The sequence below is a fragment of the Ovis canadensis genome, chromosome 6, assembly GCF_042477335.2.
Source record: "Ovis canadensis isolate MfBH-ARS-UI-01 breed Bighorn chromosome 6, ARS-UI_OviCan_v2, whole genome shotgun sequence".
Classification (NCBI taxonomy): Eukaryota; Metazoa; Chordata; class Mammalia; order Artiodactyla; family Bovidae; genus Ovis; species Ovis canadensis.
Window position 1 is genome coordinate 105,909,094 of NC_091250.1, and position 72,089 is coordinate 105,981,182.

Sequence of the window (72,089 nt, forward strand, 5' to 3'; positions counted from 1 at the left end):
CCTGCCAACACAGGTAGACACTAAAGACATGGGTTTGATCCCTGGATCAGGAAGATCCCCTGGAGTGGAAAATGGCAAGCTGCTCCAATATTCTTACCTGGAAAATTCCATGGACAGAGGTGCCTGGTGGGCTACAGTCCATGGGGTCGCAAAGAGTCAGACATGACTGCATAATAGCACACACACATATGCAAGACACTAAAGTAGGTATAGCAGAGTATCCAAACACATGAAAGGCATCACTTTGGCTTCAAGAATATTAAAATCTGGTATTAAAATACAATACAAATAAAATACAACTTGTAAACCACCACTCACAGTAACAATCGTCATACTTATTGTATAATTTATGTGCTAGCCAATGTTCTAAAATTTTCAACTCCAAGCTACTGAATAAGGATAGCTATTGATCCTTTCCTCATGGAGTTCATCTTTCCATGAGAGAAACAAGAAGCAAATACATGAAGAAGTGATAAGTTTTATGATGGAGGAAGTTCAGGCTGTAATAAAAGATGTCACTGGAAGTGCCTGACATGGCCTAGGAAGATCCGAGAAGGCTCCCAGAGAAAGTGATAATAAAGTTAACACTCATTTGAGTATGAGCCAGGACAAAAACCAAGCAGAACTGCCAAGAATCTGGAGTTGAAGTGTCATAAAAGTATTTGAACTCACAAGTCACATAAGTAGAAATGTTATAAACACCAAAGCTTCTGCTCTCAAATCCTGTCTATCCCTGTCCATTGCTGTGCTTGATTTAGTCTTCCCTTTGAATATCTTCTATTGATCTGTGATTCTGGAATCAAGGATTTGTCAGAGCCACCAGAGACCTTCGCTGGTAGCTCAGATGGTAAAGAATCTGACTGGGTTTGATTCCTGGGCTGGGAAGATTCACTGGAGAAGGTAATGGCTACCCATTCTCGAGAATTCTTACCTGGAGAGTTCCATGGACAGAGGAGCCTGGCAGGGTCCATGGGGTCGCAAATAGTCGGACACAACTGAGTAACTAACACTTTTACTTTCACTAGAGAGCTTGGTACAACAGATAACATAACAAAGCACAGGTTTCTTGTTAAGATGCCATGATACCCATTACAAGACTGGCAGGATAGGGTAAGCAGAGAGAAGGGTAGTTTACAACCATTCCTTTTGGAGCCCCATGGGTATACAGGTAATATTTTTTCCAAATCCAAAACACACTTTGTAATCTAAGTGAGGTATTGGAAGGCCTCTAGAAAATTGGCTCAAGATTCAAGTCAAACTCAGGTTTCCTTCTGGTGAGACTCTGGGTTTCCTCTAGCTTTATTTTTCATACATTCTTAGGAATGCAGATGCACTAACCCAGGAAGGATAGATCTGAAGTACTAAGTCCTCTGTTACAAAAGTAGAAAGACAACTCGATTTTTACAAATAGGTATGTGTTAAGGGGTGTGTTCAGAGAAAGGAAGATTAAGTTCCAGGGAGTCTGGGGAGTCGATTCATGAGATGAGGGGAGTTTTGAAGAATCTTGAGTCTGACATTATAGTCCAAGAGCCAGAGCACCTTGAGAAGGGACTAGGAATTGTATGGATATTCCTTCCGTGTCATTATATTTTTGATCTTATGTCATTCTGAAATCCAAATCAGTTTAAGTGCCATGGCACCATATAAAGACATGATGAGCCATGGCTCTTTCTCTATAGTCAGCTACTTGCCCTCACTGAAGATACAACAGATATTATATATGTGCGTGTATGTGTACGTATGTATACTATATAGAGAGTACCTGTTGTGTGTTTTCCCCTGTGCCCCTTAACTCTCACCCACAAATAATGGATTAGGTATCGGCAGGAAAGGAATGAGAGGAGACCAATGCATTTCAATAAGGAGTGAAAGAGATAGTCTGTATATATTAATAGAATCTCAATATCTCAGAAAATCACTTTGTTCCTGATTCCTCTCCTATAACACACAAGGTTACTTTCTTAGATCTGTATATATATATAATATTGAAGAAAATTATGTTTGAGGTTTCCCTCCAAATTAAATAAGAAAAAGATGAGAAATGCATGTTATAGTAAAGCCCACAGTAAGCAGCTTCTCTGTTGGGTTCACTTGAATACTACATGGGTTAAACAAAGGCCTGCCTACAAGAATGACTTCTCTCTACTCCAAGAGTTTTATACTTGGCTTTGATGACTTACAGGACTCTTGTGCTGTGAAACTTCCCACTCTGAGTGAGGCCCACTGACTCTTCTTTTCTGACAGTGATATTTAGTATTAGAAGAAATACAGGACACTAAATGTCTGTAATCTGACTTCTGTCTTCTCCTTTACACTGAACTTTCTCCTGAAAGGTTACCAGTGATCTCATTCTTGCCAAACCTCTTCCTCCTTTCCTTCTACCGTCTTGACCTCATTGCTCCACCCGCCACAGGCACCTCTTTGGAACATTCTCCTTGTGCTTTGGGAATCCAGCACTATCACCATTTCCCTTGGAACTTTTTGACTTTCTTATATATCTTGACACTAAATAAATATCTGATATTTCTTAATGTCAAAAATTACATCTTACAGTTCTATCTCACCATTTTATTAATTAACCTCATTTGAATCCCATGAAAATACTGAGACGAATGAAAGACAGGAACAGGTTTTACAGATGAGGCTAGGGCAGTGTAAATAAGGTCATAAGGTCAAAAGACTCAGGAATGAGAGGAGCTAGCATCGAAAACTAGGGCTTCTAACTGTTGATTTAGTGTCCTCTTTTTTTTTTTTGCATAAATGTTCTCTCTTTTTTTTTTTTTTGCACATTTAACATATACCCTTCTTTCCAACAGAAAAAGTGAAATTTTCTTCATAAATGTGGCTCGGGTCATACTATAGTACAGTTCTTGATCCACGACAGGATCAAGATTTTCAAGTTTCTAAATCCCCACATAGTTTTCATGGCATTTATGATTCATACATTGTAAGCTAAGGGAAGAAATGAACAAAACACCTAAACCAAAATCCTAGGGGAGATGAAGGTAAGATTTCAGAAAACTGGAGAAGCCTGTTTAGAAGATAAACTACTTTTTCATATCCTAAGGACATTATCTGTGCTATCACTCTAGGATATTTCAGCCGAGGTCTCAGATTGCTCAGTGCTTAAAAAGCAAATATAGTTGAGAGATAATAATGTTGTGGTTCCATCACATCAGTACCAGATTTCAGAGGTCATAGAAAGCTATCCCATTTCAAGATCGTGTGGTTCAAATCTACTTTTCAAGAATGAAAAAGGTCTAGCCCAGAACTGTTAAATGACCTATACAAGATCACACAAGAGTTTTTGTTCAGTCACGACTAGAACTTGGATCTAAACTATGTGGTTCAGATTTGTTCTCGCTTTCCATGTTTTAGTTAAAACATCAAGCTCTCTGCTTATAAGAATACATTCATTTCAGGCCCTTCCCAAAATAAATGAATCAGAATCTCTGGGAAAATAAGGCCCCAGGTTCAGTATATATTCTGAAGCTATCCAAGTGACTTTAACGTGTAACCATGGGTAAGAATTAGTGTGCAGCCAGCTGTACAGTAAAATATTAGCAATTATACAAATCATTCCTTACAGACTAAGATACATTACAAGACAGACTATAATCTAATTTGTGTATCATTTTATTTGGGGGATAATTTTCTAAATCTAACAGGTATTACCAGTAATATCCAAGGCAATAAAAATGAAGACTTCAATAGCTATTGCTTTATTGGCTTCACTAGCAATGTTTTACTTATCTGTTAGTGGTAGTGTTAAACAGAGGAAAAAAACAGTAATCATAAAACAATTCCTAGGATTTATGTGGCATTTTACTCCATCTTCTAGATATCTTTACCTCCAGGGTATACAGAAATAAGGCAACAGTAGATTGAGGGCAGGAGGAAAAGAGGACAACAGAGGATGAGATGGTTGGATGGCGTCACTGACTCAATGGACATGAGTTTGGGTAAAGTCTGGGAGTCGGTGATGGACAGGGAGGCCTGGTGCGCTGCGGTCCATGGAGTCGGAAAGAGTCGGACATGACTGAGCAACTGAACTGAACTGAGATAAAATTTATTGAGATATAGATTTAGATATCTTTGAAGAGATTGAAGACAAGCAAGTTTCAGGCTGTGTATGTTTCATCCTTTCTCCATGGTTGAGAAGGACACTGTTCTTACTATTCAGTTGCTAAGTCGTGTTTGACTCTTTGTGACCCCATGTATTACAGCACACCAAGCTTCCATGCCCTTCACCGTCTCGCAGAGCTTGCTCAAATTCATGTCCATTGAGTCAGTGATGTCATCCAACCATCTAATCCTCTGTTGTCCCCTTTTCCTCCTGACTTTAATCTTTCCCAGCATTAGAAAAGCTGAGTTTTCTAATGAGTCAGCTCTTTGCATCAGGTGGCCAAAATATTGAAGCTTCACCATCAGTCATTCCAATGAATATTCAGGACTGATTTCCTTTAGGATTAACTGGTTGGATCTCCTTGCAGTCCAAGGGACACTCAAGAGTCTTCTCCAACACCACAGTTCAAAAGTATCAGTTCTTTGGTGCTCAGCCTTCTTTATGGCTCAACTCTCACATCCATATATGACTACTGGGAAAACCATAGCTTTGACTAGACGGCCCTTTGCTGGCAAAGTAATGTCTCTGCTTTTTAATATGCTGTCTACACTGGTCATAGCTTTTCTTCCGAGGAGCAAGTGTCTTTTAATTTCATGGCTGTAATCACCATCTACAGTGATTTTGGAGCTTAAGAAAATAAAGTCTGTCACTATTTCCATTGTTTCCCCATTTATTTGTCATGAAGTGATGGGACTGGATGCCATAATCTTAGTTTTTTGAATATTGAATTTTAAGCCAGCTTCTTCACTCTCCTCTTTTACCTTCATCAAAAGGCTCTTTAGTTCCTCTTCACTTTCTGCCATCAACGTGGTGTCATCTGCATATCTGAAGTTATTGACATTTCTGCATATTTAACTTATATGCAGAGTACACCATGAGAAACACTGGGCTGGATGAAGCACAAGCTGGAATCAAGACTGCCAGGAAAAATATTGATAACCTCAGATATGCAGATGACACTACCCTTATGACAAAAAGATGGAGAAATAGTGGAAACTGTGGCAGACTTTATTTTGGGGGGCTCCAAAATCACTGAAGATGGTAACTGCAGCCATGAAATTAAAAGACACTTACTCCTTGGAAGAAAAGTTATGACCAACCTAGACAGCATATTAAAAGGCAGAGACATTACTTTGTCAACAAAGATCCATCTCGTCAAGGCTATGATTTTTCCAATAGTCATGTATGGATGTGAGCGTTGGACTATAAAAGAAAACTGAGCACCGAAGAATTGATGCTTTTGAACTGTGGTGTTGGAGAAGACTCTTGAGAGTCCCTTGGACTACAAGGAGATCCAAGCAGTCCATCCTCAACGAAATCAGTCCTGGGTGTTCATTGGAAGGACTGACGCTGAAGGTGAAACTCTAATACTTTGGCCGCCTGATGTGATGAGCTTACTCATTTGAAAAGACCCTGATACTGGGAAAGATTGAAGGTGGGAGGAGAAGGGGATGACAGAGGATGAGATGATTGGATGACATCTCCGACTCAATGGACGTGAGTTTGGCTAAACTCCGGGAGTTGGTGTTAGACAGGGAGGCCTGGCATGCTGCAGTCCATGGGGTCGCAAAGAGTTGGACAGGACTGAGCAACTGAACTGAACTGGACTGAACTGATTGACATTTCTCCCAGTAATCTTGATTCCAGTCTGTATTTTATCCAGCCTGGGATTTCTCATTATATACTCCGTATATAATTTAAATAAGCAAGATGACAATATACAGCCTTGACATACTTCTTTCCCAATTTGGAACCAGTCTGTTGTTCCATGTCCAGTTCAAACTGTTACTTCTTGACCTGCATACAGGTTTCTCGGGAGGCAGGTAAGGTGGTATTCCCATCCTTTTAAGAATTTTCCACAGTTTGTTGTGATCCACACAGTCAAAGGCTTTAGCATCGTCAATGAGGCAGATGTTTTTCTGGAATCCCCTTGCTTTTTCTATGATCCAATGGACATTGGCAATTTGATCTCTAGTTCCCCCGCCTTTTCTAAATCCAGCCTGAGCATCTGGAAGTTCTCAGTTCATGTACTGTTGAAGCCTGGCTTAGAGAATTTTGCTAGTGTGTGAGATGAGTGCAATTGTGCAATAGTTTGAACATTCTTTGCACTGCCTTTCTTTGGGATTGGAATGAAAGCTGGCTTTTTTCAGTCCTATGGCTACTGCTGAGTTTTCCCAGTTTACTGGTACACTGAATGCAGCACTTTAACAGCCTAATCTTTTAGGATTTGAAATAGCTCGGCTGGAATTCCATAACCTTCACTAGCTTTGTTCATAGCGAAGTTTCCTAAGGCCCACTTGACTTCGCACTCCAAAATATCTGGCTCTAGGTGAGTGATCACACCATTGTGGTTCTCTGGCTCATTAAGATCTTTTATGTATAGTTCTTCTGTGTATTCTTGCCACTCTTCTTAATATCTTCTGCTTCTGTTAGGCCCATATCATTTCTGTCCTTTATTGTGCCCATTTTTGCATTAAATGTTCCCTTGGTATCTCTAATTTTCTTGAAGAGATCTCTAGTCTTTCCCATTCTATTGTTTTCCTCTATTTTAGGAATTAGTCAACTAAAATGGACCAGAATGGGTGAATTTAATTCAGGTGATCATTATATCTATACTGTGGGCAACAATCTCTTAGAAGAAATGGAGTAGCCATCATAGTCAACAAAAGAGAAATGCAGTACCTGAGGCAAACTCAAAACAGAAGAATGATCTCTGTAAGTCTCCAAGGCTAAGCCTTCAATATCACAGTAATCCAAGTCTATGCTCCAACACTAATGCTGAAGAAGCTGAAGTTGAATACTTCTATCAAGACCTATAAGACCTTCTAGAACACCAAAAAATGATGTCCTTTTCATCATAGGGGACTAGAAGGCAAAAGTAGAAAGTCAAGAGATCTCTGGAGTAATGAGCAAATTTGGCCTTGGAGTACAAAATGAAGCAGGGCAAAGCCCAACAAAGAGTTTTGCCAAGAGAATGCGCAGGTCATAGCAAACACTCTCTTCTGACAACACAAGAGACCACCCTATGGACATCACCCTATGATCAATACTGAAATCAGATTAATTATATTCTTCACAGCAAAAGATGGAGAAGCTCTATACAGTCAGCAAAAACAAGATTGGGAGCTGACTTGACTCTGATCATGAACTTCTTATTGAAAATTCAGACTTAAATTCAAAAAAGTAGGGAAAGTAGCCATTCAGGTATAACCTAAATCAAATCCCTTATGATTATACAGTAGAAGTGACAAATAGATTCAAGGGATTAGATCCAACAGACCAAGTGCCTGAAGAACTATGGATGGAGGTTCATAACACTGTATAGGAGGCAGTTAGCAAAACCATCTCCAAGAAAAAGAAATGCAAAAACTCAAAATGGTTGTCTGAGGAGGCCCGTAAATAGCTGAGAAAAGAGAAGCAAGAAGGGCATTAAGTTGAGTATTTATGAAACTACATAAATCCATATACAATCATTGCAATAATCATGCAAATTATTTAGAAGTTGGGGAGTTTCTCAAAGGCTGATGATGTATGAGACATAAAATGCTTATTGAATGATTGTTGAATCAAGGTCTTTCTGAAAGTTAACATTTTAACTGTAAGACATTGATAAAGAAGTAGGAGCACCAGTGTAGGCAATGTATGATCACATGCTTCTAGGTATTAGCTAAACTTGAAATAGCAGTACTTTAAATAGGGATGGCTGCATTCCTAATTCATCATCACTGCGTGTGTAATTAATGCTCTGTGGGTATGCATAAAGTGACAGAAAGGGAGGCTCTTTTATTACTAGGTCACAGCTCAAGACAAGTCCAAGAAGCAGCAGCTTCAGATGTCAGATTCCTAATATCAAATGGCATCTGTCTTTTTCTTATATTTTATGATTACTGAATGATTTTTCAGAGGATGCTGTTGATAAAATTCACACGTGGTATTTTCAATGGGGCATTGTTAGAACAAAATGTTTTACATAAGCATGATGGACTATAAAAAAGGAAGATGAACAAATGCTTTGGCGATGGAAGCGGGAAGACTGACACACCTAATTTCCTTCTTAATAGGAAAGCAATAATACGGGACATTCTTCTTGGAAAGAGTGTCAAAACTATCTGCAAAGGGACGTGAACCCTCTTTTCAAATACTCTGAGACTAGAAACTCCAGAAACATGGATTTAGTGAAAACATATGAGAGCAATGCACATATAAGAAACACTGTAAATGGAAACTTACATTACCATGTATAAAATAGATAGCCAAGGGGAATTTGCTGTATGGCTCAGGAAACTCAAACAGGAGCTCTATATCAACCTAGAGGGGTGGGGTAGGAAGGGAGATGGAAGGGTTCAAAAGGGAGGGGATATATGTATACCTATGGCTGATTCATGTTGAAGCTTGACAGAAAACAACAAAATTCTGTAAAGCAATTATCCTTCAATTAAAAAATAAATAAAGTAAAAAATAATTAAAAAAAGAAACACTACTTTCAGTGAACCAGATGTTGCTATGGGTAAAAGAAATACAGTGTGATGGTGAAAGAGCTGGTGTTGCCTGGAGTCAGGCTGCTTGGTCTGAATTCCGTCTCCTGTTGTTTATGAGCTGAAGGGCCTTGAACAGATTCCTTACTCTTTCTGCCTTAGTCTCATCTGTAAAATAGAAATAAAAATGCAGTCACCTCACAGGGTTACTTAGGGGAATAAACAAGCAATTATATTTTAAACTACCTAAGGAGTTAAAAATGTTAGGTATATAAATGCTACCTGTTGTTGTTGTTGCTACTGTTATTATTACTAGGCACATTCTGATTTAGATTTAAGAACAAATATCCACTACTTTCATGTTCCTTTCCACCTATAGTTCTGAATTAAAACAGAACCACAAACAAGATACTGTCTTTTAGTGAATTCATTCATCTAATCACTCAGCCATCTATACCACTCACTGTTCAAATGGTAGGTAAATTTTTACATGTTTTGGAATCATTTTTTGGTTTAAGAAAACTCAAATTATCAGGCCAGTCAATGAAAAATTGTAGTTTACTATTAATTAGACTTTAAAGCTTTCTAAATGTTTACTTTCTTCTACCTCTGCATATATCGAAAGAAACACAAGGACATTTCCCTTTCTGAATTTTCAAACTAATCCTCTGTTAAGAATGGATTAGTCCAGAAGACAATGACTTTTTTACTTATTTTTTTATTTATTTATTATTTTTTTTACAATGACTTTTTAAAAAAGTCTAAGATAAAGGATATTTAAATAAAGGGAGGAAAACTCCATTCAATATAAGTTCTTCCTTTCTCTATTTTGTCTCTAGTAGGATACAATATGAATAAATGCATCAATGAAAAGGCATGGCAGTTTGTTAATTTTCAGTCAAGGAGAAAAGCTAGGGGGCTTCTTTGATGGTCCAGTGGCTAAGACTCCGTGCTCTCAGTGCAGGGGGCCCTGGGTTCAATTCCTGGTCAGAGACCTAGATCTCAATGCCACAACTAAGAAGTTTCATGCCACAACTAAAGACATCAGTGCCACAACTAAGATCTGGCCCAGCCAAATAAATAAATACTTTTCTTAAAAAATGAGAAAAGCTAAACAGTCACAGTGCCACAGAGACTACAGGGAAATATGGAGCCTAGAATTTTGCTTGGAAATGCATGCTTTGTTTGTACTTTATAAGATACTATTTCATCTACATTTACGTAATTATCATGAAGGACATAAATTCTTCATTCAAGTGGAACTTGCTAAAGTATGATTCATATTTGGCTAAATTTAGAATAAAATCATTTTTTTCCAAAAGTTAGCATGATAGAACAGAATTCACATTCCAGGACTCATATTTTGAATATTAAATTTAATAGCTTTATCTCAAACACTTTCCTATATTTTTCAACACCTTTATTGTTAAAAGAAGCAGCCTATGGCTGATTCGTGTTCATGTTTGACAGAAAAAATAAAATTCTGTAAAGCAATCATCCTTCAATTAAAAAATAAATAAATTTTTAAAATACATTATTTAAAGAAAGGCAATCTAATACCACACCATGGCAGCAGTGCTTGCTAAGGATTACCTAACAAAAAATTATAAATATTTTGTTATATAAGGCTAATTCACCAAAGTAGGTATGCTCTGTTGTTAGTTTGAAAATCATTAATTTCATAATAAACAATTGCCAGTTGCAGTCCCAAAGAAGCAAGTGATGGGAGAAGAATTATGAAGTTTCATCTGTTCTTGTCTAAGGCTAAATGCTAGATTTGGGGTCTGGTCTAGGACTTGATCTGGCTATGGTGTGTAGTAGGTTTACACCTGATATCAGTTTAGGGCCTGTGTATGCAGTTTAGGATGTGTGGATCCTGCCAATACAGGGTTTCCTAATTCTCCTAAGAGGACCCCTTTTAATGGCACACAGCCCCATCTGACAGAGGTAATATGTTTGTTATATATTAACTAAAATACATGTACCAGCAAGCCACCTTGAATTCATTATTAATTTAAAATGAATACACTTTAATAATCACAATCCTTAATACATTTAAAACATAGTATTAGATAGATATCAGACTATAAATATTATTTATATTTACTAAGTTTTTAAGAAAGAATCCCCAAACTGCAAGGGTTGGGAATTGCTGACCTGGCTGATGTCTTGAAGTTACTACCAGTTGGAAAATTCTATATGACTTGATTGTTTTCTTGCCAAACTGTCCTGCCTTAAATGTGTTGGGGGCCTTTAAGAGGAATTATGATTGTGCTTGATACTATGTTTATACATTTAAATGAAAGATTAATGAAAATGGTTCCCAATTATAAAAAAAAAAAAACAAGACTGTTTCGCGGAGGCAGCGGCCAGTCTTCCCTGATGTGTCATGACAGAGTCATTCTTGAAAGCTGATGGTTAGAAAATTGAGTAAACATAAAACCAATAAAGAGATTTCTTCACACAACATGAAATCAGCTTGTAGAGGAGCACATTGCTGTGGAAAATTTTGGGAGAAGCACAAGGATTTTTTCGTGATGATGGTATCTCCTGCTTGCAGGCATCAGCTAGAAAATGAAAAAAATTCCTCCCCACATATCAATACCAAAGAGCTGACTACTGTCGCGTGACCCATTTTTTCCAATCTGTTCCCACCCCATCCTTCTTTTGCGTACACACCACGACACTATTTATTGAAATACGACATTAATTAGGACTAAGACAGTCTTCTTCCTGTCACTGTTTGTAAGTACTTGACAGGGGCCACTGTGCAAAATAATGAAATACTTCCAGCTGACCCCTCATTCTTTCCACTGAATTCTGCTTTAGTTTTTCAGACACTTGAGGGCTATTTCTTTTCCAGATCGAGTTTGTAAAACAAAAACCATCACGAACCAGCAGTCCCTTTTCCCAATTCTAATTTACCAAATTTGTGATCCCTATCAATGTTCCATTAAGCTAACCCACCTCCAGGATCACCTTTCTCGATTCCATTTATTCTTTTAGAAAAGAGCAATTGACAAGTTACTTACTGCTTGTTTCCTTGCTGGGTTCAGAAATTAAACTCAGGAACTCCTGAGGCATAGGTAATCCTACTTGTACCTTACCATACATTGATTCACTTAGCTCCTGGATACAGACCATCATCCTAACATGTATCTGCATATCATAACAGGCATTTTTAATGCATGCCAACTCTGTACTAGGCACTATGGGAAGCACTTTCACTATCTTCCTATGAGTTAGATACTATTAGTATCCCTAGTTTACATACGAGCAAACTGAAAGCGCTTAAAACACTTGCTCAAGGATTCACATGCAAACAATCTAAATCCAGAACCGAAGATCCTAACCACTGAGGGAGAGAGGAAACATGCTTCCAACATGAGTAAAGAACATCATTGATATGAAGGAAAACAAGGAGAAAGGAAGGAAAGGGGGGAGGGGAAAGGAAGAAAAGGAAAGACAGGATGAAAAAAAGAAAAAGGAAGAAAGAAAAGAGGAAAGGAATAACATGAAGATAAAAAAAGGTATAGAGTAATCAACATATGAGATTTCATTTCCTCTTCAAGTATGCTGTCAGTATGTCAGGGACGTATGGGCTTCCCTGGTGGCTCAGCTGGTGAAGAATCCACCTGCAATGCAGGAGACCTGGGTTTGATCCCTGGGTTGGGAAGATCCCCTGGTGGAGGACATAGCAAATCACTCCGGTATTCTTACCTGGAGAATCCCCGCGGATTCTAGCTTGGTGGGCTATATAGTCCATGGGGTCACAGAGTCGGACACAACTGAGCAACTAAACACATCTCAGCATATGCTGTCAGTAGTGCTATATTAACTCACTGTTTTTAGGACCTACAGGGTAAATACAACAACAAGTAAGGCAATTCATACATTTGAGCAGAGCCAAAGATAGGACTGACAAGAAAAGTTAATTCAAAGTAGTTTCATCAGGTGTAAAGTACCATCTGGCATTCTATATCTAGTCTGCTGCTGCTGCTGCTAAGTCGCTTCAGTCGTGTCTGACTCTGTGCGACCCCATAGACGGCAGCCCGCTAGGCTTCTCTGTCCCTCGGATTCTCCAGGCAGTATCTAGTCTAGCCGAAAGATAAACAACACAAGCTGTGACAGATCAGAATGGAGAGAGAGGCCCCAGCAATCCAGGCCCTTGAGGAGAACCATGAAAGTGAATAGGTTTGGCTCTATTTCTCCAAACTGGGACTCTGCTGGCTCAGGGAGGACAGCGGGAATAAGCCAAGGCAGAGTGTTTCCCAGCCTGCCTGCGGCTAGACAGGTTGTCTTGGTGAACTAGCCGGAGTTGAAGCGGATAAGTCTGTTGAGCTCACAATTGTGTCTGGTCTTCTCCAAAAGGCAATGGAAAGTCACTGAATGATTTTGTACAGAAGAGTGACAGCATTAAGGCAAAATTCAGGGAAGTTAAATTAAAAGCAGTAGGCTGATGGATGGGGAAAGCATCATTTAGGGGCTTTTCTTCACAATCACTACATTTGGAAGCCTTAAATGCTCGCAGCACGCTGGAAGCAGAGGGGCTGCAAAGGAAGGTGTAGACACACACACACACACACACACACACACACGCAAAAAAAAAAAAACAAAAACACCTCTGGAGGGTGGCGGGTGTGAATACAAGGAGCCACTGACAAATTTCAAGAACGTCCATAGGTCACTAATACACACACACACACACACACGCACACACACACGCGCGCACACACACACAGCTTTCCAAAAGCACGAACTGGGAGCTCCAGCCCTGGTCGAGACTGACTCAAGCTAACGCCCGTCACCCAGAGCAACCCAAACCACCCACCATTCGGCAGGTGACCCCAAAAACCAACCCTTCTGGTCCACGCTCCCCATCTCCTCCCGCAGGAGCCAGGGAAGGAGATGGAAAAGTTTGGGGAGTAGTCCCCGGCTCACGAGAAGGGCATTTTCTCATTCCTCGGTCACTCTCAGGTGTTCAGAGCGGGAGGACGACATCCGGACCGTCCTCCGGCCACTCCTCCCCCGGGCCGATTATGAAACTGCGGGCACTTTGTACCTCACCCCGCTCGCTAGTGAGTACTCAGGCCCCTCCCCAGGCTAATAAAGGTCGCAGCGCGCGGCCGTGGAGCTCACTTGCCAGACACAGGCCGGGTGTCCGAGGGACGCGTGGTCCCGCGTAGCTCCAACCACCGCCGCCGCAGCCCAGCCGGACCCCTCCCGCAGCCCGCCGGAGCCCCCGTGTCCCCGCGGCCCCACGCACGCTCACCGCGAGAAGGATGGAGCCGCGCCGCGCCCGCCAGGTCCCCACGCTGCTGCTCGTCCTGGGTGAGTCCCCCGCCCCTTCCCGACGCAGAGGGCGCGACTCGGGCGGCCCGGGGCGCAGTTGTCACTTTCCACCCGACTCCAGGGTCCTCCGCTTCCAACCAGGTCTCTCCTTAGGCGGGGAGTCCGGTCCTTTCCTCCCGCTGCGGATGGAATGCGATGGGGTAGGGGAGCGGGGACCGGTGTTCAATATGCCTTTCGCTCATCAAGGAACTTGGGCTGAGTGGTCTGCGTGAATTAATACAGCTCCGTGTTGGGAGAAATAAAAAGTTGAAAAGATCAGCCCCCGCCTTAGGAAAATCTGACAGTTCTAAGGAATCCAGAGACAAGGGAAAACTGGGGTGAGGGCGAAGACAGGAGGCGGGAGAAGGGACTAGACCCGCGCCTATAAAAAGACCTTTGGGAAAGAAAAGCGGTTTCCTCCCGCCTGGCCTTCAGTTTTCTATATAAAGCGGGCTTCAGCTTTCTGCGGTGCTGGCGTGCGCCGGCGCCGGCTTCGGTGAAGCTCCGGACTCCACGAGTGTAAACGCAGCTCGCTCACCTGGAGCTGCAGGGACACGCGGGCCCTGCCGCTTCCGGTCCCCCTTCCCACCCACCTCCCCTAGACTCCCGGGCAGCGCTCTCATCACTTACTGTTAATTGCACTCTGTAGCCTGTAGTGGACACGACTGAACACACAAACACGCACGCAGCTTGTGGTGGCTGAGCGTACTTTAATGCATGTCTTTTTATTTGAGATAATTCAGTTGTTGGTGGTTTGTGTTTTTTTTTTTTTTTTTTGGACAGAGGGGGGAAAAATCCTTATGTAACTTTACTGGTTTTGAAAAAAAAAAAATAATGCTAATTCCTAAACTTCAAGAAGAGTTTGGAGCTGTTATGAAAATCTTCCTAAGGAAATAAAGGTTGCCAATCTCGCGTTATTTCTGGGATTGCAAAGAGGCGAATTCCCCTAACTCTATCTGTGCAGGATGTGACAGTTAAATTATTATTTCGACACACCTTATCTTAGGTGTTAGGAGACCTAATGACATGCATACTATGCATACTTGTAACTTACTTGTCCAAGTTCAAGAACATAGGTGGGAACTGGATCTGTGGTTTCTACCAAAACTTCTAAGAATAACTTGCTAGGAGTTTCTCAGTAAACAATGTGGCTTTGCTATCTTTGTTATGAAGTCTTCCTAGAGTTAGATGTCAACCTAGAGGTCAGAATAGCTTAACACTCCCCCCCACCCCAATACCTGTAAGGTTGCTTTGAACAATGCAAATGTCTGTTCTGGGCCACTGGTTGAGTATTCTAACTTGAGACATCAAGATCCTATGAATATCCTGGTAACTACCCACTTGGCTTATGTGTTGTGTATGTTTTTGTTGTCATAAAAATGCTTAACTCTTTTATTGCATTACTTAATTATAGTTCACCTATTTCATCAGCTGCCAAGCCCATTTCTAAATGAGCTCGGTTAGTTTCTGTTTTCCCAGTTTGTTTAGGTATTTCTCTGCCACTAGGAAAGTTCCTGTTTGAAGTTCTGTATCATATCTCTACACTCTATTTAGGTATGCAAGTCCAATCGTCTTATTCCAAAGCACATGGAAAAAAGGCAAGGCCAACTGTTCTTTCTGAAATTGCCATTTCCCCCGTAAACTAAAGAGTACCTAGAAATGCTTTTCCCAAATATCTATCCTTCAAGAAAAAGAGACATTCATTTGAGTTTTCAGCAAACATTTTATTATTGCCTTTTTTGTGTGTGGAATTTATATGTATTTATGTCTGTGGAAAAAAATACAGACACTTTCATTTCCATCTTCTGCCTCCAACACATGCATATTTAAATTGCTACACACACCCCACAATCATTTGGTCACTTTTACATTTTATAAATATTTGATATTGATGGTTCCCGAATAAAAAGGAAAAAAAATGTATATTGAGTCTGCAATTAATGTTTAGGGTCTCAAGGATACCTAAATGGGCTTTTGAGCATGCTCCTGAATGACAGATCCAAGACAATTTATCCATACTTCATTGCACAATGATAGAGAATTGACAGAATAAACATTCTTTCTTGAAATCTGAGAAGCATAGATCTCAGTGAGGCAATGGCTTGCCTTAGAGATTTCCTTTTGACCCTGAGAGTTTATGAGCTGCCTGGTGTTGGCACAACCTGAGATGACACATCGCGGGCAGAAACACGATGACAGGCCTCTCCGGTCTGGATTTTGACCCAGGCACCCTAGCTGCCTTCCGCATCATCTTGCCATATAAGCAACTTGGGTAATTGGGGTGTGTGGTTCATCCCTGAGACCCAAATCCAGGCTCTGGGAAGGCAGATGCCTCCTGTGAACTAACCATGTTGTGTGTGAGGTGTTTTCCACCTCCTTAAAATAACTCCTTAAAATACTCCTTTAAATAACTTAAAGGAGTTACTCCTTAAAATAACTATATGAGGTAGAGATGATTAGCCCAGTTTGACAAATGGAGAAACCAAGGTTCAGTGATGTCAGATACCTTAAAAGGACTTAGAGACAGCAAATGTCAAGGTCATTCTGGGTCAATGTGTAAAGAGCCAGAGGTTTTCAGAGTTAGTTATCAGGAGCATAATAAAGTAACTGGTTCTAATAGGGAAGTCCTAGAGTAGTGTGGGGGTTGCTGCAGAGCTTAGGACCTGTTATGGGCACTGGCATATGTGCAAAAATGGTACCTGATGGTATCACTCAAAAAACCAGGCACAGAAAAGATGAGATTATTTCTTAAAGCTCTGCTTAGATATGTTACATTTTTACTTAACCTATATTCAGCATTTTTAATACCCAGGAAATGGGTATTTATTATGAAGCAATCATTGACGTCAGTTGACTGAGACCTTTGTTTCTATTTTTATAGTTTCCTAGATGTATGTTAAGTAAAGCAGTCAGGGAGAAGGAAACCCACATTCTTTTTATTCCCTGGATCATTCACAATATTGTGAACTGAATGTAGTGTTGACAAGGGATCAAGCTGGAATCACAGCGTACTTTATTACCAGTGAGAAAATAGACCTACTTCTCTGGTTTTTTTAAAAAAGTGCAACGGTCCCATAGTCACTTTGGAAAACTGGAATTTGAATGTCTTCTGTTCATTTTTGCCCAGGAATTTCCCATTTCCTGGTGAATGATCACCCAGGAGATGCAAATGTCATGTAAGAAATCCTCTTTGAAGGGACTGTAAATTTAGGTGTGGTCTCCTCATCTGTCAGTCTTCACTCTGGATATAGGCCTATGCAAATTCCCATGGCGGTAACTGCTGGTGGAAACATTCCTTCCGAAGATAATGGGAAGACTCCTCAAAGCTGTAATAGCACAGCTCCTCAGGGAGGAGCACCCTGACAGCCACTGCCTTCATATGGCAGTTCTGGAACCTTTGGAAAATGAAGTAACACAACAGACTCAGTGTCCTCTGGCGATGCAGTTTATGTTAAGGCTGGATGTCTGGTTTCAGGGCAAATAAAGGTTCAGTGACATTCTAGGTTAAAGCATTAACTAGGATACTGTTAATAATACCCAAGATAGCTTGATAATTGTCCAGAAAAAAAGTTAGCTCAATTATTTAGGTCTAAAAGCCTGAATTTTAAACTTGAGGAATGAAAGTTAAGTGAAATACAAATCTTTTTGAAAATCCTCAGGATAAGGGGGAAAGTCTCTCTCGTATGTATGAATAAATGTGTATATGTATAAGTTTATATACACACGTGTGTATCATACTTCACAGTTTTGCACTGAGACATAGTATATAGAATGTAGTTTCATATCCCGCTTCTTTTATTTCATGCTTTTGGAAAGATTTATTCCTCCTTGAGCTTCAGTTTTCTCTTCTGTAAAATGGAGATTATAATGACTATGATGTTAGGTTATTGTATATGGATGTTATAAGTATCATAATATTAAAAATAACAGAGAAACAGTTTTAAAGTTAGCGTTGTTATCCGTAGTAGTAAGTGTTGTTTTAGGAAAATGCCTCATTTGATCTTTGTAACTCCCTTTTAGCCAGGAGAGGCATTATTTTTCCCAGTTTATAAATGACAAGACACACTTTAAAAGGAGTTACACAGCCTGTAAGGCTCCTTTTTAAAATCTGGTGTGCCATCTACTGTGGATGCTCCCAACTCACTTCACTTTTGGTGAAAGTTCTACTCATCCTTTAAGACTGAAGAAAAATATCAGGGCTTCTCTGATACCTCCCTCCATCTTTCTCTCACCACTGGAAAATTAATGTGCAGTCTGCCCGGCGGCCCCCTCCCCCCGCCCCCCACTACCCGCCACTTTGCTTCTCTCTGAATCCTCCTATCCTACTCTTTTCTCATTACACTGTGAGTGTGTATCCCACCCTGTCTTTCCTTACTGATGCTCAGCTTTCATCATTCACATTGTAACAGACTTATGTTAACCAGTCAATGACTATCATTGGAGGGATGATGAGAATGGTGCTCTATTTAGGGTTCTTAGCACTCTATTTTGACTCAGACAGCTGTTCTTTGAAAATGTGCTTGCAAAGTCAAATAGTTTGGCAGAACAATAGTTTTTGAAAATGCAATTGTTTAGTAATAAAGCTGAACACTTTTTCTTCCCTGTTTTCCCCATTTCTATCTCAATGTAGTCTGTATTCAATGACAGTATGCCTAACAAAATTTAAGTGTATCAGCACTGTGTGTGTGTGGATGGATGTGTGTATATGTGTATTTGTGTGTGAGAGAGAGAGAGAGGGAGGGAGGGAGATAGGGCAATGATATGACTGAATGATGGATAATCAGCAAGAAAAAGTATTATTTTAGAAATGAGAGTAACCTTAATCTAATCTAAATTCTCTCTCTCCTACTCCACCCTGCTCCCCGGTGATGTTTTCAGAGATAAGGGAAACTTAGCTGCAGAGAGATAAACAGTCTCTGAGCTAGAACTAGCTCCATACCTCATGAATCTGCCGGGAGGGTTTTCCAGCCTTGGGTCTATTTACACTATGGACTGGATAGTTCTTTCTTGTGGACTGTTCTATGCATTGCAGGGCATTTAACAGCAATCCCGGTCTCTACCCACTAGATGTCAGTAGCAGCTCTAGTTGTGACAACCCAAAATATTTCCCACGTTGCAAAATGTCTCTGGTTGGCAAAATTACTCCAGGGTGAGAAGCACAAGCTGATGTTTTCCATTGCTAGGAAACATTGCCGCTCGTAAGTTGCAGTTCGAATAATCAGTGCTTGAATTACTAAGACAAATAAAATTCATGTTAATGGTAACCTCGTTGCAGCTATGAAAGCAATTCTAACGTTAAAAAAATCAACTTAGCAAGTTTTATTGCTGATTTAATACCATTTTCCCTGAATAAAGATGAATCTTGTTTATGATGGAGTCATTCATTCTTTCTCCAATCATTGCATTGCTAACCACCCCATGTCTCCTTTCATAATTCAGTTCTCTTGACTCCCGCAAGACTGAACTTTCCTTTTTCCTCCAATTTCCTTGGTCATTTCTATCCACTCCTTGTCACCTATTTCCAAAGTTCTATGATTTTCCATTCCATACTTTTTCCCTTGGAACATTTGAATGACTTCTATCTTTTAAAGGTAGTATTTCCTCAGAAGACTTTCAAATAGATCCTGTCAATTCCATTCCTATTCTTTTACTCAAGATCTTTTTCCCCAGGTACCTCATAAATATAAATAAATGATATATGAACTGCAAACGCAGATTCCTTCATTCATTATGTCCTCCTTCATGTCTGCTAGCTGCAAACACTGCCACAAATCTGCTGTCTTGCCTATGTTATCTACTCTTTTAATGGCACCACCTTCCTCGGTATTTTCTGGTCAGAAACGTGGTATCATCTATGAAGTTACTCCTTCCCTCACCACCACCTGGGATCTAGCCTCTAGTTAGAACAGAAGCTATGCCCTTTGCATCAGTTTACTTTTCAGCATCTTGTTCAGTATCATGCATATAGAAGACTCTTGGTAGATATTTGTTGAACAAATATTATTAGAAACAGATAATTACTAAAAAGTTAGTGTAAGTTAAGTTGCTTTCCTTCCCTCTCGTTTATCAAGTGTAACTAAGCCCTTCCCACCCTTCTTTTATGTTAAGGATGCACATATGTTTTGAGCAAAAGTTGAAGTCTCCAGTGTTAACCAAAAAATATATTTTCACAAAATAAAATTTCTTAGCAGCTCCCATTATGCTAGGTGCATCACACAGATTCTTGGAATGAAATGTAATTAGCCTTAAGGCTTTTAAAATTATCTGTTATGTACTTATTTTCTCCTCTTTTCTTTCTTTTCCTTTTTTGATGCATACTGATGAAAACACTATCCTTTTGCAAATTCATTTTTGGCAATGGGCTTCTGTAAAGATGAATAATAACAATAGTTAGTATGCGTCTAAAAATGTTAAGTTTTCAAAGTTGTAGGCCACAATAAATATGACTGTAAGGAAGGAAGAAAAGGCAAATGGCACACACTTATCCAAACTGTTTCTCCTTTAGAAGATTTTTCTTTTGAGACAATAATGTAATAGCAATTTAAATTTCTGAATTGAATCAATGGGGATACATGTAAGAAGCAAGATGGAAGGGGGTAAAGATAGAAAAGGTGCTAAAAGGATCTTCTGTGAAATATTATCTTGAAGAAAAAAATACATTTTCAATAGATAATTTGAAATAATACCCTAGAGATGAAACTTTGGTTTTAGAGGTTGCACGTTTAGAGCTCTTAAGTCACAAAATTTCAAAACATCCAGATTAGTACAAATTGTATACTTTATTCAGTAATTGATATGCTTTCTCCTATATTATGAGAACATTTCCATTATGAATAAGATAGACAGCTTTAAATCCATTTTTATGATAAAATAAGCTCTAGTTTCATATTTTGACACATGATTCTTGATTTGAATAGTTTTAAGTATAGTATTGTATGATAACCAAAATATATGAGCATTTTGAAGTATGATTTAGAAATTACTGCCAGAATTGAAGAGTTATTTAATGTCTCTGAACTGAAAACTATGGCCTATTATATCTTCTCTTGACACTTTACAAGGAAGATCTTATGGCTGTATTTGAAATTCAAAATTAAAGACTTATTTGTAATCTGTCATTATATCAACCTCTGGTTTCATTCTGTTATCCTGTTTTTATCTAAATAGTTACTGTTGGCTTTTACATTTACTTTTTAATGATTCTTAGCGGTAAAGTTAACATTAAAAGCTGTAGAAAGAAGATGATTGCTGGCAGGAAGCAAGGTTTATGCTATATAGATATACATTATGATATGTATATACTATTATATATGCTATTCTCTGAGAAATAGGCTGTTACTAGAAAGTACTTTCAGTAGGTCTTTTCAGTGTCTCATGTGATAACAGAACTTACAGTTATTTTAACTTTATCTAATAGTGGAATTTAAGACAAAAAGACATCTGGAAATGATGAAGGCATATTCACTCCTTGAAAGAAAGTATACAAGACCTAACAAGCCTAGTATGTTAAAGACAAATCCTAAAATTACAGACTGCCCTGGAAGAAGGTAGAAAACTAACAGTCTTGTGAGTAGGTAGGCATGTGACCAAGCAGAAGTGTGAACAAAGAGGATTTTGCTGCCTGTTTGGGCTGGGCAATTACTATGATTCATAATGAGTTTGCTGTTCTGGTCTAAATATCCTAAAAGGTTAAATTAGGAAAATAAGATGCATTCCTTTCATTCTGTAACCCATCTCATTTTATTTTGGGTCATTTTTATTTGACTTGATTGCTATTCAGGAGAGTCATTTTATCTCTGAGAATTGCAGTTGATGATGCAGAATAGGCTTGGTTAACCAGTCACCAAATCTCAGTCTCCATCTAGATGGCCCCTCAGTGTGGCCAGAAGGAAGCAAGGACAAAGGAAACCGTATGCAATAAAAAGGACGTTTTCTACCTTTAGCATTTCTTCTGAAGGTCAGGCATGCGCTTTTCACTTAATGCCCCATGGCCCAGGACATTTGCCCCCCCCCCCCACTCCCCACTGGGGTGATGGCACTCGGCCTCTCCCACTCGCTGTCCCCAGTATTGTGTAAGGTGTAGGCTCGGCCCTGACTCACAGAGTAGAGGTGATTTGTATCCTGTGAGTCACCGGTGCCACTTCCTGCTGGCATATTTGAGATTTCACTGAAACAAATCTCTGAAAGGTGAAGGTAGATGAATAGGCGAGCTTTAAATTCCTGAAACCCATTTGGAAATTGGACAGAAATAATGGGCTCCAAAGACAGTTTTGTTTTCATAACATTATTGACATAGAAGTTCCAATGGCTAATTTTGTGTTTACAAATTACCATTTAGCGTGGAATTCCTCTGTATCATAGTTACCAATGTAGGGCTGGCCACCAATCTGTTTGCTGGCATTATCCAAACTCTATATCCAAATAATATCATAGGGTTGTATTTTCTCAGCAGGGACCCATGGTCAAGATCAAAAATTCAAATATAAGATTTGCAATTGACCTAGAGAAAGATCATTATGTTCAATTAACACTAAAGTCATGAAAAACTGAAAGATTAAGGAAATATACAGATAGGACTTCAGCATGTATCTCTGTATGACTTTAATGAGTAGTGATTTATAATTGGATATGAATGCTGGATGTTAAAATTCTCCATGGGTTAACTTTTCCAATCTTTTGATCACTCCCCACAATTCCTTTACCCCTTTTTGCAAGGCCCTGGGCTAAATGTGAGGTTGAGGAAAGCTTGAAAACCACTTTTGAAGCAATAGAGCTGTGTGGATGAACACATGATTTAGAACCAATTTTGGTAGTTCATTTAGAACCAATTTTGGTAATTCTTCCCAAGTGGTGCTAGTGGTAAAGAATCTGTGTGCCAGAGCAGGAGACACAAAAGATGCATGTCTTATCCCTGGGTCATTGGAAAGATCCTCTGGAGAAGGAAACTGCAACCCACTCCAGTATTCTGGTGTGGAAAATTCCATGGACAGAGGAGCCTGGCCGGCTACAGTCCATGGGGTCTCAAAGAGTCAGACACGACTGAGCTCACACAAGAATTGAACACAGTAGTTCATTGACTACATATATCTATGATTAAAGTGTAATCTAAACACTGTCATTTGAGAACTACATTTAAAATCATTTACCATTCCATCTATAAAATACCCGGATGTGGGATTAATGTACCAAGTCTCATAGAAACCATCCTGAGAGATGGACTATGTCCAAGGGAGCGTCACAGGTTAGGACAGCCCAGTTTTTGTGGAGGCACGCCCTGCCCTGAACATTCTTTAATTCACAAAGACAAATATTTCACTTGTGGCTTGACCAACTGGAACAAAGTTTCCAACAGTGGAAAAACTGACAATATGAAAAACCTTTGAGAAAAAACAACAACAACTAATAAGCAACACCTCAGAGCAATTAGCTGGATTTTATCATAATAGTTGCAGGTTGCATTTGTAAGCAGGTCTGAACAGGAAAGGCTAGTGTCTGATTTCTGCAAAGAATAAAGAAACGATCCTTTTCAGAGAAATGTGCATTTGCACAGTGGCCCTGGCCAGCCCTTTTGCAGTAGGAGAATAGATAATATCTCCTTCCATCAGTTGAAGAGCCGTGGAGGAATCGGAATGTCGGGGATGTAAAAACACACATTTAAAACTCCAGCTTGTGTTGAGCAGATTGTGTAAATTAAAGGAAGTGATTCTTTACGAGTGAAAGTTTCTGGCAAAATTATATCGAGAAGTAGAATGATATTGGCTTGGATAAAACTCTAGCTAATTCACCCCTGAAAAAATGTGTGGACAAAGTTATCCTTTTCCATCTCTGTTCAACTGACAGTGGAATCCAAATTTTAGCCTTTTTTTTTTTTGTCATTTAAGAAAGATTTTTTTTTCCCCTGTAAGGACAATCAAAGTATCATTTATATTGTAGGAGAAATATGAAGCAGGGAGGTGATAGTTCTAAACTTTCCAAAATATATTTTCAAGTCACTGAAAGATTATGAGACTCAGTGTCATAAGATGTACTCCTAACCCTTATCTTCTATAATCTCTAGATAATTGGTCTTGGATAAGACATTTAATTTAACTACACTGCAGTTATTGAGGTCAACATAACTACTTCACAGGATTATAATCAGTGTCAAGTTTGAAACATTAAGAAATTACAAACTCTGATGCTTATGTTTTACCCAAATCATACTCAATTTGCTTAACATGTACACATCTCCTCTGATTGTGAAAAAATAAAATTCTCTATTATATGGAATAATTATCCTTTAAAATACCAAAGTACAGAGAGATTTAGAACCTTGTTATAGACCAGTAGATGGCAACCCACTCCAGTACTCTTGCCTGGAAAATCCATGGACAGAGGAGCCTGGTAGGCTGCAGTCCATGGGGTCGCTAAGAGTCGGACTGAGTGCACTCTAAGAGTGCACGACTGAGTGACTTCACTTTCACTTTTCACTTTCATGCATTGCAGAAGGAAATGGCAACCCACTCCAGTATTCTTGCCTGGAGAATCCCAGGGATAGAGAAGCCTAGTGGGCTGCCGTCTCTGGGGTCGCAGAGTCGGACACGACTGAAGCGACGTAGCAGTAGCAGCAGCATAAACCAGTAGAGGGCACTATCCACATATGTATATGCTAAAAACAAGCTTGCTGTTGAATGGCATGGAACATTCATGAGTCTCATTTCATTTAATTCTCCCCCGACTCTATAATTTGGGGAAATTGAGATCCAGAGAATTTAATTAATTTGTCCAAAATTGCATAGCTCAGGTTTTCTCCCAGGATTGCCTTTCCACCATACTTTGTTGCCTCTTTATGGCGTTAAATACTCTGCTTCAATTATATTTAGCTGAGTTCATTCCCTGTAATGTCCATTATGCTCTAGTGTTATTGCCTGTTTCCAAATTCTGTAATGTGGCCAACAAACAACATTGCTGTGTACTCTGAAGAAAGTTACTTAAACTCTTTATGCCTCACTTTTCTCATATGGCTAATGGGAAGAACAGTAATGTCTTCTTCAAAGAGTCACTGGGTGGATTAAAGAGATAGTATAGGTAAGGATGGGCTTCCCTGGTGACTCAGACGCTAAAGAATCGTACTGCGATGCTGGATTCTCAGGTTCAATCCCTGGGTCAGGAAGATCCCCTGGAGAAGAAAATGGCTACCCACTCCAGTATTTTGGGGGCTTCCCTGGTGGCTCAGACCATAAAAAAATCTAGATGCCCACACATAGTACATGGCCAAGAAATGTCAACTGCTGCCAACTACTACCACCACCACCACCACCAATAATGTTTATTATATAACAGTTACTCATATAACCTGGAACGAGTGATTAAAGAGCAAATACATGACTCCTAAGAAGAAGAGTAAAACTCTCTGCAGTAAACCTTCCTGCAATTAAAAGGATTCTTCCTGTTCTTTCCATGCAATTCCCTATTCCTTTCATGCAATTCACAAACTTCTTGAGCCATCCTGGTGCCAGTTCCCCAACGTTTATCTTTTCAGGGGAGACACACAATGAAACACCTTGTTAATCTCTTATTGGATGACAGAAGCTGTATTCTAAGGCTCAGTATGGTTCATATAGCATGTGTATTCCTTCCCATATTGGATAAGATATGTTCTGACTTTACTTAGATTACATATTGTTCATTAAAATCTATTAATATTTTCATGTGTAATACAAAGAGTTCCTTAGGTACTTAAATCAACAACTGATGTATCTTCAGTTGAGAGTCCTATTTCATTGTGACCATAAATAGAAGCTGAGTTTTATTTGAAGCCTTCTTTGTGATAGGTTCTACTTTGGATCATTGCTCTGAACACATCATGAAGTAAAACGGTGGAAATTTTCCAGTTGCTAAGCTTCTTAAGAAATCAAATGTTAAAACCAGGTCTTTGAAAAAGTTACTGTGCAATGTTTGGAGCAGGTCAAGTTTGTAACTCTGAATGTAATGCCAAGGCTTTTACCATGGGACACAGAGCTGGGTGTTCATTTATTTTCAGTGATATGCCTGTTTCCATGAATTATTTTCTTTCAGGGTTTAGATGGATCAAATTCTTAAAATAATTAAAAGAAATCTGCAAATATTGTAATTATGTGGAAATCTGGTCAGAGTTTCTTTCTTGAAGCATTAGTTATATATTTTGTTTTTCTCCATAAATAGTTTTCTATCTTCTTCAAGCAGTCTTCAGTACAACTGTGATTCCTTCATGTATCCCAGGAGAGTCGGGAGATAACTGCACAGCATTAGGTAAGCCCAGCTTTGTCAATGTTGCATCAAATAATTATGCATTCTTAACAGAAATGTAAACTTAAAGACTATAAATAACAGATAGTGGGAAAAAGAGGGGGGAATAGCTACTCTATTAACAAAAGAACTCAATGATCTGGAAAAATTATATAAAGGAGTAACTGGAGGCAAAGGGACCGGATATCTAGTTGTATGTGAAGATTTGATATTAAAGAGAGGGAACAAAGAAAATCAGATTCCCTTTGATCATTTCAGAGCTTTGCTATGAAACCATTGGGAGAGGTTGGATCCCAGGCAAAATAGGCAAATTTGAGCTTTGTACACAGTAGATCAAGTATTTCGTTGTTATTTTTTGTAAAAGGAACAAATGATGTCCTTTATTTTGAGTTACAGCATTCATTCAGAAACTATCTATAGAGTACTTAATACAACCCGAATACTGTGCTTAGGTGGCATCAGTGGTAAAGAAGTAGCCTGCCAATGCAGGAGTTTGATCCCTGGCTAGGGAAGGTCCCCTGGAGAAGGGCATGGCAACCCCCTCCAGTATTCTTGCCTGGAAAATCCCATGGATAGAAGAACCTGATGGGCTATGGTCCACAGTCTCACAAAGAGCCAGACACGCCTGAAGCAACTTAGCATACGTGCGCACAGATAAGTGGTGCAGTCTTATCTTTGGACCCCAGAGGACTCTGACTATGGTTCAGGAGAGATCTGCTTTATATTCAGTCTGAGTTATTGAATTCAAAGTTATCCTGAGTAACCAGAGTAGTACGCCTCCTTTCTTGTCCTTCCTCACTATACTCTAGAGGTTTGGTCTGCCTCGCTCCCTATTTTTGGCTATTTGAACAAGAGTATTTCAGTCAAGATGCCTTGTTTGATTATTTCATATAGATTCTTCAAATTTTAGATTCTTTAATATTTTAGTAATAAAACATTCTAGGGATTCCTTGGTGGTCCAATGGTTAAGACTCTATGCTTCAACTGCAGGGGGCATGGGTTCAATCCCTGGTTTGGGAACTAAGATCCCACATGCCACATGGCAAAAATAGTAAATAAACTGTAAAAAAAAAAAGCTCTTAATAAAATATTCTAAAGTAAATTTTATATGTAGGTTGTAGCGCTGTTCTAAAGAGGCTACTATTTTCATGGTTGTATTTGTGTAACCAAGGCATTTATAAGTCAGGGTTTGTTTAGGTCATGTTCAGCTCTTATCATTAGAGACTTTGATTGATTTTGGGTTTGGGGTGGTGGTTTAGTCATAAGTCATGTCTGATTCTTTTGACCCGATAGGACTGTAGCCTGTCAGGTTCTTCCATGGGACTTTCCAGGCAAGAATACTGGAGTGGGTTGCCATTTCCTTCTCCAGGGGATCTTCCTGACCCAGGGATCAAACCCTAGTCTCAAGCATTGCAGGTGGATCCTTTACCAACTGAGCTACCAGAGAATGCACACCAAAACAAGCCTTGTTGGCTTACAACCCGCTATAGATTTAAGCTGTCTTAAATTAATTAATGGATTCAGCTTGTAAATGTCAGAATTATTTGAAAAAATTAGACACCCTTATTTGGATAAGTGAATAACCATAAAGTATTATGATTTTTCGTGTGTGCCTTCAACTTACCTTTTCTAACCTTAAACATTGTCTTTTGAGAATTATTATTCCCAGTTTTTATTTTGTTTAGTCCATTTTCCTTTGGGAATCCAGTGTTTTGCTTATTGGTCTAGAGAGTATGATAACTAAAGTGACTTTTTGTCCACAAATGCCTGAGAACGGTTACTATTATGAAAGGACGATACTATTTCAAAGAAAGTAACAGAATACATTGCACTTTCCTTTTCTTTCACAGTTCAAACTGAAGATAATCCACGTGTGGCTCAAGTGTCAATAACAAAGTGCAGTGCTGACATGAATGGCTACTGTTTGCATGGACAGTGTATCTACCTGGTGGACATGAGTGAAAATTACTGCAGGTAATGTGCCAAACACAAACAACCAATATTTTAAAAACCCACATTGTCTCTCTTTTTTATCTTCTTAATAAGTACTCTATTATTTCCCTGGGCTGCAGTTTTTAGTATTATTAGCATGCAATTTATATTTACTATTAGAAACTTTATTGAGTTTTTCTTTTAAGTTGTGCTGTGTGTGCTAAGTCGCTTCAGTTGTGTCTGACTCTTTGCAACCCTATGGACTGTAGCCCACCAGGCTCCTTGGTCCATGGGATTCTCCAGGCAAGAATACCGGAATGGGTAGCCATTCCCTTCTCCAGGGGATCTTCTTGACCCAGGGATCGAACCCAGCTCTCTTATGCCTTCTGCATTGGCAGGAGGGTTCTTTACCACTGGTGCCACCTTCTTTTACTTTGGGGAACAAATAGTAGAACAAATGGTAGTTATCAGATTATACAGATACTTCAGGGGTGTGGAGTGGGGAGGGCTTCAGATATCTTCCTCTCACACTTACCACAAGAGCAGGTCAACTCTTAATCTTTTCACTGGACTTATATGTCAGCTATTGTTACAAGCATTAACTCCACTGATTTAGACAAAAAGCACCTCAAACCCACACAACTTACAAAACACCATCCACATTGGCAGCTGAATCAGACTATCATTTTAATATAACAGTTGTGATTTGAGAGCTTCATGGGGCTCTTTTATCAAAGTTGGGCCAGCTTTCAGGTCAGTCTTTGAATTCATCTTTACAACTTTTGGCAGACCTTGTTGATATCTTGCATTATAGTGTGAGATGACCTCTTATGAAACTAATTCAGAACCAAGATTTCTTTTTTTTAATATAAATTTATTTATTTTAATTGGAGGTTAATTACTTTAAAATATTGTATTGGTTTTGCCATACATCAACATGAATCCGCCACGGGTATATACATGTTCCCCATCCTGAACCCCCCTCCCTCCTCCCTCCCTGTACCATCCCTCTGGGTCATCCCAGTGCACCAGCCCTAAGCATCCAGTATCATGCATTGAATCTGGACTGGCGATTCGATTCATATATGATATTATACATGTTTCAATGCCATTCTCCCAAATCATCCCATCCTCTCCCTCTCCCACAGAGTTCTATACATCTATACATCTGTGTCTCTTTTGCTGTCTCACATACAGGGTTATCATTACCATCTTTCTAAATTCCGTATATATGCGTTAGTATACTGTATTGGTGTTTTTCTTTCTGTCTTACTTCACTCTGTATAATAGGCTTTAGTTTCATCCACCTCATTAGAACTGATTCAAATGTATTCTTTTTAATGGCTGAGTAATGCTCCAAAAATAATTGATCTTTCTCTCCCATTGTCCTTTAGGTGTGAAGTGGGTTACACTGGTGTCCGGTGTGAGCATTTCTTTTTAACCGTCCAAAAACCTCTGAGCAAAGAATATGTGGCTTTGACTGTGATTCTTGTTATCTTGTTCCTTGTCATAGTTGCTGGTTCCATATACTACTTCTGCAGATGGTAAGCCAGTGTTTTTTAACACTCTTCTTTTGTAAATTACCTTTATACAAGACACACAAACTGGGTAAAAATATGGCAAAGTGTTATTTAGTGGGAAAAGACAGACTCTGCACTAAAGATATTTTTAAGGAAGTTTCAGCAGCAGAACATCTGGACTTGACTCTGTTTGGGGCTCTGTTATTTATTACCTTTGTGACCTTATACAACTTAAACTAAGAGTATCAGTTCCTTCCTTTATAAAATATAAATAGAAATCCTTATTCACATTAATGACAGGATTACTGTCAGTATTGAGTGTCACACATGCAAAAGTAAATCATAAGGCGTCCTGCCAATGTTAAATTTAGCCACTTGAATTCAATTGATTAGTTTGAAGTTTGTATTTCATAAAATATAATTTGTAAATTAGTAACCCCAGAGGCTTAAGATCTTAAAATTTAAGGCAGACTAGTAGAAATGAGTATCCAGATAATCGTAAGAGTTACTTTTAAAAATTGGTTCATGCCAGTCCCTTGAAATTCCATCTTCAACACTCCATCTTCGTGTATAGTTCTGTACTGATATATGCTGATAACTCAGTGGGCATTGAAACTTTTGACAGTATATCAGATTGGCTGTTTTTTAAGGTTAGTATCAGGAATAGTATGACTTAAATAGTGTGTGTGTTCAGTCTTATCCAACTCTTTGAGACCCCATGGACTGTAGCTTGCCAGGCTCCTCTGTCCATGGACTTTTCCATGCAAGAATACTGGAGTGGGTTGTCATTTCCTACTGCGAGGGAACATCCTGATCCAGGAATCAAAACTCAGTCTCTTGAGTTTCCTGTATTGGCAGGCTGGCTCTTTACCACCGTGCCACCTGGGAAGCCCTACTTAATAGTAGCTGCCTTTAAAATGTCTCCATGAAATCCTTCTTACTGTGGAAGGGCTACAAATTTTTCAGTGTACATTTGAGTGAATTTTATTTTTAATAATGCACTTCTACTTTTGAAGCTCCAAAAATGTTACTACAAGATTAAATTTATTTGGTTCGTGTTTACTTCTAAGTATTCATCAAATTATTATAATACCTTTTTAGTTAGTCACGATCACATAACTGAATATTATTACAACTGAAACACACCTGAAAGGTGTTTAACTACAATCCTTTCTTTTCGAAAGATGAGAAAGTGAGACCTAGAGAGGTGAATTGACATGCTCTGGCTTGTCTAGTTGACAAGTAGCCAGATCAAGGTTAAACAAAGGTTTTCCTAATTGTGGTTTTCAACTAAGCAAAAACATTATGCAGTTTCCTTAAGTCTACATGATTCATCTTCAAAATGGGTAGAAAATGAACTCAAAATATTAGGTAGATAGCTTTAATGAATGAATGAAGCTTTAAAGAATGAGTGAATGAAGATTCTGAACCACTAGATTTATGAATCCTAGCTAGGAGAACTTGCCAGGTTATGTAATCCATTTTACTTTACTTTTTTCATCTGTAAAATGAGGTTGATAATGCTAAGTGTAAGGATAAAATAAAAAATGAATATATAGCACTTAAAACATTGTCAGTCACGTAGTAATTGCCTGATAAATGTTATTTTTATTTTTATTGGTGATAACATTACATCAACATGATAGGTAGAATATAATAGTGATATTCAAAGTATTTGTACTTTTTTTCTTATTTGTAATAAGGAAAGAAGGAAGAAAAAGGGAAGAGAAGACAGAGAAAAAGAAAAAAATGATAACAGTCCAGGATTAAATGTGGTCACATGCTGTCCTGGAATTTTACAGTTTTCATGATCATCTCCTCTGAGAAGTTCTTTAACTGCATTTCACCATTTCCTCCCAAAATTATTTGTCCAGGGAAACTACTCCTTGCCCCCTCCCTCTTTTCTCACCTTCGGCCTAAACCTGGTTACCTGTGTCATTTTGGAAGCACCATGCTAAAGTACCTTTAGAGTCCAAGTATTTGTTTCTCTTGTTAGCATACTTTGCTCTTATTACTGTTAACTACATTGCTAATGATTTCATTTCTTAATATTTCTAGGTACAGAAATCGAAAAAGTAAAGAACCCAAGAAGGAATATGAAAGAGTGACCTCAGGGGATCCAGCATTGCCACAAGTCTGAATGGTGCCATTAAGCTTATGGGCAGGAATGCACTGCATGCCTGGTTATGTTAATATTCTTATTTTATTAATAATATTTATGTGGGGTCATATGTTAAGTCAACAATGATGTATTTTTTAATATGCTAAGAAAAGTTTTTATTTTTGTTTTATTTTTAACAGATTGCTAATGTATAATGTACAAAAAATATTTAATATAAAAGGAAAGTGGATATTTTTGTAAGAAATCCTTTTCTGGGCTAAATGCTTTACTGAAAACTTTTTTGCCTGGTGTACAGTATATAGGAGTGAGCAATGCCCAGTTCACTGTTTAGAAAGTGTAAGCGTGTGACAGATTTCTATAAGCCGAAAATATGGTCAAACCAATTTAATATATTTTTCTACTCCTCGAATCAATGATAATTGGTTTGACTGTATCAGAGTTCGGTGTTTGAGTTGGCACCATTGTGCCATGTTTTGAAACAGTAGTGCTATGGGAACTGGGGAGAAGCAAATATAGATCTTGGGCTAAACACTACACCCTCTGCTCCCTCCACTCACACATCCTCACTGTTTACTGCCTGGAAGGATGGTGTGCAATTCTCTATGCCCATTCACAACTCCTATGGATATTAGTCATCCATCTAATACAGGGGTCTCCAACCCCCAGCCACAGACTGCTCCCAGTCCACAGCTGGTTAGGAATGGGCCACACATCTGGAGGTGAGTGGCAGGCAAGCAAGCAAAGCTTCATCTGTATTTACAGCCTCTCCCCATCACTCACTTCTCCCTGGTGCATAGGAAAATTGTCTTCCACAAAACCCATCCCTGGAGCCGAAAGGTTGGGGACTGCTAATCTAATAGATTTTCCTTAAGAAAATGAATTGATAAAACTTTTACCATCTTTTATGTAATTTTATGTATAGCTTCACAATGTCCTTTTTTTTTTCAGTACATTTATGCTAGGTAACTGTTGCTCATGAACTAATAAAAAAGTCCACACATGAAGCCAAAATTTGTGCTTCTTTTTTGAAGAGTATTTATTTCTATATGAACTTTGCTGAAGAATTCTACAATTAAATTAGTCCAAAATTTGATGGACTAAGTGTTATTTTAAAGTATAATATAAGACAGTTATTCTATATATGGTCTAAAGAGATCTAAAAGCATGTTTCTGTTTCCCACTAATATAGCTGAAGTCAAATATGCTGTATAAGAATATGTTTTTAATCCTACACATCCTTATTGACATCTACTGTATGTAAGAGAGGTCTGCTTATTTTGAGTGATATTGATTGTTTCAAAAAAATTTATTGACAAACCAAGAAATCATCTGAAATCCATTTATTTTGTTACAAAAAGGAGTCATATTGGTTTATCTTGAGCATTTCGATTCATATTACATAATTAATTGTAAGTGGTTTGGGATGTTAAATCTTTATTTAAGGATGCTTAAATAAAGATTAAACACTAGCCCCTGTAAAAGTTAAATTTTTATTTATAATTTGATATTAAATAATAAAAAAGATAGGACACAGATTGGTTTGATGGGTAAAAATTAATTTTTAAAATGTTTTAATGAAGATAATGCTGGGCAAACATTAAAAAACCATTGCTATTAGCTCATGTTTCTTACAAACAATGAAAAAAATTTGGCTCATATTTAGTCTATCTTCCTTATTTTACAAATTTCTCACTAGATATATTTCTAGAAAGATCTATCTATATCTAATGTATTGAGACTAAATGCAAACCAATGCATAAATACCTAGTTTGTGGCTTCCCACCAAGACAACACAGTAACCCAGTAGACATACTCTATAACTAAAGAGGGTCTAAGATTGATGCTAAAGAAAACCTCATGATCAAGATTTGTGTAATATATTAAATATTTAAAATACAATCAAATGCCATTGTTCTTTTGGACATTCTTTGTTCTTATCTCTCTGCCAAAGTCAAAGCAAGGAGAGAGATGGTGCATTGGGAGGACAGATTTTTATTTTTGAGTCCTGAGAAGAAGTTTAGTTAAATTCAACTGCTTTGAGATGTCAGATCAATTTCTATGTACCAAATACATGATACTAGCTTCTAATTTCTGTTGAATTCAGTAATGCAGTTTTTAAAAACTCATGTCTGATCCATTTTGCCATTTTTGCTGCAACAGTCAGTTTGTAGACTTTTGGGAAAAAATGTGTTTAACTTGCTGTCCAATAATTTCTGATTTTTTCTACTTTTATTCCTATGGGGAAAAGGGGTGTAACAACATTTATATAAACAGTGTTGCTTGAGTAAATTTAATGTTTTGACTGAAGAATAGTTTTATCTAAAACATGCCTGTTATTCAAGTTGGATGAGGTTAAATGTAAGATAGTGAATTTCTCTCTGCTTTTTTGCACTCTGTAATTGCACTTTTTAAGTTTGAAGAGCCATTTTGGTATACAGTTTATATTAAAGATGCTATAGAACATAAAGTTGTATCACATGCAGTTTAAAGTAACTTATTTGACAATGAATTTTATCAGAGTACTGAATTGTATCAATTTGTTTGTGTTCAATATCAGCTTTGATAATTGTGTACCTTAAGATATTGAAGGAGACTATAGATACTTCACAGGATATTATTAATTTTTATTTATTTTTTGTTGGAAACTGGAAAAAACAAAATTGAAAAATAAAAATGCATGAAACACCTTGCATTAAAAATGTCATTGATTGATTTAGTCTCTTGTTTTTCCATACGACATTAAAGGGCTTAAAAGCAGTGATAGAACTATAATGTGTTTAAAGACATTGATTTTAGTTTGGGAAAGCACTGTACAAATTTATCATAGATTATGGCCTACCATAATATAAAATTTCTTTGAAATGTAAGGAATTACATTAATTATAAAATTCTAGATGTTAATATATTTTAAAATAATATTTTTAGAGAGTAGTTGCTATATAGCATGCGCAACTCAGCTCACTGCTCTGTGATGACCTAGATGGGTGGGATGGGAGACGGCAGGAAGGTCCAAGAGAGAGGGCATATGTGTACACATATGACTGATTAACTTTGTTGTGCAGCAGAAACTAACACAAAATTGTGAAACAACTATAGCCCAAGAAAAATTTATTTATTTATTTATTTTTGATATTCCAACAGTTTTTATTTTTATTTTTTATTTTTTTATTTTTTTTAAAATTTTAAAATCTTTAATTCTTACATGCATTCAAAAATGTTTAAGAATAAATATCCTACTGAGAAATAACTTTTGAAAGGATGCATCAGACAGAAGCATGTCCCATGATTCCCTCAGCATCTGCCAACCAAAAGTTTGGGTTTTCCCAGGCCTTCCCAGGTGGCTCAGTGGTAAAGAATCTGCCTGTTAATGCAGGAGATTTGGGAGACACAGATTCAATCCCTAGATCTGGAAGATCCCCTGGAGTAGGGGATCCCACTCCAGTATTTTTGCCTGGAAGAGTCCATGAACAGAGGAGCCTGGTGGACTACAGACCACAAGGTTGCAAGGAGTAGAACATGATCAAGCACACACACCAGCCCACAGCAGGAAACACGGATCCTCTGAACCTCTGTCACAGTAACACCTTCTGAAGTACATGTTTCAACAATCTATAGCATGCTTTGTCTTTTATTGGCTCCTCGGACCACTTCATAAGTCTCTGGATAGGGCAGGGAGGCATAGCTCTGACCATTTTACAAGGGGATAAACCAATCTGTCCAGGGTCACAGGTAAAAGATGAAGGTGGGGTGAGAAACAAGGTCTTCTGGTCCCCAGTTCCACTGCAGCTCTGGCCATGGGGGTGCTAGTGTTAAAGGACCTGCCTCCCAATGCAGGAGACATAAGAGACTCGGGTTCCATCTGTGGATCAGGAAGGTCCCCTGGAGAAAGAAATGGCAACCCACTCCAGTGTTCTTGCCTGGAAAATCCCATGGACAGAGGAGCCTGGCTGGCTACAGTCCGTAGGGTCACAGAGTCAGACATGACTATAGTGACTTCACCTGGTTCATGTCAGGGGCAGCAGAACAGACCATCATGTGGAGTGAGTGTGAGATTTAATTTGAAATTTTGTGGGGGAGAAACAGAAATTTCTATAAAATGAATTTCTTGAGATCTCACAGAACCATCAGACTGATTCTATTCAAAGTCTGAGAACCCACAGGGTTAAGTAAGGAGAAGAACCCCTTGAAACACTTCTAAGGTGCCCTCCTCATCTGGTTGTCAACCTGTTTTCAGTCTCATCCTTGATCTTCCCTAATATCTTCTGTCTTCCACCACTGATTTGTAAATGCTAGAGTCCGCCCGAGCTCTTAATTTTGGATCTTTTTCTCTACATGCATAGGTGCTAAGTTGCTTCAGTCATGTCCGACTCTTTGCGACCCTATGGATGGAAGCCTGCCAGTCTCTTCTATCTATGAGATTCTCCAGGCAAGAATACTGGAGTGGGTTGCCATGCCCTCCTCGAGTTTTCTCTCTATATACAAGTCCTACTTTATTTCATACAGTCTTGGGCTTTTAATTGCCATTTGTATACAGACTATTCCTTGACTAGATATTTTCCCTGATTTCTAAACTTCATTATACAATTACTTATCCACTTGGATGTCTACTGGACATTAAAAGGTAACATGCTCAATGATCAACAGTCCCTTATTGTTTTTTCTTCTACCATGTTCCTGTTTAATTAAATTCAACTCCATCCTTTTTGTACCTCAGGTCAAAAACCTGGTGTCTTTTCTGGAAGGTGATGAATGGTTCACTTTCAAGTGGTTTCAGAGAGGATTATCCTCAAATTTGTACAAAATGGAAAAACTGCAGAACTGGCCATTTTGAAGGCATTATGCAGAAGGAAAAAATCTCCCAGAAGACTAGACTTTGATAGAATATCACAATTTTTTTAAAAAAATAGGAAATTGTAGGCAATGTATATGACTTTGATCAGTTCTAGAACATATTTCTCCTCAAATGGTCACAAGACATTGTTTTGTTCATTAGGGTCCAACAAGAATTCTTTAAGAAAGAGACATAAAATATGGAACCCTTAAAAATATCCTGCCTGGCCAACTAATGGTAAATACCCAACATACAGAGCCAAACAAAAGAAGGGCATTCAGTTTATTTAAATTTAGAGAAATATTTAGGAAAAGTCTTCCAAAAATTTCACATGAGCCTGCAGAGCCTTGTGCCTACTAAGAAAATAGGCACAGCCAAGTGATTTAATGCAGGTGTTGTTAATAGGTCTTCCCTGGTGACTCAGCTGGTAAAGAGTCAACCTGCAATGCAGGAGACCTGGGTTCGACTCCTGAGTCAGGAAGTTGTTAATAGCTCCAACACATGCTAAATGGAGGCCATGTGACAAAGCTTTGGATAAGGGCATGGTTGGACTCATTGGAAATATAGGAAATATGAATAAATTATGAATTTCCCCAGTGGCTTAGTGGTAAAGAATCTACAAGAAATGCAGGAGCCACAGAAGATGCAGGTTAGATCCCTGGTCTTCCCTGGTGAAGAGTATGGCAACCCACTCCAGTATTCTTGCCTGGAGAATCCCATGGACAGAGGAACCTGGCAGGCTACAGTCTATAGGGTCACAAAGAATCAGAAAGGACTGAAGTGACTCAGCAGGCACGCATATAAAAATATCAGTGGAAAGGTGATTTTTTCCAGCCCATCTGTCAGCAAGGAGCAATGGTTTTCTGTTTAGTCTTTTTCTCTGGATAGCAGGATTGATACCAGGGAAATAAGTCATATTCTTGACCCTCAACTTGTCATCAGGGATAATTTATGTTCTGGAAAAATGATAAAAATTAATAATTTATGAGTCAATCAATTAATACTTATAGAAAATCTTTTTTTAGTATCTAGTAATATGTAAGGACTGTAGAGTATTCAAAAGAAGTATTAAATGTACGGTAGATTTTAAGAAACTTAGAAGAGGAATTTGAAATTATCATGACATATAAAGAACAACGCAAGGCGTTAGTAGTTAGAGTTCTTTGGCTTTTAAAGGAGAAAGACTGAAATTGACTCTGGCTTAACCAAGAATAAATTTTTGGGAAGGATATATAGGGTTTGATAGAATTAAAAGCCAAAGAATCAAGGAAGTTCTAGTGCTTTAGTTAGCAGTATACTGCTTCTAAAAGGTGTGAATTCTAACTGTTTCTGTTCCTGGGTGCAAGTAGTCAAGGGAGGCAGCATCTGATTACTTAGCTGGGATCATGACCTCACCTCTTGCCCTGGCCACTAGTACATTTTAGTTGAAAAGCCATAGATTTTGTACCTAATGGGAGAATATTTTCCCACAGAGGAAAATCAGAGAGCTATTACTAGAGGAAGAATAAGCAAATTCTGAACAGGCAAACAACAGAAGTCCACCATAGATCCTAAATAGTATTATATCAAGCCATTTAGAGAAAGGTTATGCCAATGGGGAAGCTTTTACTGAGGAAGTGGGACTTTAACTGGACTTGGAAGATTGACAGGACTTTGATAAGTGAAGGTGGGACTGTAGGACATTTCAAATGGAAGAATAATCAAGAAAATCATAGCACGTTAAAGATATGTACGGAAAACCACCCTGACAATAGTGTCGGATATCTACTTGGGAATAAGTTAGAATTTAGTTGGAAGGATCTTCAAAATCATACTGAGAAGATAAACTTTATATTTATATTTGGGGGCTCCAAAATCACTGCAGATGGTGACTGCAGCCATGAAATTAAAAGATGCTTACTCCTTGGAAGAAAAGTTATGACCAAACTAGATAGCATATTCAAAAGCAGAGACATTACTTTGCCCACAAAGGCCCGTCTAGTCAAGGCTATGGTTTTTCCAGTGGTCATGTATGGATTCTAGAGTTGGACTGTGAAGAAGGCTGAGCGCCGAAGAATTGATGCTTTTGAACTGTAGTGTTGGAGAAGACTCTTGAGAGTCCCTTGGACTGCAAGGAGATCCAACCAGTCCATTCTGAAGGAGATCAACCCTGGGATTTCTTTGGAAGGAATGATGCTACAGCTGAAACTTCAGTACTTTGGCCACCTCATGCGAAGAGTTGACTCATTGGAAAAGACTCTGATGCTGGGAGGGATTGGGGGCAGAAGGAGAAGGGGACGACAGAGGATGAGATGGCTGGATGGCATCACCGGCTCAATGGATGTGATTCTGAGTGAACTCCGGGAGTTGGTGATGGACAGGGAGGCCTGGCGTGCTGCGATTCATGGGTTCACCAAGAGTCGGACACGACTGAGCAACTGAACTGAACTGAATGATTAATGATTAATAAGTAATCATTTAAAGTTCTTGATCGGGGACACATGATGGCATCATAAGCTGAATAATACCCACCACCACTCCCCATGCCCCAAAGATGTCTTTGTCCTAATTCCTGGAACCTGTGAATATGGTCCCTTACATGACAAAAGGGGCACTGCAGATATGATTAAGTTTACAGACCTTAATATGGGGAGATGATTCTGATGAGCCCAGTGGACTCAGTCTAATCACATGAGCCTTTAAAAGTGGGGAGCTGTTCCCAGCTGTGGTCAGAGAGCTGTAGTCTGAGAAGGACTGGACCCAAAGTTAAAGACTTTGAGACAAAGAAAGTTATCATAAACCAAAAAATGCAGGTGGCTTTTAGAAGCTTGAGAAGACAAGAAAATGGATTCTCCCAGAGAGCCTTCAGAAGAGAATGTAGCCTCACCAACACCTTAATATTTACCCAATGCCAACACCTTACTTTTAGCCCAAGGAAACCTACATTGTACTTCTGATCAATAGGACTGTAACACAATGAGATCTATTGGCTTAAGCCACTAAATTTGTGGCAGTGTGTTACAGCAGTAATATAAACTGAATATGATTAGTGTTTTGAGAAAATTTAAGGGTTCTTATTTAAGAAGACTGATTGAGAAAATCAGTCTGATTGACTGAAAAAAGAAGACAGAATACCTAGCTAGATGAGTGTTGCAATCACCTAGATATAAATTGAAGAAAGCTACAACTGTGGTTACATCTGACATAACAGAGAGCAGGAGGAAAATTTCAGACACATTACAGAGAGAAAACCAGAAGTGGTTAGTGACTGGATATGTGAAATAAGAGAAACTGAAGTTAGAAAGATTCAGCTTTGGAAAAAAGAAGTTAATTTAGTATAAATATGTTGAATGCAAGATAACAACAGGATATACTTATAGAAACAGCATGTTCAAGGTATTTGACAATACCTCAAAATTATGTATACTGTTTTCCAATTTAAAGAACACTTTACATCTATTAACTCTTTGCTTAAATGCATTCTCTGAGACGGAAGGAGAAGATTAATAATTGTTACTTACAAGAGAATATAGTTTCTGGAAAGGTTGTGGTTTTCTCTGAGTCACAAAACAAGTGAAGTCTCAGAACTAATATGTTATTTCAGGTCTCCTGATCCCCAAATTTCCACCTACTTAGAGCTGCCTCCCTAATGTGGAACTTGGGTGTGTGGTGTGAGTTAAAGATGTGATGGTGGGAACTCCCATCACAGAGACTATAGCTGGTGTCAGAGAAACATTTCAAGTCCAATACTTCAAAGAGTGAGGGTAGAGGAAAAATGCCAAGAAAACCAATGATTGACACAGAGGAAATATCTTCACCAAAGAAATTGTCAAAAAAAAAAAAAAAAACAAAACAGGAGCCAGTGAAGGTAAAAGGAGTGGTTTCATGTTTCTAATATTTCATTCATTCATTCAAAAATTACTTATTGAAGGCTTTGTATATGTCTCACAGTTCTACATCTCAACAGTGAGGGATGAACAGACAGATTATGCCTGGAATTTGCATTCCTAGTGGGAAAAGAAGAAGACAAATAAATATTAATAACAATAATAGTATCAAACTTTTATATAAGGCTTATCATTTACTGGAAAGCTTTTAAAAGTAATAACTCATTAAATCCTGATAACAAGTCTATAAGCTATGTAACTGCTTTTATAAGATTCATTTCTCAGATGAAAGAAATGAGGCAGAGTAACTTATCCAAGGTCTTGTGGACAGTGATAAAGTAAGTCAGTAATACATAATACACTTCGGTGTCAGGGCTGCTTTAGCTAGGGTGGCCACATGTGTGCATGCTAGGGCGGGCACAGAGGCGTCTATATGGAAGTAATATATGAGCACAGATGTGTGGGGCTGGGGAGCAAACAGTGCTACAGACTTGTGGAGCCAAAGCATTCTGGATCTGGAGCAGAAAAAACCAGGGCTCTAATATTTAAAAGACAGTAAGGTCAACATGGCTAGAGCATGCTCTGTGGACAGCAGCAAGAGAGAAGTCAGAGAAGCAGGTGAGGGCAGAAAATTTGGGAAGTATAGGCTTTGGATAAGGTGTTCACCTTTTGTTAAAAAGGCAACAAGCCATCAAAGGGTTGGGAATAGAGTGGTGATAAACTTTGAATTTCATAATGTCATATGCAGCTGCATGGATGAGCCTAGAGATTATCATGCTAAGCTAAGCAAGTCAGAAAGAGACAGACAAATACCATGTGATGTCACTTACACCCGGAATTTAAAGTATGGCACAAATGAGCTTATCTATGAAACAGACCCATAGACACAGAAAACAGATTTGCACTTGCCAAGGGATATGGAGGATAAAGGAGAGTTGTACTGGGAGTTTAGAATTAGCAGATGGAAACTACTATACAAGGTCCTACAATTTAGCACAGGGAAATATACTCAACATCCTGTAATAATCCATAATGAAAAACAAATGAAAAGAATATATATAGTTTATATATATATATTTGATTTATAATGTCATGGTTATTGTCTGCTATACAGCAAAGTAATTCAGATATACCTATACATATATCTATGTATACATATAAATACAGAAAGTAATTCAGATATACCTATATATCTATATATACACACAAAAAGTAATTCAAATATTCCTATATATGTATATATATATATACAAAGTAATTCAGATATACCTATATACTATATAAGGATGTATATCTATATATACACACTTCAATCAAAAAATATGTGTTTCAAAAAGACCAGTCTATCTGCTCTGGAGAAAACAGAATAAACAGGGGCAAAAAAAGCCTGGAAGACAAGGTAGGGGCTTATTTTATTCCTACTTAAATAATAACATGGCAAGGACAAAGATGGTAGTAGTGGAGGTCATGAGAAGTGGTTGAGCTTGGGCTGTATTTAGAATGAACCTCATTTCAACAGGACTTGCTGATGGGTATAACCAGGAGAGTGCAGTGGCACTGAAAATCAGGAGGAAAAAAATCTAAGATTGGCAGTAATAGCCAACACTGTCCAGTACACTAGAAACTTGGAAAAATAAACTGAAGAAGAGTAAAAATGTTACTGGTTTTGACTTCTGAATATCATGGATTTTGAAAGAGTGTGCTTAGTGGTTGATGAGGTGGGTGAAGTCAGATTGCTCTGGATAAAGGAGTTGGTGGTGGCTGATGGCAGAAAATACTTACCTAGAATTTTGCCTGTGTCAGAGAATGGAAATGACAAGCTCTCAATCATTCAGTAATTGTACACCCTTTGATTGCAACCTTTTCTCTTTGGCCTTTTCTGTGTTCATTCGAATCAATAGTTAAAGAAAGCTTAAGGCCATGGAGGAGGATAACATTATTGGTTAAATTGGAAGTTGGGACTCACCAATGACTTTCAGTTCTCCAGTCATCTCTGGCATTTATACCACAGGTAACTGAGAGTTGGCTCTCATCCCGGGTTTCAGGAAAAGGACCAATGCCTGTGAGTCATATGCTTACACAAGATGAAGACTAGATTACAGAGGCAGAATCTCACTGGGGAAATATAAATAATACTCTTATCACTGGGCAGGGCTTCTTTATAAAACATGGGTTGGACCACAGAACAGAAAGTTGAGCTGAAGAATATACACAGCAGCTATATTGAGAATTGATTCCCTCAGTGTATGTGATGGCTCCTGACCTGTTGGTCATGTCACATAATTTAGGAATCAGGAGTAGGAGGTCTCAGGTTAGTGGAAGTCAACAATTATAGTGGTCTTCTCAGAGGGCTTCTCTGGTGGCTCAGAGGTTAAAGGGTCTGCCTGGAATGTGGGAGACTCAGGTTTGATCCCTGGGTTGGGAAGATCCCCTGGAGAAGGGAACGGCAACCCACTCCAGTACTCTTGCCTGGAAAATCCCACGGACAGAGGAGCCTGGTGGGCTACAGTCCATGGGATTGCAAAGAGTCAGACATGACTGAGTGACTTCACTTCACTTCACTTCACTTCTCAGAGGTAAAAATTTGCTCTGCTTGACAAGACTGGGAATCCTAATGAGGACTGGTAGTTGAAGTAAAGTGTCACATAGCAGCATTGTTTCTGCCTTTTTAATTTGTGCTTCAGAATCTCCAACAATTCATAGTCTTCATTGTACTATTCCATAGCATGGGACCCAATATTCAGTAGTTTATATGCTTAATATATACCTGTTTACCAGCTCTTTGTTGTTCTGTGATACTTGGTAGAAAAGCTCAATGTTTATTACTAATATGATAATATAACTAATGACTCCTCACTGGGATCAATCTAGATTGAAAAAAGTTCCCAAACAAAACGGTACAGACATTGTGCCTACCTCTTTAGACACACACACACACACACACACACACACACACATTAAATAGTCCTTAGCAATATGCATATAAAACTATAAATAATACATCCAGAGTTGAATGACAAAGAAAATATTTATTAAAAATCAGAGAAATGATTTCTGAATTCTAGCCTATACTATCTAAACTTTAGGTCCTAAAAAACTTGTAAGAAACTAACCTTGGAAATCAAATCACAAGAGAATGAAATTCCTTTGAAAGTCCTTGATAATGACAACAAGGCAAATTTAGCATATAATAAAAGAAGTGTGCCTTGTACACAGATTTTAGTAAATATTTTTTTCTTATCAGAATGGGCAATCTCAGGCTTGATACTCCTATTAGGCAACAATTCCAGCAGGCTATGCTCGTATAGCAGACACATATCTGTTTGCTACAATGGTAGCAGAATTTCCTGGTGTTGGGTCACAACCCAGCCCCCATTCAAGGAGGTCAAAAAGAAACCAAATAAACAGGCAGCACACTCCAGATTGGTAGCTGGCAGAATGAATAAGCAAGGGAACTTATCTACAAGGTCTTGGGCGATGGTGAGATGACTAAATTGCCAACACCACCCAACAGATTCTTGAAACTTTATATTAAGCCCTTAATGGAGTATTGAAAAGCAGAGACATTACTTTGCCAACAAAGGTCCATCCAGTCAAAGCTGTGGTTTTTCCATTAGTAATGTATGCATTGAGAGTTGGACCATAAAGAAGGCGGCTGCTGCTGCTGCTGCTGCTGCTGCTGCTAAGTCGCTTCAGTCATGTCCAACATTCTGCGAGGGCCAAAGAATTAATGCTTTTGAACTGTGGTGCTGGAGAAGACTCGAGAGTCCCTTGGACAGCAAGGAGATGAAACCAGTCAACCTTACAGGAAATCAATCCTGAATATTCATTAGAAGGACTGATGCTGAAGCTGAAGCTCTAATACATTGGACAACTGATTCGAAGAGCCTACTCATTAGAAAAGACCCTGATGCTAGGAAAAATTGAAGGCAGGAGGAGGAGGAGACAATAGAGGATGAGAGGGTTGTATGGCATCACTGACTCAATGGACATGAATTTGAGCAAGCTCCAGAAGATGGTGAAGGACAGGGAGGCCTGGAGTGCTGCAGTTCATGGGATCGCAAAGAGTTGGACACGACTGAGCAACTGAACAACAACAAAATGTAGTTCAGCCACATACACCTTCCGGATGGTGTCAGTAACACACTGTTTTCTCAAGGCTGCATCCTTGAAAATGGCTCCCACTGTGGGAATGGCCGGCAGAACATACATTCCCAGGACAGGGGACGGGCTGAGGGACATCCAGTTTCCCTGGTCCAGCTCTAGTATCCACTGGTGCTCATGTCCTTTAGATGAGCTCCTCCAAAACCCGGATGTCAGTCAGTTCAGTCGCTCAGTCATGTCCGACTCTTTGCGACCCCATGAGCCACAGCACGCCAGGCCTCCCTGTCCATCACTGACTCATGGAGCCCACCCAAACCCATGTCCATCGAGTCGATGATGCCATCCAACCATCTCATCCTCTGTCGTCCCCTTCTCCTCTTTCCCAGCATCAGGGTCTTTTCCAATAAGTCAGCTCTTCACATCAGGTGGCCAAAGTATTGGAGTTTCAGCCTCAACATCAGTCTTTCCAATGAACACCCAGAACTGATCTCCTTCAGAATGGACTGGTTGGATCTCCTTGCAGTCCAAGGGACTCTCAAGAGTCTTCTCCAACACCACAGTTCAAAAGCATCAATTCTTCGGCGCTCAGCTTTCCTTATAGTCCAACTCTCACATCCATACATGACCACTGGAAAACCATAGCCTTGACTAGATGGACCTTTGTTGGCAAAGTAATGTCTCTGCTTTTTAATATGCTATCTAGGTTGGTCATAACTTTCCTTCCAACCTGGATGTATATTCCATTAAAAGAAGAGTTTAGGGGTCATGCTGTAAATGTCACTCATCACCTTCAGCAGCAGAATTTTGTGTCATTGGAAAGAAGTTATAGTATGTGCAGGAGTGCGTGAAAAGAATAGAAACTGTATTAAAATTTATGCATATGTATGTCTTACTTAAAATATGTAAACTATACATGCCGCAAATTGTTTTTTGTAACTTTTAATTACAAAATAATATGTCTATTTTTAACAAAATTTTAAAGTGTTATTAAGTAAAAATAGGTTTAAAGTTACTCCGTTTTCCTACTTCTTAAATTACCACATCTTGATTTATAGTTTTACAGTCTTTAATGTGAATGAGATTGGGAGCATATGCACAGCAATGGAATAATTTTGTTTGTAACATTTTGCTTCATGTTTTTAATATTTAACAATGGCAATTTTACATGCAACTAAGCCTTCTTGTCCAGAAAATTTCATAGACAGAGGAGCCTAGTGGACAATGGTCTATGGGGTTGCAAAGAGTTGGACCTGACTGAGAAACTCAGCACTCATGCAAATATTATTATGGCTAGTATTTTAATGACTGCATTATCTCAAAACAAAGCTATATTACTGAATGTGTAAATTGTTTCTAATTTTCCAAATTTGTACAAATTTAGATGAATATCCCTATACCATAACCAAGTGCCTCTCCATGGTTATTTTCTAGAATAAACACCCCAAAGTGAAATTATTTGAACAAACTTAAGGGCCAAATAGTCAAAGCTATGGGTTTTCCAGTAGTCACGTATGGATGTGAGAGTTGGACCATAAAGAAAGCTGAGCACAGAAGAATTAATGCTTTTGAACTGTGATGTTGGAGAAAACTCTTGAGAGTCCCTTGAACAGCAAGATCAAGCCTGTCAATCCTGAAGGAAATCAGTCTTCAATATTCATTGGAAGGACTGATGCTGAAGCTCCAATACTTTGGCCACCTGATGTGAAGAGCTGGCTCATTAGAAAATAGCCTGATGCTGAGAAAGATTGAAGGCAGGAGAAGATGGTTGGACAGCATGTGATGAGTTGGAGCAAGCTCTGGGAGTTGGTGATGGACAGGAAAGCCTGGGATGCTGCAGTCCACGGGGTCGAAAAGAGTCAGGCATGACTGAGTGACTGAAATAAACTGAACTTAAGTGTATATTAGTATAAGGGGTTCCCAGGTAGCACAGTGGTAAAGAATCTGCCTGCCAATACAGGAGACAAAAAAGACACATGTTTGATCCCTGGGTTGTGAAGATCCCCTGGAATAGGAAATGGTAACCCACTCTGGTATTTTTGCCTAGAAAATTCCATGGATCAAGGAGCTTGGTGAGCTACTACTCATGGGGTCTCAAAGAGTCAGACAAGACTGAACATGCTCTCCAGAAGGATATATAAGATTTTGCTTTTGATACAATTTGCCAGAATTATTTTTTAAGTTCTAGAATGATGAAAAATACATCTTAACACCAATCAATTTAATATTATTTTAATACTGCTACTTTGCCAGTAATTATTCAATCAAGAGTTAACCTCTGAACATTTCATCCTATTCCTTCCTTCTCTCTCTGCACAAGTTGGGCCAAGTTCCAGGTATCTAGAACTCTTCCTCTAAATATATTAGTGTTTATTTCCTAAGAATATTTTCTTACATAACCAGAGTCAGTTTATCAAAATCAGAAAATTTAACCTTGATATACTATTGTCTAATATTCATTCCATATTCAAATTTTATCAACTCTCCTAGTGATAATCTCATGCTAAACTCTCTTTTTGGTTCAGAATTCAATCAGGATCACATATTGCATTTAGGTGTCAGTTTTCTTTAATTTCCTTTCATTTGGAACAGTTCCTCAGCATCTTGATCTCATAAACCATAAATGTTCTTCCCATTATTAATATCAACCCTTTAGATTAAGACAAATGACTCCCTTTAAAAGACCAGAGTCATGGAAGAGGGAACAGTCACGAATCCGTTAGCATCCTTAACTACATTACCATACATTCAGGAATCATCTTAGCAGGAAAGTGTGCCCCTCCAGGAGAGGGAGTTTACTGAGAGAACAGTGAAGGAAAACTGCAGAATGCGAAAAGCTACTGATGACGATGATCCTGGCTGAAAAGTTAGAGTGATCCTGTGAGGACTGAAATGACAGAAGGAAGGCTCTGAAGGCTGGAAGGAATAGTGATGATATACAGAGAAAGTGATATTACAGAGATGTGAAAGTCGCTCAGTCATGTCTGATACAGAGGGCATCAATACCTGGTTTTTGCCATTTTACCAATTTTCCCAAGGATAAGAAAATTCTGTAACTAATGCAATGGGGCTTATAAAATGAGTTAACTATAGCATTCTTTTCTTACCTTTTGGCTTCTGATATCCAATGATACTTCTCAAAGAAAAACAATATGAGCTGGGACTGATCATTTGCTTTTTAAGTCAGTTCTCAAACATATTCTTTAAAAGGAGAGAATATCTACTTGGTCAATTAAATCCATAAATATTTCATTAAACTGGTTAGAATAATATAATTCAGCATAGCAAACAATATCACCATAACAACTAATAATACTTGTAGCAGTTTCATAGGTATAAGTCCTAACTTTCTGAAGTTAAATTCCTATCACCACAACTATGCTAAATAACTTTCATTTGCTCTTCCATGCTCACCAGTGAAAGTCCCCAGGGAACACACGTGAGGTCAGACTGTTGGGAAAATGCACTTCTTATTAGGAGGAACTTTTTATAGTATTTGTGTCTGTGCTGGATGTTTTAGAGGAGAATATGAGAAAGCCAAGTTTTTTCCTGGATTGGGTGCCATCAGAAAGCTTGAGTAATTCAACTAGGTACCCTATACATTTTTATTTAACAGTCAGGAGGAAGTATGCAAGGCTAAATTTGCCATTGGTCAGAAAATGATTGCCACTCAGGTTAGTGGAGGTAGAAGGGTATTTGGATATTTGTGACTGCATTGTATACTGTCTTGGTTCTCATACGATTGGAATGTGGTCTTACTTTTGTCATGCCCCACCATGGTTGTGGTGTGGCCCTGTCTGACTCTCCTACATATTTGTCGGATGTAGTTTGTGTTCAGTGGAGGACACCAGGGCCTACCTGTGAGATGCCAGATGTCAAGGCCTTTCATTTTATTTCATTTTATATTATTTTATTGTTACTCTTTTCTCAACTTATCTATTCCACATTCAATAAATGTGTATGAATGACAAGATGTGCCTGGCACTATGTGAGGTACAAGATATGGATGGGAAAAAAGATGAGAGGCTAGAACTCAGGTAACAATAAAGTGTTCAAGAGTATGGCTTTGAGTTAAAGTCCCAGATTTAAATCCTGGCTTATCACTTACTGGGCTTCCCTGGTGGCTCAGACAATGAAGAATCTGACTGAAATGCAGGAGACCCAGAGTTTGATCCCTACGTTGGGAAGATCTCCTGGAGAAGGGCATGACTTTCTACTCCAGTATTCTTGCCTGGAGAATTCCATGGACTGAGGATCCTGGCGGGCTGCAGTCCACAGGGTCACAAAGAATTGGACACAACTGAGTGAATACTTTCCCTTTTTTCTTTATCACTTTCTGTCTTCTTGAGTAGTAGTAATAGTGTTAGTCACCCAGTTGTGTCTGACTCTTTGCGATCCCACAGACTGCAAGGTCACCAGGCTCCTCTGTCCGTGGGATTCTCCAGGCAAGACTATTGGAGCGGATTGCCACATCCTTCTCCAGGGGATCTTCTCGACCCAGGGATGGAACCCGGGTCTCCTGTATTGCACGCAGATTTTTTACTGTTTGAGCTACAGGGAAGACCTTGAGTCTCCTTGAGTAAGTTATTCACTATCACTAATTCTCAGTTACTTCATCTGCAAGTAGGAATAATAACATTAACAGCTCCCTAAACCGTTATTGATATTAAATAAATGTTATCATCATTATCATTAAAGAAGACGGAAGTGCTACAGAAGAGGAACCAGAGATGCTGTGATGGTCTATATCAGGAGTACTTCAACTCAGGGACAGTCAGGGAAGTGCCCCAAAGAGGAAATATTTAAATGGAGCTCTGATCATGCTTTAACTAAGTGGAAGGAGTGAGGAGAAGGGTATCCTATCCAAATAGAAGAAGGAATCTAAGCAAATCCTAAAACAGAAAAGATGTGTCATGTTTGAAATCCTGGAAGAATGCCTGTAGAGTCGGTTTAGTCCAGAGGAGGTGGATGGTGGGAGATAACGTTCATGAAGGGGGCAGTTAGGAAGCACCTTAATGCCATATTAAAGATTTGAGATTGTCCTAAGAGCAACAAAGCAGCACCACCAACAGTGCCATGCCTCACCCAACACCTTTTACAGGAGCTGCTGTTAACAGTTACACAATAAGGAACTTGAATTTTAATCTCTATTCCCCTCTCTGACTCCCAGACATGTGCTAATGAAGGGATTTGGGTTGTCAGCTCAGACAATGAACACAGCCCTAACTTGTGCCCAGCTCTGAGAAAAACAAAAGAGTCATTTAAAAAAGAAGAGGAATATCAATGGACAAGTTAGTTTTCCCAAGTTTTTCCAAGATAGTAGAATATATGACACTTGCTTTTTAAAAACCCCTATATTCAAGTATGTTTAGCATTACATTGTATATTTTAGAGTCTAGTATTCCACAGATTTTCTTTTTTCCTATGTCTGTAATTTTTTAAAAATACCTGTAACTCAGTTAGGCACCAAGTCATTTAACTGGTATGGAATCACTTCAGTACAAACAAATAGTCTAAAATATAGATACAGTGTTTTTTTTTTTAATTATGTATTTACTTCTATAAAAATTTACAGACATAAATATTAGTTATTTCTAGTAACTTTTGGTTTCTACACTTTAAAATTAGTATAATTATCTCCCCTGGCTTCTAGGATTGTTATGAGAATTACATGGGATAACATATCCAATGGATATTCAGCACATGCTTGTTAATTTCCCTTCTACCGAAAGAAGGCCTGTTTTCAGCAGAAGCCAAGGATAGCCAGGAGAGGCTGACCCTTGAAGTCTGACTTTTGATTTCCCCAGTTTAATTTGGAAAGTGTCACTGCCAAGGTAACAGAAGAGTTGTATTTGAAGCCATGGTCTGTTAGAAGATGTGTAACAGAGTTGAACAAAGTCATCAGTGAATGCAATTCTGTCTTGTGTTCCTTTATCATCAAAATTACTTTTCCCAAAGATCTTTGCCGTCATGAGTCCATAATAACTTGTCAGATTTTGTCCAGGTGGAGCTGAACTTTAAAAAAAGATCTAGCAAAATAAACTGCCCTAGGCTAGCATCCATGTGACTCATTTGACCGGAAATGTGAAATTATTTGAAGGCATAAGGAAAACTTTATATTAAGTGATCTAAATAAAATGAATTAAGTGTTGAGAGATGAGTCAGTTCTTTTCTCTCAAAGCACTAGCATTCCTGCTGATTTCAGTTAGAATTATTAATCTTCCTGTAATTATTCCACCTTTTCCTTCACCTTATATTGACCTCTCTGGTCTATGTTTAAATCACATAGACTCTCTTAAAATTGTAAAAGCCACATACTAGTATTTACATTTTGACATTAAGGTTGATAAATTTGCTTTTGATGGAAAGTATCCGAGTTTTTCAATAAACTTTCAATTCTGTAATACTTTATTTTCCTGAACAGTTGATATAATGCATCAGAAGGATGCATTTATGTCAATGGTTCTGAGAAACTGATAATTCAAGAAAGTACCAAACTGTGTCATGGATTATACAGAAGTATTTACAGACCAAAGTTGAATTAACACAATGTTTTGTTTTATCCCTGTAAGAAGTGCAAGCAGTAAATAGATTTCCTTCCCAGATGGTGGTTTGTATAGATGGTGACATCTGTGTTGAAATGATCACACAAGCTTGCACGCAATTCATGCCCAGGCTTTTTCCATCAAGGAAAAATGACTAAGAAGGACCACACCAGCCTACAGGCCAAGAATTGCAGGACAGTCTCCTTGCCTGCCCAGGCCCAACCTGGCACAGGTTAAGGGATAGAAACCCTTTCTAATCATCCTCATTCCCAGTTATGAGTGGGAAAAATTAAACAGAGTAGTCCTTTAAACTGGATATTACTTTGCTATCACAGATGATTAGTGACAATAGCCAGTGACAAAAATGTACTTTCCCCGCAATTAGGTTTAATTCTTTGTTGTTTCCTAACTCTGTGTTTCTCAATCCTGGCTGTACTACAGGAAAATTTAAGAGATCTAAAAAAATTTTTTTACTATTCATTTATTTGGTTGTGCTGGGTCTTCACTGCTGTGCACGGGCTTCTGATATTGCAGTGTCTTCTCTTGTCTTGGAGTTCAGGCTCTAGGGCATATGGAATCCATAGCTGTGGTGCAAGGGATTAGTTGTCCCAAGACATGTGGGGTCTTCCCGGACCAGGGATCGAACCTGTGTTCCCTGCATTGGCAGGCAGATTCTTAACCTCTGGACCACCAGGGAAGTCCCAAGAGATTTTTTAAAAAATATCTATGCCTAGGTCCTACTCCAGAAAAATCAATCAGAATCTTGTGGTTTTAAGGCTTGATTCTTAGAAGCTGTTTATATACTGCTAATGCTTGCTTATGTGCAGGTATTATTAACAATAATGGTTTTAACGAATGGAATCAGTCAGCAAAGGACCTGTGGAGAGTCAGACTTAATTGATCCAGGTTTTGCCTGAGAATTTCAAACGTGATTCTAATAAGCAACCAGGCTAAGGTGATGATGTTATAAACTGCCTGTATTCTGTTTAGACATGTGTAGAAATCCATGACAAACAAGTCTTCTAATGCAGTGATCCCAACATTGGTTCTTTTCAGAGACAGCAGAGCCATTAATAACTATCATAATTTTCACATTTAATTAGCAAGCACTACATTTCAAAGTATTTCCCAAAGTGTTAGATCATATTAAATGGGTATGGAAATATTTTGAAAATAACTTAAAAATACAAAACTAATACCTGCTTAATGTTGTCTATTATTTTCTGATGTTATTTTAACTCATACTTCAGTTCGGTTCAGTCGTTCAGTTGTGTTAGACTTTTCGCTACCCCATGGACCACAGCACGCCAGGCCTCCCTGTCCCTCACCAACTCCTGGAGTTTACTCAGACTCAAGTCCATTGAGTCAGTGATGCCATCCAGCCATCTCATCCTCTGTCATCTCCTTCTCCTCCTGCCTTCAATCTTTCCCAGCATCAGGGTCTTTTCAAATGAGTCAGCTCTTTGCATCAGATGGCCAAAGTATTGAAGTTTCAGCTTCAACATCAGTCCTTCCAATGAGCACTCCTTTAGGATGGACTGGTTGGATCTTCTTGCAGTCCAAGGGACTCTTTAGAGTTTTCTTCAGTACCACAGGTCGAAAGCATCAATTCTTTGGCACTCAGCTTTCTTTATAGTCCAACTCTCACATCCATACATGACTGCTGGAAAAACCATAGCTTTGATTAGATGGACCTTTGTTGGCAAAGTAATGTCTCTGCTTTTTAATATGCTGTCTAGGTTGGTCATAACTTTTCTTTCAAGGAGCAAGCATCTTTTAATTTCATGGCTGCAGTCACCATCAAAAGTGATTATGGAGCCCAGAAAAATAAAGTCTGACACTGTTTCCGCTGTTTCCCCATCTATTTGCCATGAAGTGATGGGACCTGATGCCATAATCTTAGTTTTCTGAATGCTGAGTTTTAAGCCAACTTTTTCACTCTCTTCTTTCACTTTCATCAAGAGGCTCTTTAGTTCTTTACTTTCTGCCATAAGGGTGGTGTCATCTGCATATCTGAGGTTATTGATATTTCTCCCAGCAATCTTGATTCCAGCTTGTGATTCCTCCAGCCCAGCATTTCTCATGATGTACTCTGCATATAAGTTAAATAAGCAGGGTGACAATATACAGCCTTGACATACTCCTTTTCCTATTTGGAACCAGTCTGTTGTTCCATGTCCAGTTCTAAGTCTTGCTTCCTGACCTGCATACAGATTTCTCAAATTTAGCTCCTCTTATAAACTGAGAATTCCTTAAGTTTCACCTCTTTATCTTATTTATCACTGTATTCCACACAAACATTCAATAAATATGTACATTTGGTAAGTATTCAATAAATTTATGTTGCATAAACGATTGGATAATTCCATTTACTTGGATGAATACTAATGAATAATATTGTGTCTGACTCTCCCTAGGTCTTACAGAAACAGTAAAACTTTTGCTGATAGCTGCTTTTTTTCATGGTGCTTACAGTCCAGGAGATGAATGGAATATTAAGATTTCAGCTTCCAGACTATTCCATGTGCCTGTCATCAGTACTGACATGCCACAGTAGAGCTCCAGACTGGCACAAGCCCAAAACTCAAGAGACACATGTGTTTTCCTTTGCTAGCAGTCAAGAATCAGCCTATCCGGAATCGTTGCAATCCTTATATCTTGCTCTTTTTTTCATCGTCATGCTGCATGTCAAGTGGGCATCCGTGATCTTCGTTCTCCAGCCAGGGATTGAACCCATGCCCCATGCAATGGAAGCATGGAGTCCTAACCACTGGATAGCCTGGGAAGTACTGATCCTTCTATCATTTTAAATGAACAACTTCTATTACTTTGGGCATTCTCACACAGGGGTCTTTTAAAAAAAAAAAGTGCAATCATAAGAATGTATTAGCAATGCTTAGAACAGAAACCTGAAATCTTAACACTTGATGCAGAAGCCTCAGGTTACCAGGTAATCTTGCCCATCAGAAGGACTATCTGAGGCTTCTGTTTGAACTGTGGTTTACATCTGCAATGTATAAGATGGATATCTGTGCCAAGGAGAAGTCTTAGCATGGGGAAAACATTTAATAACTGATTAAAATTAAATGACAAATGAGCATATTCCTTAACATGCACAAGCCCACTGACAATATTGAGGAGAAAAAAGTGGCTTTTTCTTGGGAAATTGAAAAAATGACTAAGAGGAGCCTCCAAAAGCCTACTGGTAATATAAACTTTCCTTCTCCCAAATAGCTCCAGAGTCAGGTCCAAATTTATCATCCTTTTAAGCAAAAACTAAATTCTGCGCTCCCCTTTCAAAGGAAATGGGAAATCATCATCATCACCACGGGATGGAAGTTATAATATGATCTGAAGACAGGAAACTTGATAATCAGTTTCACTGGCCCTTCTGATTCCAAAACTGCCTCTGAGCAGGAGGAGGAGTAGTGCTTTACTCCTGAGGGGCACTGGCCCCTTGACTCTGGAGAGGGCTGGATGGGGTTTGGCCCCAAATAAATTTGCCTTCAGCTATTAAAATTCTGCTTTGAATTTTAGAATTCAGGCTCACTGAACTTACAATCAAATGTCTTTTAGGAGTACTGGCAGGCTTAATGGAGCAATGGCAGTGATTCTGTTAAAAAAAATTCTGTGCTTAACTTGGAGCCAAGATAATATTTAATGCAAACAACTGACTAAAGAATTACCATTTTACTGGGTGGGGAGAATAGTTATTTTGAGTTTTGAGGCCAAATAGAGAAGTGATAAACACAGAAGGAAAAATATTAGTCCTCTTTCAAGTTCAGATTCCAGCTAAAACTGTTTATCATAATGACCATAATTATTTTTAAAAGCACTCTGAAAAAAGTTGCACAGAGAGTGGCAAATCTGAAGATCAGAATCTTAGAGTCTCATCTAAAATTAGTGTTTTCTTTGTTAATATCCCTTGCTATGTTTCTATAAATGCTAATCTCGGGTATATGCTTTCAAAAACAGTAGCTGTCACCCAGGCCCTTAATAATCTTTTTGAAATGAGGTAATAAAAAGAGCTAATTATAAGGGAAGAGAAAACAACATACATATCCAAACAGCTGACCAACATGAGGTATCACTTTCCTTTTCCAAGGCAGAACAGGATGAAGATCCAGCAACTACTTTTACAGAATGGAAACTGACTAACAAGATGTAATCATCTTGGCATGAAACTTGTATAGAAAAGACTTAGGTTGCCATGAAAAATTAAGCAAGGTAAAATATAAATTGATTCTTGATATAAAGTCAATTTTATTGAAAGCACATTTCTATTATGTTGCAAATATTAATGTTTAAAGGAGAAAAATAGTTACACCGATTTTCTAGTAATACTACCCAGCATTTTACTAACCAGAATCCTCTGTTAACTGGCATTTCTGAATATTTCCAGTACACAAACAATCATCATTACAAACTGAGATATGAAAATATTGTGAAGAATTATCTAAAGCTTAGGCATATTTGTACACTCTAATACTTGAAGATAAACAATGCTATGCAAATCATGTTTGGTATATCATAGACCATAACAATATTTTCTAGGAATCCCAGATATTTTATAAAAAATATCTATTTAAAGAATTTCCTCCTAACCTACCTTAATAGAGAAAGACACGTCTCTGAGGCCAATTAGAAAAGTTTCAATGAATAAAAATTATTAATGTGCACCCTCTTCCAACAACACAAAAGAAGACTCTACACATGGACATCACCAGATGGTCAACACCAAAATCAGATTGATTATATTCTTTGTAGCCAAAGATGGAGAAACTCTGTACAGTCAGCAAAAACAAGACCAGGAGCTGACTGTGGCTTGGATCATGAACTCCATATTGACAAATTTAGACTGAAATTGAAGAAAGTGGAGAAAACCACTAGACCATTTAGGTATGACCTAAAGCAAATCCCTTATGACTATACAGTGGAAGTGAGAAATAGATTTAAGGGACTAGATCTGATAGACAGAGTGCCTGATGAACTATGGATGGAGGTTCCTGTCATTGTACAGGAGACAGGAATCAGACCATCCCCCAAAAAAAGAAATGCAAAAAAGCAAAATGGCAGTCTGAGGAGGCCTTATAAATAGCTGTGAAAAGAAGGAAAGTGAAAAGCAAAAGAGAAAAGGAAAGATATACCCATTTGAATGCAGTGTTCCAAAGAATAGCAAGGAGAGATAAGAAACCTTCCTCAGCGATCAATGCAAAGAAATAGAGGGAAACAATAGAATGGGAAAGACTAGAGATCTCTTCAAGAAAATTAGAGATACCAAGGGAACATTTCATGCAAAGATGGGCACAATAAAGGACAGAAATGGTAGGGACCTAACAGAAGCAGAAGATATTAAGAAGGTGGCAAGAATACACAGAAGAACTATACAAAAAAGATCTTCATGACCCAGATAATCACAGTGTGATAATCTAGGTGTGATCACTCACCTAGAGCCAGACATCCTGGAATGTGAAGTCAAGTGGGCCTTAGGAAGTATCACTATGAACAAAGCTAGCGGAGATGATGGAATTCCAGTTGAGCTATTTCAAGTCCTGAAATATGATACTGTGAAAGTGCTGCACTCAATATGCTAGCAAATTTGGAAGACTCAGCAGTGGCCACAGGACTGGAAAAAGGTCAGTTTTCATTCCAATCCCAAAGAAAGGCAATGCCAAAGAATGCTCAAACTACCACACAATTGCACTCATCTCACATGCTAGTAAAGCAATGCTCAAAATTCTCCAAGCCAGGCTTCAGCAATACGTGAACTGTGAAATTCCAGATGTTCAAGCTGGTTTTAGAAAAATTAGAGGAACCAGAGATCAACATCCACTGGATCATTGAAAAAGAAAGAGAATTCCAGAAAAACATCTATTTCTTCTTTACTGACTATGCCAAAGCCATCAATTGTGTGGATCACAATGAACTGTGGAAAATTCTGAAAGAGATGGGAATACCAGACCACCTGACCTGCCACTTGAGAAATCTGTATGCAGGTTAGGAAGCAACAGTTAGACCCGGACGTGGAACAACAGACTGGTTCCAAATAGGAAAAGGAGTACGTCAAGGCTGTATATTGTCATCCTGTTTATTTAACTTATATACAGAATACATCATGAGAAACGCTGGGCTTGAGGAAGCACGAGCTGAAATCAAGATTGCCAGGAGAAATATCAATAACCTCAGATATGCAGATGACACCACCCTTATGGCAGAAAGCAAAGAAGAGCTAAAGAGCCTCTTGATGAAAGTGAAAGAGGAGAGTGAAAAAGTTGGCTTAAATGTCAACAATCAGAAAACTAAGATCATGGCATCAGGTCCCATCACTCCATGGGAAATAGATGGGTAAACAGTGGAAACAGCAGCTGACTTTATTTTTCTCAGCTCCAAAATCACTTTCGATGGTGACTGCAGCTGTGAAATTAAAAGATGCTTACTCCTTGGAAGGAAAGTTATGACCAACCTGGACAGCATATTAAAAAACAGAGACATTACTTTGCCAACACAGGTCTGTCTAACCAAGGCTATGGTTTTTCCAGTGGTCCTGTATGGATGTGAGAGTTGGACTATAAAGAAAGCTGAGTGCCGATGAATTGATGCTTTTGAACTGTGGTGTTGGAGAAGACTCTTGAGAGTCCCTTGGACTGCAAGGAGATCCAACCAGTCCATCCTAAAGGAGATCAGTCATGGGTGTTCATTGAAGGGACTGATGTTGAAGCTTAAACTCCGGTACTTTGGCTACCTGATGCAAAGAGCTGACTCATTGAAAAGACCCTGATGCTGTGAAAGATTGGGGGCAGGAGGAGAAGGGTACGACAGAGGATGAGATGGCTGGATGGCATCACCAACTGGATGGACATGGGTTTGGGTGGACTCCAGTAGTTGGTGATGGACAGGGAGGCCTGGTGTGCTGTGGTCCGTGGGGTCGCAAATAGTCGGACATGACTGAGTGACTGAACTGAACTAAACTGATGTCTCATTCTTCAGTTGACAATGAATTTGAACTCACTGGTTTCCCTTCACCATCAGTTTTTAGATAATAGATGGTTTCTCATTAAGGTTATTTCTTGATTTGTCCGTCACTTTTCTAATGTATTATGCCCCATTTTTTATTTCAGGCATAGATAAAGCAATGAGAGAGTTGATGAACTATAAGAGTTGTGAGAGCTCAATCATGAAAATGGACCTAAATGGCATTTTTCAAAGCACAGGCCTTGGACCATTTGCATCAAGAGGCGATCTGGGGGGTTTCCGGCACATGTAGTAAGTAACTCAAGTTATTTAGACATTTAGAATTTTGTTGAGCTCTAAGCTCTGCCTAATGTAAGACTGCTTCTGATGGAGCTCAGCAACAGCAAGTCTTATAAAACCTCTAAGAAGTTACATGATGATAATGGTGATAATGGTGGAATCACATTGAAAAAGAAAAGACAGTGAAAATCACTCAGTTGTGTCCAACTCTTTGTGACCCCATAGACTATACAGTCCACGGAATTCTCCAGGCCAAATACTGGAGTGGTTAGCCATTCCCTTCTCCAGGGGATCTTTTCAACCCAGGGATCAAACCCAGGTCTTCTGCATGGCAGGTGGATTTTTTACCAGCTGAACCACCAGGGAAGCCAGGAATCACATTAATCTTGACCAAAAGTCTAGGTTTCTGTCTTGAAAATTTTAAGCACAACATTCATCTGCAGGCCTTTGCATCAAATCATGTTGTCTTTCATTTGCATCAGATCAATCATGGCTGAAATGATCATCCTCTAGATTTTAAATGCCCTGCTTTTCATTTGTGCTGAAAAATTGCCATTCTGAGCGACCTCCCTTGACCTCCCTAAACTGTATCACCTTCCCACACTCTCATTTGGATTTACTTTTATTCATAAAATAATTATCATGTTATCCATTATATATGTATTGTTTGCTTGCTTAAGTTCTTCTGCCCTAGAATAGAACACCGATGAGAGCAATGTTTTCATATGTTTTGTTCACTGCTTGATTCCCAGTGCCTAGGAGGGTCATCCACCCATGAGAAATTTTAATAAATATTTGTGGGACATGGATGAGCCAACATACACAGTTGTCAGTTAATCCCTCAGGAAACACATGTTTGAAAGTGGTCTAAAGGGAACTAGAATGTGAGCTCATAAAACTTGCCCAATGCATTTCATGCTCCAGTGAAGTTGTCTGTAAGAGTGTGCTAAAGGTAAATCTGTGTTCCAATGTCTTAAGACACTCCCCTAATAAACTAGTCTCCTTGCTTCCAATACTGTCACTTCCTATTTTATCCCCTACATGGAAGCTAGGGTGATCAGACCACATTGTTCACCTGCTTAAAACCCTTGAACAGCAGCCCACTGTGTCCAGGATAAAAGACCCCCAGAGCTTTGCATGGTCCAGCTTCATTTGAGTTCCCACCGTTTCTTGCCTAAGCAGCTCTTAGTGCAAACTCTGTCAAACTCAACGCTATACTGATGCTGCTCTATTTGCCTGGACTGCCCTTGGCAAGCTCTTGGCCTTGTCAAGCTCCTATTCCTTCTTCACATTGTAGGGGATTTGCCATTATTTTTTTACAGAAAACTTCCCTGACATTGCCATTTCAGTTAGCTCTTCTTGGTGTATTTTCTGAGCATCCTATAATTCTCTTCCATAATATTGATCACAATTGAAATAGCTTTTGAAGATATGAATATGAAAAGTGCTTATCTCCACTAAAGTCCAAGTGTCATTTCACAAGCTCTTTATCTTTTTCCATCCCAGCTGTGAGCACAAAGTAGTGTGGACTTTCAATCAACATACACTGAATGAAAAAATGAATTGTCCCAAGCTAACCTCTGGGAAGAACGGAGTTAAAATATAGCTAGTTTATGCCATTGTGAATGCTCTGAGGTTCCTGGAAAGCTTATTTTTTTGTTAATTGTTCTGTTTAGCCACTAACTCATGTCCTACTATTCTGCCACCCCATGGAGTATATAGCCTGCCAGGCTCCTCTGTCCATGGGATTTCCCAGGCAAAAATACTGGAGTATTGCCATTTCCTTCTCCAGGGGAATCTTCCCAATCCAGGGATCGAACCCATATCTCCTACATTGGCAGGCAATTTCTTTACAACTGAGCCACCAGCAAAGCCTCAATTTTTGTTTATAGTTTTATTTTAATTCTAGTATCCTCTTTTATTGTTAGTTGTAACTCTTATGTATTATCTGATGGTTTGATTTAATCCTTTAAAATCATTCCAAATAATTTTTATTGTTTACTCAGAGCTGAAGATCAGTATAAATTTTGCAAACCACTATTTCAGCCAAGTCCTGTTGATTCCAAAGCCTAAGGTGTAACCTCTCCACTGTGCTGCCTTGGCAATATTAGACCCTTCCAGAATATTAGAGCCTTCTACAGGTTTCTGGTTCCATCCTGAAGCCTTAGCCACTTCTATACTTGGAGAGGGCCCAGAATTCACTTTATTGAAACTTAGTTCTTCTCTGTTTACTGGGGCATTTACAGAAATTAATAGTAGCAAGCTAAAGCATCCTGCTTCATCAGTGCACACTGCAATCAAACAGTCAGTTGAGGAATCCATATACGACCTGATGTTTTTAGGTCCTGGGTTTGGGGCCCTGGAAGGCAAACTTGTACTTTACCTTATTTTTTCAATACTAGAGTCAAAAATTTTACTGAATAGGGTGACAACTCTATTTATTCAGATTTTGTGCAAAGATTTGTATTTGGCAGCTACCTGGCATGCTAAATGCTGAGCTCAACATGCCTTGGCATATAAGAATGAGTTTGCTCTCTCTGCCCTGTTTGTGGCATTCTGGCTGATAAAGAAGGCCCCAGAGTCGATGAGAATTCTAGATCAGCTATGGAATTTGTAATATTATTTGCTTTGAATCAGAATTCATTTGACCACCTTTAGCATTCTCAATACTGGCTTGGGTCCTCCTTAAACTGTGTGTTTATTCTAGAGCAAACCTCAGTTGATGTTTCAAAATCTCAGTTAACAGGAAATCAATGAACTCTAGAGAAGTAAGCAAAAGGCAAAAATTCTTTTTGTGCAAAAGTTCACTGGGCCTTTGAAGGCATGCAAAAATGACACGTGAATCACTAACATGAATGAGTGTATTATGCATCACGGTGATTTTACCTTTAATCACTAATATTTTCTATGTGAGACAATTATACTTACTTTAAAACCACTTCAGAATTTCAGTACTATATATATCTTTATGTTTATTTTAGACTAGATCCCAAATCTTAGTTGCTTAGATTAAGACAATGTACCAAGAAAGAAAGTCAGAAATCTGACTAAGAGAGTTACTTATCTTGTTATACAATTTACAAGAAAGATCAAGGGTAGCATTGAAGAAGTGCAGAATAATTGGCAAAATTTTCACCTACTTTTGAAATAGGAACTGGTCTATTTTGATAGCCCAGGGAGGTTCCTTAAAAATGAAATGAGTAGTCATTTAGTTTCTTGTTTTTCCAGGTTTATTACATAAATGTGCACTAAGTTAGTACATTTGGACTTTAACATACAATTGAGATCACCGGTATATCTTGTTAAATAGCAGATTTGAATTCAGAAGGTTTAGACTGAGATTCAGCCTTTCCCCCAAGGACTGGCTGATGCTGATGGCTCTGGAACCATTCTGTTCATGCCAGAGTTAAAGTTCAGTAGAAACTGATGTTAATTGAATTCTTGAGAACTAATTTCATGAGGGAATGCTATGACTTTGTATCCTTTTATTTATTGAACAAATGCATGTAGTACCTACGATGTTCCAGACACTGATGGGAGTAGGACATTGCCATGAAAAAACCAGATCCATTGCAATGCTTGTGAAGGAATCCTTAGGGAAACAGCTGAGAACTAGCCTTATCCCTGCCTCAGAGACCTGTGGAGAAGACAAATACCAAAAAAAAAATGCATATGCAAATATAATATTACAAATCTTGACACTGCAATGAGAAGAATAATGAAAGAGTTTCAAAGATTTATACTAGGGTGTGTAGATGTGAATTTCAGCAGACTTGAAAGATGCCTAAGTGTTAACCACTGAAAAAGGAAGAATGTGTTCCAGGCAGAACAGTGCCTTAGGCAAGGACCCTAAGACATAAAAGAGTTTTTCTTCCTCATGAAATCTTAGACATTTTTAGATGACCAGTGTAGCTCAAATGTAGAAAAAAGTAGATGGGGCAAAGAAATTAAATTAAAGATGAGTGACCACCTACCTTAACTTACTAGAAAACAATATTTTTCAGAGTAACAGAATGCATTCTTAATAATGACTTTAAGACAATTAGGTATACACCAAGGTGTATGATGGGGCTTCCCCAGTAGCTCAGCAGTAAAGAATGTGCCTGCAATGCAGAAGAGGCAGGTTTGATCCTTGGGTGGAAAAGATCCCGTGGAGTAGCAAATGGCAACCCACTCCAGTATTCTTGCCTGGAAAATCCCATGGACAGAAGAGTCTGATGTGCTGCAGTCCACAGGGTCGCAAATGAGTCAGGCATGACTTAGCGACTAAATAACAACAACAGACAGGTGTATGGTGACCACTCTAGTGTGGATAGGCAGGCAAGGATAAAACTGCAAAGTGCTTTTGGCTATGAAGTTGTTAGGATTTTTAGTTTGTTTCTTTCCTTGTTCTCTCTAGTGGGAAGAACTCCAAGTCATAGGAGTAAAATAATTTCATTTGTGGTTTAATAGATCACTCTGGAAGTTGTAAGAGGATAATGGTGAAGCCAGTCTTTTTATTTCCAAGCATTTTTTGCTTTACTTAAAAAAACAAGTGTCAAAAAGATAGAACATTAACTAGAGCACAATTAAGAGCCTCTTGATGAAAGTAAAAGAGGAGAGAGAAAAAGTTGGCTTAAAGCTCAACATTCAAAAAACGAAGATCATGGCATCTGGTCCCATCACTCCATGGGAAATAGATGGGGCTTTCCCCACTGACTTTATCTCTTTGGGCTCCAAAATCACTGCAGATGGTGATTGCAGCCATGAAATTAAAAGACGCTTACTTCTTGGAAGTAAAGTTATGACCAACCTAGACAGCATATTCAAAAGCACAGACATTACTTTGCTAACAAAGGTCCGTCTAGTCAAGGCTATGGTTTTTCCTGTGGTCATGTATGGATGTGAGAGTTGAACTATAAAGAAAGCTGAGTGCCGAAGAATTGATGCTTTTGAACTGTGGTGTTGGAGAAGACTCTTGAGAGTCCCTTGGACTGCAAGGAGATCTAACCAGTCCGTTCTAAAGGAGATCAGTCCTGGGTTTTCATTGGAAGGATTGATGCTGAAGCTGAAACTCCAATACTTTGGCCACTTCATGTGAAGAGCTGACTCATTGGAAAAGACCCTGATGCTGGAAAAGATTGAGGGCAGGAGGAGAAGGGGAGGAAGGAGGATGAGATGGTTGGATGGCATCACCGACTCAATGGACATGGGTTGGGTGGGCTCCGGGAGTTGGTGATGGACAGGGAGGCCTGGTGTGCTGCGGTTCATTCGGTATCAAACAGTCGAACACGACTGAGCGACTGAACTGAATTGATCTGAAGTGCTCATGTTTTGTCAATTTTTTGTTTGTTTGTTTCACATAGCTATATAACATTTAGCTACTATGTATGACATATGAATTTACATGGTGCTTCCATTTGTTTAATTAAAAATACATAAGCATTAAGTAAGAAAGTTCTTAAAGAATTTTAATATCCTTGAAATATGAAGTGTTACATAAATTTAAAGGATTTTTAAATGCCAGGAATGTAAATATGATGAGCAATACATGGTAAACAACTTGGGCAAACATCAGGGGTTTAATGCTAGTGACCTGAGGTGCAGAAGTAGATACTCACATCAATGATGGCCCTTTTCTCCTCTGTGTCCACTGGGTAACTAAAATATCCCACACAGAGGATATAGAAAGACTCTGTGGGTTCTTACAACAACTAAGTCAGTGCCACCTACTTTCTTTGCATTGCTTCTTTTTAAGAAGTGATTTCTCATTTCCTTCCCACCCTCGTCAGAGGACCAAAATGCTGACACTTTACAAGGCTCACTACTGCAGTGATTCTTCAGCTTTCATCACCTCTCTAACCTTGGTGTGTCAGAGTCTTCCCCAGAGTCAGGCCAGTATCTGGCAGTGATTTGGCTGCTTGGGGAACATAGTCACCGTGTCCTGACACTAAGGGCTGTTCATGCACCCCAGGAGCCCCGGTGTGGGTACACAGGTGTGGGAGTGAGGGTGTTCAAAGGCCCCACTGCTTCCTTTCTTGCCTCTTCCCCATCCCTCACTCCACGCCCTCTGATGCCAGTTGACTCATTCATTCTCCATGACCCACCACCTCCTCTGGAACATGTCCATGTTCGCCCCGCCTTCCCGTTTCCTCTGCCTGGAGCTCTAAGACAGAGAAGTGCTTTCCTAAAGAGATGAGTGATATCACATCCTTTCTCAAACTGTTTATCTTATCCTCAGCCCTTGTTACAAGTTTAATTCTCTTTGTGCTAGAGGTGTTTTTAACATTTGTGACTGAATCAAATTTATTCTAAACACACTGTGACATTTTTGTTATTGAAAATAGTTCTGTTAAGAATGCTTTAAAAAAAATGGAGTTATTCCCACCCATCCACCATCTTGTATCTAAATGAAGATTTTAGCATAGGGGGGTTGCAAAAATAGCCTACACCTGTGTAAAGCAAGGCTACCTGGCCAACACAAGTACAAATAACCCCCCCCCCCCCCACACACACACCTTTTGCATGTTACAACTAGGGGGACTGATGCAGCCACCACAAAAAAATCAAGGTTGTTTTCAGATTTTTATCTAGTTCTGTGAGACAACATATGTTTTAAAAATAAGAAAATTATAACTTTTTTATGTGTGTGTGTGCTTAGTTGCCCAGTTGTGTCTAACTCTTTGTGGCCCCATGGACTGTAGCTCTCTAGGCTTCTCTGCCCATGGAATTTTCCAGGGAAGAATAGTGGAGTGGGGTGCCATAAGCTACTCTAGGGCATCTTCTCAATTATACTTGTTGTAAAAAACAATTGAAAGCAGCATAACACAGTGAAAAAAAAAATACTCATCCTTAATACAACCATCCAAGGATGAGCAAGTTTCACTTTGGGGACCACTAGATCACATTTTCCATTACCTTATTCTCATACCAGGTAGACAGGGCTAGAGATGCAGGTGGGGATGAAAGAATAACAGTCATGGCCAATGGCCCCCAAGTATTTCTAAGTAGGTGGTAGAAGATACACATCATTTCCTTATCCATACAGGATGTCACAAGTACCTCTGTAGAGAGAAAGAAAGGAAGTGGGAGTGAAAGCAGAGGAGGGTATGTGAACAAAACTCATCCATCCCTACATTCTTCCGGATACTTCCTCACATGGTAGGAAAAGTCAAAGAATAAAATTTAATAGAACTCACTCTGTTAAGTGATCCACCAAGTCTCCTCTGGGGACACGTGAACCTGCTTCTGCTTGTTGATGAGGGTCATGGATCATAGATTATTCCCTTGGAGGCTGAAAAAAACTTGACCCATTTTATTCAGCCGGGAATGTGTGCCTGGACATGTTTGTAACTCTATTTTTCTCTTAGATCACACAATTCAGTATGATACTTAGTGCCAATGTATGCTTGTTCTTGTAATTTACTTACTTGACTGTGCTGGGTCTTCATTGTGGTACACAGGCTTTTCTTTAGTTGCAGTGTGTGTGGCCTTTTCTAGTTGTGGTGTATGGCCTCTAGAGCACTTGGATTCAGTAGCTGTGGCACCTGGGCCTAGTTACTGTGTGGCATGTGGGATCTTGGTTTTCCGACCAGGGATAGAACCCACATCCCCTGCATTGCTAGATGAGTTCTTAACCACTGGACCACAAGGGACTTCCCCATATGTTTGTTCTTAAGGGCTTCTAGGGAGGAGAAACCAGCCTCAGGGATGCTGCACTTGCTTTTTCCTTCTGCATTTGTCCTCCTAAATCTTTGTCCTAAAAAATTGTCCTCTTAACATTTTCCTCCTAAATCTTTGCATGGTTTTCTCCTTATCACTCATCCAAGCTCAAATACATACACAAAGAGAACTTCTTTAATCCAATGTACTAATGTACTTGTACAATGTACTTCTTTAATCCAATCTAGCTCAATGTGCAATTAGCCACTATCACCTCAGCCTTCTCTAACTCACTTTATTTTCTTTAGCCTTACCAACATTTTAAATTGCTACCTTTATTAATCTACTTGTTTATTGTCTGTCACTATATTTTAATGAGAGCAGGGACCTCATATGTCTAGCTCACTACTTATCTCCAATATCTAGAAAAACACTTGGCACAGGTGCTTTAAAATGTAATTGTATTTAATAAATATTTATTACATAAGAATAAGCTTAACAAATGTGATGTAAATTATACTGACAGAATAACTTCATTGGAAATAATGAATAAAGTTTAGATGGTGCGACTGTTTCACTAGTCACAAAAAACATGAAGCAAACAAAAGTAGGAAATTCTGGGTGAAGATAATATACAGATTGGTCCTTCTATGGGCCCAGACTGAGAAGATCCTAAGGGATCTCTTTCATCTGTTTTTTTCTCATTTCTTTTCCTGAGATGCTCTTAATCTATGCATGGGAAAACACTTGTACCCTGTGCAGTACTTTACAAACAGAAAATGTTTTTCTTTATATTACCAAGTCATCTTCTATTTGCTCTAATTTGTTGACAATGAAGAAAACAATGGTTATTTGAAAAGGAACTGTTGGACACAGATCATCCAAAGGAACAGCACACAGAATATCTACCATGGGTCAGTGCAAGTGAAGCTTTTGAAACCACCCTATAAAATATTGCTTGTCATCCCCGTTTATCAGATGAGGAAACTGAGATTAAGGTTTTGAATAGCCTATTCAACTGAGTTCAGTTCAGTTTAGTCGCTCAGTAGTGTCCGACTCTTTGTGACCCCATGAATCGCAGCACGCCAGGCCTCCCTGTCCATCACCAACTCCCGAAGTTCACTCAGACTCAAGTCCATCAAGTCGGTGATGCCATCCAGCCATCTCATCCTCTGTCGACCCCTTCTCCTCCTGCCCCCAATCCCTCCCAGCATCAGAGTCTTTTCCAATGAGTCAACTCTTCGCATAAGGTGGCCAAAGTATTAGAGTTTCAGCTTCAGCATCAATCCTTCCAGTGAAAACCCAGGGCTGATCTCCTTTAGAATGGACTGGTTGGATCTCCTTGCAGTCCAAGGGACTCTCAAGAGTTTTGTCCAACATCACAGTTCAAAAGCATCAATTCTTTGGCACTCAGCTTTCTTCACAGTCCAACTTTCACATCCATATGTTCAACTGAAGCTAGTCTTAATTCCAAAACTAATGCTTTCTGCTATGATGTGTGGAAAAGGAAACCCACTATTATGACAATCCCCACTCCTTACTCCACATCACACACAGTAGCTAAACAGGATGGCTTGTAGCAATCACAGAATTCCTTGAAATATGGAAGATAATGCTAATCATTTGTTTCTTTTGCCTATTTGCTTTTCTCCCTGAGCTCTCATTTCCACTGTGACTCCAACTTAATTTAACATTGCCACTATGAAGAAGAAAAAGAAGGAAAAGAAGAGAAAAGGGAGGCAGGAAGCAAAGAAGGACAAAAGAAAGAAAACATATATTAAGGATCTGGGCACCAGGATTCTGTCATTTGTAAAAGATCTTTTTTGGTTTGCTTTCCACAGACAACTGTATCTTTTATTACAGAAAATAAATCTCAAAAGAGGACCGTTTTTCTCCATTTATATCTTGCACCCTGGCTCAAAATGAATTTAGATTCTGTGTTTCTTACTATAGATACCACGTTCCTTTCAGGCAATTTCTTGCTTTCAGTTTACTTTATATGTTCTTTGCTGAACAACTTTTAACAGTGAATTTTATTTGCTATTTTTGTAAATTTTTTAGGAAACATTCATATCTTTAAGTAAGATTAGCAAGAACTTGGGGTATGGAATGCGAAGAAAATGTGATAGAAGGAAAGAATTAGGAGATGAAATTTAATTTTAAATGGAAAACTTTGGAAAGGAGTAGATTAACTCTTTCTTCCCAATACAGCCCTTAGGAAAAGGAGAGATAGAAGTGACTGTTCCCTACACTGGGCAGGGGCACATCACATAAGTGTGGCCATTTTAGTGTGGAATCTAAGCTTAAAGTCACAATGTAACTGTGGCTCTTTGCTCTCAAAGACACTGTTCATCATAACAGGCCCATCCTGTACTATATACTACAATTGGTTGTGTTTCTGCTGAGGTTGAGGGGATTTAAAGTGTTCCTGGCCACCTCTTTGGTGGCTAACATTAAGCCATATTTGCTATTGGTCCTTCTCTGGTTGATGCTTTCTCCAGCTCTCCCTGATTATCATAACTATACGCTTATATATCAGTAATTAGACCTTTAACTTGTTCAAACTTTTGAGACCCTGAGTTTGTGTCTCTTTTGCATCTCCATCCAGAGTTTAACTTTGGTCCCCCTGATCTCAGTTTCATAAGTTTTGACATGGACAATATATCCATGTAACCATCAAAGCCAGATAAAAAATATTTTTATTATCCCCCACAAAATCCTTTATCCCCTTTCCAATCAATTCACCCCTTCCCCTGCTCCTAGAGCATATGCTTTCTAAATCATGACTCTATAGATTGATTTTGCCTATTCTTGGACCTTATAAGATTGAAACAATACATTTAAGTCTTTTTGTCTCATTGCATTTACTTAAAATGCTTTTGAGGTTCCTCTGTTATTGTACATGTCATTCTTTATTGCTAAGTGTCATTCTACTGTACAAATATACCATTTTTTAAAATCCACCTTTCTGTTGATGGACATTGGGTTTTTTTCCAGTTTGGGGCAATTTTGAAGATGGTTGCTTAGCACAGCTTTGTACATTCTCTTCAGTAAATACACAGGAGTGAGATTGCTGGGTCATAAATTAGATGTGTATTCAGTGTTATTAAAAATTGCCAAACAGTTCTCCAAGTACTTGCACCAGATTTACACTCCCACCAGTAAATATAGGGCAGATCACATTCATTTACACCATCAAAATTATTTTGAATTGTCAATCTTTTCAATTTTAGCCATTCTAAACGGTATAATGATATTGTTATCGATTTGACTGGATTTTCATTTGGTCTAGATAACAAACTCTTGGTCAGATATACATACAATAAAAAAATATTTTTTTCTTGTCTGTGGTTTGTCTATTCATTTTCTTAATAGTGATTTTAAAGACTCAAAAATTTTGAAGTCCAAAATTTCAACTTTTCTCGTCCTATGGTTTAATGTTGTTTGTGCCCTGTCCAGAAAATCTTTGCCTGCACCAAGGTCTTAAAGATGTTTTCATACATTTAAAAAAAAATAGCACAATCTAATACAGTTTTCTTTGATGATTGAATTTTTTGCCTTAGCTGCACCATCCAGTACTGTAACCTGTAGGCATATCTAGCTATGAAGCAATTTATATGTGCCTGCAATGACTTAGGAAGTTTTTAAAATTTAATTTAAATAGACAGATGTGGCTAGTAACTACTAAAGTAGATAGCAATTCAAGGAGTTTTAAGGTTTGGGTTCCATATTTAGATCTACAATGAATCTAGAATTATTTTTATGTATGGAATAAGTAATCAGTTTAATTCTGTGTGTATATCTAGTTGCTGCAATAATATTCACTAAAACTACTTTCTTTTCTCCTTTAATTTATTTGGCACCTTGATGGAAAATCAATTGAGTGTAAAAGTATAGATGAAAAAGATTTTTAATGAACTACATAAATATTGAACAATTATTCATTTAGTACCTTTATGTGCCAGGCAATGTGCTAAACTCTGGGAGAAACAGAGAGTCCTCCATTTAAGGTTCAATTGAGATACATACTATTGCCCCTGCCCTCATTAAGATCTCAGTGCAGTTAGCAACATGTGTCAGTCACAGGGAATTGCAATGTGGTAAAATATGGTGGGAGAAATAATCTGTGCCTTGGGCATATGTAGAAAGATATATGCAATCTGGATTTAGGGGCAATAGTCATAGAAGGCTTTTTTAGAGAAATTGATCTCTAAGTTGGATGCTGAATAAAAGTTAGTTAAAGAGTGAAAAGATGTATTTCAGGCAAAAGAAGAGGAATAAAAGCATCTAAGAAAAAATAATGCTTGAGTGCTTACAATTATCCCATGCTTTCAGTTCAGTTCAGTCACTCAGTTGTGTCTGACTCTTTGTGACCCCATGAATTGCAGCACGCCAGGCCTCCCTGTCCATCACCAACTCCCGGAGTGCCCTCAAACTCACGTCCATTAAGTCAGTGATGCCATGCTTTACATAGGCTATTTCAATCAAACTTAACAATAATCCGAGGCACAATAATAGCACTATTTTGCAGACAAGTAAATCAAGGCAATAAAGGATGAACTACCCAAGTCATTAATGTAGTCAAAAGAAATACCAAAATCTGAAATTAGTCTCTCACTCCAAAGACAGCACTAAGTCATATCCAACTTTTGTGATCCCATGAACTGTAGCCTGCCAGGCTCCTCTGTCTGTGGGATTCTCCAGGCAAGTATACTGGAGTGGGTTGTCATTTCCTTCTCCAGGGGAGCTTCCTGACCAAGGAATGGAACCCAGGTCTCCGGCATTGCAGGCAGATGCTTTACCGACAGAGCTACATGGGAAGCCCTCACTCCAAAAGTCGTGCTCTTAAATCCACTACTCAATAATGCTCACAATATTTGATATTTATTTCATTATTCTGTATTTTTAATACCTGTTGGATTTTATTTTAATTGGATTTTAATTTGTAATACCTGTCATATTATACATTAAATTCTCAGAAGTTATTCATTTTATAACTGGAAGTTTATACACTTTAATCAACATCTTCCCATTTCTCTTACCCCCACCCTAACCCCTGGCAACCACCATTCTACTCTCTGCTTCTATTAGTTTGTCTTATTAAATTACATATATAAGTGATAGCACCCAGTATTTGTCTTTCTCTGTCTGATTTTTTCTACTTAGCATTATGCCCTCAACGTTCATTTATGTTGTTGCAAATGGCAGGATTTCCTTCTTTTTTGTTGGTGAGTAATATCCCATTGGGCTTGAGTATGTCTGTGTGCACAGAATTCTCTGGTGGCTCAGACTATAAAGAATCCGAGCACAATACAAGAGACCTGGGTTTGGTCCCTGGGTTGGGAAGATCTCCTGGAGGAGGGCATGGCAACCCACTCCAGTATTCTTGCCTGGAGAATTCTAGACACAAGGAGCCTTGCAGGCTACAGTCTGTGGGGTCGCAAAAATTGGACACGAAATGGCAACCCACTCCAGTGTTCTTGCCTAGAGAATCCCAGGGACGGGGGAGCCTGGTGGGCTGCCGTCTATGGGGTCACACAGAGTCGGACACGACTGAAGTGACTTAGCAGCAGCAGAGTTACTAAGCACAGTGTACATGTGTATGTGATACACATATGCACACACAAACACACACACACATACCACATTTTTATCTACTCAGCCATCAAAAAATGGGCACTTAAGTTGTTTCTGCATCTTGGCTATTGTGAGTAATGCTGCATTGAACATGAAAAAGAGATTTTTTTTTTTTGTAAAATGGTGATTCTATTTCCTTCATATATATATACCCAGCAGTGGGAGTGTCAAGTCATATGGCAGTTTTACTTTTAATTTCTTGAGGAACCTCCATGCTATTTTCCATAGTGCCCTACCAATTTACATTCCCACCAGCAGTGCAAAATTGATCCCTTTCCTTCACATCCTTGATGACACTTATTGCTTGTGGTTTTTATACTGGGCATTCTAACCTGTGAAGCAATAGCTTGTTGCAGTTTTAAGTTGCATTTCACTGATTAACTATATTCTGTACTAGATGAATGTACATTAAAGAAACGTAAAGAGTATCAGTTCAGCTCAGTT

General features: G+C 38.8%; 1 protein-coding gene across 1 annotated transcript; it reads left to right on the forward strand.

The window, feature by feature from the left end:
* The first annotated feature begins 13,721 nt into the window (after positions 1 to 13,721).
* On the forward strand, positions 13,722 to 32,784 carry EREG (epiregulin). Its single transcript, XM_069594369.1, has 5 exons — positions 13,722 to 13,932; positions 26,116 to 26,202; positions 28,050 to 28,173; positions 29,526 to 29,675; positions 31,710 to 32,784. Exons 1-5 carry the CDS (start codon positions 13,884 to 13,886, stop codon positions 31,789 to 31,791), a joined length of 492 nt encoding a protein of 163 aa, XP_069450470.1. The 5' UTR covers positions 13,722 to 13,883; the 3' UTR covers positions 31,792 to 32,784.
* The last annotated feature ends 39,305 nt before the right edge of the window (positions 32,785 to 72,089 follow it).

Excerpts from the sequence above, each read along its gene's own strand:
- EREG (XM_069594369.1), top strand. The coding sequence starts at position 13,884 with ATGGAGCCGCGCCGCGCCCGCCAGGTCCCCACGCTGCTGCTCGTCCTG. Across the intron at positions 13,933-26,115 it reads CACGCTGCTGCTCGTCCTGG|TTTTCTATCTTCTTCAAGCA; the intron begins GTGAGTCCCCCG and ends CTCCATAAATAG. Across the intron at positions 28,174-29,525 it reads ATGAGTGAAAATTACTGCAG|GTGTGAAGTGGGTTACACTG; the intron begins GTAATGTGCCAA and ends ATTGTCCTTTAG.